The sequence below is a fragment of the Lucilia sericata genome, unplaced genomic scaffold (assembly GCF_015586225.1).
Source record: "Lucilia sericata isolate MDLA Ls3-8-SP2 unplaced genomic scaffold, ASM1558622v1 Contig000288F_arrow, whole genome shotgun sequence".
In the NCBI taxonomy this organism is placed as follows: Eukaryota; Metazoa; Arthropoda; class Insecta; order Diptera; family Calliphoridae; genus Lucilia; species Lucilia sericata.
This window is the reverse complement of record NW_023994313.1, coordinates 243368-309590: the sequence shown is the minus strand read 5'-3', so window position 1 is coordinate 309590 and position 66223 is coordinate 243368. Positions and strand designations below refer to the sequence as shown.

At 32.7% G+C, this 66223-nt stretch overlaps 7 protein-coding genes across 9 annotated transcripts; 4 read left to right on the top strand and 3 right to left on the bottom strand.

Moving 5' to 3' along the window:
• The first annotated feature begins 11167 nt into the window (after window positions 1-11167).
• LOC119603290 lies at window positions 11168-28084 on the top strand. Its single transcript, XM_037955279.1, has 5 exons — window positions 11168-11275; window positions 11484-12005; window positions 27078-27285; window positions 27337-27529; window positions 27595-28084. Exons 1-5 carry the CDS (start codon window positions 11168-11170, stop codon window positions 27965-27967), a joined length of 1404 nt encoding a protein of 467 aa, XP_037811207.1. The 3' UTR covers window positions 27968-28084.
• On the bottom strand, window positions 27983-30340 carry LOC119603291 (probable 39S ribosomal protein L24, mitochondrial). The gene is made up of 5 exons (XM_037955280.1): window positions 30112-30340; window positions 29844-30000; window positions 29593-29786; window positions 29335-29530; window positions 27983-28218 (listed from the first exon to the last, which is right to left on the bottom strand). The coding sequence occupies exons 1-5, from the start codon at window positions 30193-30195 to the stop codon at window positions 28103-28105; spliced, it is 747 nt and encodes a 248-aa protein (XP_037811208.1). The 5' UTR covers window positions 30196-30340; the 3' UTR covers window positions 27983-28102.
• A 7438-nt stretch (window positions 30341-37778) lies between these two features.
• LOC119603286 (geranylgeranyl transferase type-1 subunit beta) lies at window positions 37779-40997 on the top strand. The gene is made up of 5 exons (XM_037955273.1): window positions 37779-38243; window positions 38318-38468; window positions 39690-39849; window positions 39922-40085; window positions 40153-40997. Exons 1-5 carry the CDS (start codon window positions 38110-38112, stop codon window positions 40750-40752), a joined length of 1209 nt encoding a protein of 402 aa, XP_037811201.1. The 5' UTR covers window positions 37779-38109; the 3' UTR covers window positions 40753-40997.
• Window positions 40837-42808, bottom strand: LOC119603287 (F-box/LRR-repeat protein 15). Of its 3 annotated transcripts, XM_037955276.1 has the most exons (3): window positions 41857-42805; window positions 41305-41491; window positions 41116-41250 (listed from the first exon to the last, which is right to left on the bottom strand). In XM_037955276.1, exons 1-2 carry the CDS (start codon window positions 42579-42581, stop codon window positions 41323-41325), a joined length of 894 nt encoding a protein of 297 aa, XP_037811204.1. In that variant the 5' UTR covers window positions 42582-42805; the 3' UTR covers window positions 41116-41250; window positions 41305-41322. The 3 variants fall into 3 exon arrangements, with proteins under 3 accessions (XP_037811203.1, XP_037811202.1, XP_037811204.1); XM_037955275.1 differs by lacking the exon at window positions 41305-41491 and having other exon boundaries at window positions 40837-41247; window positions 41857-42808; XM_037955274.1 differs by lacking the exon at window positions 41305-41491 and having other exon boundaries at window positions 40837-41250; window positions 41857-42804.
• A 2414-nt stretch (window positions 42809-45222) lies between these two features.
• LOC119603289 (SWI/SNF-related matrix-associated actin-dependent regulator of chromatin subfamily A-like protein 1) lies at window positions 45223-48531 on the top strand. Its single transcript, XM_037955278.1, has 7 exons — window positions 45223-45934; window positions 45995-46211; window positions 46719-47209; window positions 47272-47587; window positions 47646-47928; window positions 47988-48182; window positions 48252-48531. Exons 1-7 carry the CDS (start codon window positions 45331-45333, stop codon window positions 48450-48452), a joined length of 2307 nt encoding a protein of 768 aa, XP_037811206.1. The 5' UTR covers window positions 45223-45330; the 3' UTR covers window positions 48453-48531.
• Window positions 48532-48982: 451 nt separating this feature from the next.
• LOC119603284 (cilia- and flagella-associated protein 44) lies at window positions 48983-57249 on the top strand. Its single transcript, XM_037955270.1, has 12 exons — window positions 48983-49128; window positions 49200-49362; window positions 49425-50192; window positions 50360-51185; window positions 51239-51458; window positions 51585-52229; window positions 52301-52408; window positions 52863-54151; window positions 55141-55445; window positions 55505-55927; window positions 56046-56270; window positions 56321-57249. Exons 1-12 carry the CDS (start codon window positions 49022-49024, stop codon window positions 57209-57211), a joined length of 5970 nt encoding a protein of 1989 aa, XP_037811198.1. The 5' UTR covers window positions 48983-49021; the 3' UTR covers window positions 57212-57249.
• An 86-nt stretch (window positions 57250-57335) lies between these two features.
• LOC119603285 (KIF-binding protein) lies at window positions 57336-59504 on the bottom strand. Its single transcript, XM_037955271.1, has 2 exons — window positions 58365-59504; window positions 57336-58303 (listed from the first exon to the last, which is right to left on the bottom strand). Exons 1-2 carry the CDS (start codon window positions 59329-59331, stop codon window positions 57507-57509), a joined length of 1764 nt encoding a protein of 587 aa, XP_037811199.1. The 5' UTR covers window positions 59332-59504; the 3' UTR covers window positions 57336-57506.
• Window positions 59505-66223: the final 6719 nt, after the last annotated feature.

Genomic DNA, 66223 nt, shown 5'->3' with positions numbered 1-66223 from the left:
TTAGTTAGTTAGTTAGTTAGTAGTTAGTAGTTAGTTAGTTAGTTAGTTAGTTAGTTAGTTAGTTAGTTAGTTAGTTAGTTAGTTAGTTAGTTAGTTAGTTAGTTAGTTAGTAGTAGTTAGTTAGTTAGTTAGTTAGTTAGTTAGTTAGTTAGTTAGTTAGTTAGTAGTTAGTTAGTTAGTTAGTTAGTTAGGTAGTTAGTTAGTTAGTTAGTTAGTTAGTTAGTTAGTTAGTTAGTTAGTTAGTAGTTAGTTAGTTAGTTAGTTAGTTAGTTAGTAGTTAGTTAGTTAGTTAGTTAGTAGTTAGTTAGTGTTAGTTAGTTAGTTAGTTAGTTAGTTAGTTAGTTAGTTAGTTAGTTAGTTAGTTAGTTAGTTCGTTAGTTAGTTAGTTGTTAGTTAGTTATGTTAGTTAGGTGTTAGTTAGTTAGTTAGGTTAGTTAGTTAGTTAGTTAGTTAGTTAGTTAGTTAGTTAGTTAGTTAGTTAGTTAGTTAGTTAGTTAGTTAGTTAGTTAGTTAGTTTAGTTAGTTAGTTAGTTAGTTAGTTAGTTAGTTAGTTAGTTAGTTAGTTAGTTAGTTAGTTAGTTAGTTAGTTAGTTAGTTAGTTAGTTAGTTAGTTAGTTAGTTAGTTAGTTAGTTAGTTAGTTAGTTAGTAGTGGTTAGTTCGTTAGTTAGTTAGTTAGTATTAGTTAGTTAGTTAGTTTCGTTTCGTTCGTTCGTTCGTTCGTTCGTTCGCTTGTTCCTGGATCTGTTGAGTACTTTCGTGTTTCAGTGTTGCACTACTTACATATTTCTCTCAGGCCCACTGTATATGTTTATGTCTTCCTACTTTATTGTTGTAGCTGTCAAGTTTATTTTTTTTTGTTTTCTCTCTAGTTCTTTTGCTCTTCTAAAGAATTGATTGTTTTTGTGTTTTGTTCTTTTTCCCAAATTTTTTTCCCCCGTTTAAGTTGTTGCGTTATTGTTCTTTTTTTGCTTCCTTCACGTTTCAGTGACAGGTGGTTGTTGTTGCTCCTCATATTTTTATGCCGAGAATTATTGCTTTTAAACATACGTTTAAAGAAGATTTCTTTTTCTTTTCAATTTCTTAGTGTCTGTCACACATTTCTCACTTGCTGCAACAAGTGTATTTTATGGGTCATAAACAAACTTGTTGTTTTTAATAATAACAACCAAAAAAAATCAATTTTATTGTGATGAGCTAAAAAAATATAATTTTGTAACAACATAAATAAGACATTAAAAATTGGCTAATAAAATTATTATACAAGCTCTTAATATGTATGTGTTTTTGCACAATTTAAACAGTCAATAAAAAACATTTGTTTGTACCATGGTACGTATGACTATTATATGAATTGCTTGAAAACATGTAATGTATGACGTATGAGTGATTTTCCAGTTTTAGTGCAATTAATAATTGTCATACGCATGGCTGTAAAATTTACCAATTAAAACAAATAACATTTTTTAATTAATTTAATGTTTCAGTAACCTTTACATCCTCATTGACATTTTAACACAGATGACATTTTTCAGTTCATATTAAATTATTAATTGGTCTGGATTTTTAGCTTTGATTTAAAAATGGCAGCACAATATGTATGTAATTTTTAGTCATTAATGGCTGTAGAAACAAGTGTAACAATTTCCTATAAATTAAACGTTTGGTATAGATATAAAAAAATCTGCAAAAATTTATAAAATTTTAATTTTACATAAATGACTCAGCCTGTCCAGGTTCAGTTCAAAGGTCTGCTTCCTTTAAATGAAAACACAAATATTTAAAATGTGATGTGTAATTCGGAACAAAGCTTTATTATTGAAACCTTAAACTACTTATGATCTACTTAAGTGTACGGTGGCTATTCGGGAGATGAACATTGAACGATGGTTATTCGGGAAGTGATCGTTGAACGATGGTTATTCGGGAGGCGATCGTTGAATGATGCTTATTCGGGAAGTGATCGTTGAACGATGATTATTCGGGAAGTGATCGTTGAACGATGGTTATTCGACGGTGTTGACGGCGCTAGCTAGACAAGTGGGAGAAAAAGGAATTTTAGCGCCGTATTCTGGCGAGGCTTCTGTTAATTTCAGGGTCTATTCGTTCTACGATTAGTTGTTTAATCTGCGCAGCTGAAGAGAGGAACTACACGAAGTCAAGAAGAATTCAGAGGTTCTTGATTTCGACTAAGAATACAATCGCAAATGCTACATGAAGTCAAGAAGAATTCGGAGGTTCTTGATTTCGACAAAGAATATAATTGCAAATACTACACGAAGTCAAGAAGAATTCGAAGGTTCTTGATTTCGATTAAGAATACAATTCAATTCTACGAACATCGCATTTAACGAACAAGCAAATTTTTGCTATTGAGTTCCTTAAATAACGAACAAAGATTGTTTTTTGTACTCTGTTTATCGAACTAATAAAAATATTGTTATTTACATGAAGATAAAATGACATTTATCAAAAATAACAAATAACCTAAGTTGTAGCAAAAAACTATACCGTTGTTTTTAGCGGTGCTTTTATATCCAAAATGGTAACACATTCCGGGTCCTTATTAAATTCTAAGACGATGTAGCAATGTCAGTCCGTCCTTCACATAATGACTTTAACGGTCATTACTTGCTTTACAATATGAGTACGACGATGAAATTCGATGCAAACATGTTCTATACTAACCGAAATATCTAACAAATTTTATGGGAATCGGTCTATAATTGACCCTACCCCATATCAGGCCCCCTTCAGAAAATTACTTCAATGCTCATTAATCGCTTAAAAATACGAGTGTAGCGATGAACTTGGAGAAATAACTTTAACGCTCATGACTGAATTAAAAATACAGCGATGAAATTCCACACAAATATGGTTTGAAGGTGGGTATATAAGATTCTGAATTTTGTGTTTTGTGCTATTTTTATAAAAAAAGAATACATTTTTATAAAATACATTTAAAAAATATTTTATGTAGCTATTTTTAATTATTTTCCTACCAAAAACCCACGTTTTAGTTAGTACTGCATATAACGAACTTTTCAATTTTACGAACAGGCCTGACAACATATATGTTCGTTAAATCGGAAAACTACTGTAACACCATCTAGAATACCGGTATTACCTAAATTTTGCATATAAAAATCGAATATCAATAGAAATCGAATTACTGTTTAAATTTTTAAGCAAAATTTGTTCTGTCATATCACGCAAATAAAGTCCACTTCTGAAAATCACTTAATCATAAATATCTAATGAATTATTAACGATGTATCGATAAAATGTGACTCTACACATACATATAGATATGTATATATATCATAATTATTTTGTGAAATCTTTTGCGAATCCGTCCATATAATTTTAAATAAGTCATAGTTCTGTGTAGTAGTTAATTTCGATTAGCGTAGTGGAACACCCCAAGTATGAAAGTATATCATATAAAATATGATATACTTTTGTAGGTAAAGATATGTATGTTTTGTACTAATAGTTCAGTTATATGTAAGTACTTTAAAGTTTATTACCTTTTGAATTTCAAAAATTATTTCAAAATAACAACCAATTTTATTCTAATTTTTCTTTTTGTTTAGACAATTACCATGTAAACAATAGTAATAATTGAACACAGAAAGCTATCACTAATTTAAAGGCTTTCACAAAATTTACTTATGGTAAATACAATGTAAAATCCCAACAGTTGTAAAATTAATCTACGTATTCCTTTTAGACAGCATTTTTACCTAAATGTAGACTTGCAAATTTTGACTTTTGTCCACACTTACACGGTGTGGTACCAATTACGTCTCCACGTGCTGTTGCGGAAGTGATGCGGCGCAGTGATGGTCAGAGATTTTATAGCTCAAGTACTTGTCATGATCCTGTGTTTGAAAAAGACAACCTCCACGGTGATCGACAAGGCCAACAAGGCAAGTGTTCAAATAAAGCACTCCGGCTTCATACTCTTCTCATATTGGAAACTTAATAATTTGGTACAGTTACTCCGAACTGCCAGGATATAATTGCTTTCATAATGATTTCTGTGAGTTTTTTTTATTTACACTCAAATACAATCAATTACACATACATACTTATGCATAAAACTAACCAAAAATATTTTTACTCGGTAATGAACAACCAAAAAATTCTCTCACTCATTCAATATCCTAAAATTATAACAAAATTCTACTATATACGTATATATGTATATGATAATTAAGTTTAATTGAATTTTATTTGTCAACGCACACTTAATCCACAACTAAAAATGAACAATAAAAAAAAACAAAATTCTATAGAATAATTTTTTTGATTTTTACTCGTAATAACTTTAATAAGAACACTGTGTAATTGATATAATACGAATTATTTTTATACTTGAACTAGCTATACCCAGTGTGCTTTGCTACCCTAAAAACAGTATAAATAAAAACCGAACTTTACGATTTTTGAAGATTCTAGTTCTATTAGTTTCCCAGTTATAAGAACTTTTATTTTAATGCATATGGGAGGTACCATAGCTCCTTTTGATAGTCCACAATAGGTATATAAAAATTTTTGTATTTAATTCATTTGAGAGGTTCCAAGAACCCCTAATGAATGTCCGCACATTTTACTTCCAAATGTTCACTTCTATGTTAATTTTAAGATTCTACCTCTAATAGTTTCTAGATAAACGAATTTTTGCATTTAATTCATATGGGAGGTGTTACGTCCCCTATTAATAGTCCGCCAATTTATTACCCAAATGTTCAAATGATTGTCAAAGTTCTTCGTGCAAAATTTTAGGACTCTTGATGTAATAGTTTCCCAAATAAACAATTTTTTGTATTTAATTCATATGGGAGATGCCACTCCCCCTATTGCTAGTTCTTTGTCCTAAGTATTCATGTTGATACTAAAGTGGCTCCAAAAAAATAAAGGACTCTAGATATACAAATTTAAGGTTTTTTTATATGGGAGGGGTCATGCCCACTATGACTAGTCCGCCCATATTGTCCCCTTATGTTCATGTGGATGTCAAAGTTACAAAATTTGAGGACTCTAGCAGATTCAGTTTCTGAGATATGTGATTTTAAATACTTATTATGTATGTGGGCGTGGCACTTTGCCCACATGACGTTTTAAAATAAAAAGTAGTCTATAGTTCCTTCCAGATACACAGGAAGATACTGTGAAAATTTCAGGAAAATCGGTCCAGCCGTTTAGCAGTCTATAAAGTCCAAACAAACATACATACATACAAACACATACTCATTTTTATATATATAAATTTAATCAATTATGTTATATAATTATGGTAGAAAGTTAAACATAAGTCTAATAATAGCAGTCAATCATGTTTAGTAATAGTATGTAGTAGGAAACCAAAGAGTTTATATTTATAAACCTAAAGATAATCTTAAAGAATTAAGAGTTTTAATTTAAAATTTTCAAAAGTCCAGAAAGTCCATTAATTTTGCATAATTATATATTCTAAAATATTTTGCTGTTTAAAAACTACAAATCGGTTCAAAAACCTCAAGATTTTGTCCGATATTGCATATTGTCAATACCAAACAAACCTAACTAATAGATAATATTTATTCGGACATTAACGTGCTTTCAACAGACGGATTGACGAACGGACGGACGTGGTTAGATCGTCTTTGAAGTGTATACGGTTGTAGAATATATATATATATATATATATATATATATATATATATATATATATATATATATATATATATATATATATATATATATATATATATATATATATATATATATATATAAATATAAATATACAATTCGGTTCAATACTCTTCCCTTTTTATACTCTACACCAATATAGTGGGGAGGGTATTATGCGTTTGTGCTGATGTTTGTAACACCCAAAAATATTGGTCCTACACCTTAAAGTATACCAATCGGTTCAGAATCACTTCCTGAGTCGATTAAGCTATGTCCGTCCGTCCGTCCGTCTGTCTGTCTGTCTGTGTGTGTGTCCATGTAAACTTTGTGCGCACTATACAGGTCGCAATTTTTGAGATAATTTGATGAAATTTGGAACATGCACTTCTCTTGGTCCAAGGACGAACGCTACGGCCCAAGGTTTGCCCTAGCCCCCATATAACCGGACCTTCCGATTTGGTCCTTTTAGCTCATAACTTTGTCAATTATACTACTATCTCTCCAAAAATCGGCACAACTAAGTTTGATATAATTATAAATAACACTGTAATTTTTCGCCATGATCGGAAATAAAAAGTAGCCTATTGCCAGATATACAGGAATACGCTGTGAAAATTTGAAGAAAACATATAAACACACAAACATATAAACATACAAACAAACACACATTCATTTTTATATATGTATATAGATAATTCCCAATAATACATTTTATAAGGATCGGCTCAATTTCTGCCCTAGCCCCCATACATGCGGACCTTCTGATTAAGGCTTTTTATCTTTTAACTACGTCTAATATACTACTATCTATCCAAAAGTCGGCACAATGTGGTGATGTTTGTAACACTCAAAAATATTTGCCCGTATTAAGCTATGTGCGTCTTTGTGACCGTGTAAACCTTGTGTGCACGCAACAGATCACAATTTTGAATATAATTTGTTAAAATGGGTCACATACATATCTGGATCCAATGACGAAGGCTGTTGAAAATTATTGAAATCGGTTTTTTATTTCTCCTAGTCAGCATACAACCGTACATGAACAGACATTATTTGGAACCTATATAAGATTAACAGAAATGCTTCATTATTGAAATTAATCACATTTAATATTCACACTTGGTGTAGGGTATCATATGGTCGGCCACGCTCGACTATAATTTCTTACTTGTTAAATTTCAAAAGGTGCGGTATGGATAATTGTCACTTCAAGTAAAATTGTGTCAAAACAACACCTTCCTGCAGACACACATATGAAACTGAAATCGATCAAGCATGACTATATGATACCCTATAATAATATAAACTTATTCTTGGTTCCAATAATTTACATGACCGGCAGGTGGATTGACGATAAATGAAAAAAATATTCCGAATTTGTGTTATAGATACCAGCACAAACCCTCAATATATTATACCCTCCCTACTGTTACAGTGTAGGGTATAAATATTGACAATAACAAAAAAAATATTTGGACAAATAACTAAACATGCACTTTTTTGTTTGTCATTAAAGCAAAATAAAGTAATAAATATACAATATGATAATGGGTTTTTCAGCAGGTACGAAGTATTTTGTTTTTGATATTTCTCGAATAGGAATGAAGTTGGGTTTGCAATTCTTTCAATTGGACCCATCATATTTACTTGTCATGGCATTGGTTGTACTTTCATTTGAAATAAAAATCGTTTCCATAACACATAAGAAAATTAAATTCGTCGCTCTTATTGAAACCACCTTTAATTTACCATTACTATGTATGCATTTGAAATTATTTACTTATACTCATTAACGGTCACTACGAATCAACTAAAATTAACATGTCAATAAACTAACTGTAAATTTGAACAGATGCTAGTAAAAATATAGCATAGAAAATAACATATGTTTAATGTATAGACCCTTATATATTCTCATAAAAAGGGACAACACTTCAAACATAAACAATATGTAGTCATATTTTTTAACCAAACTGCATTAATTATACGCGTACTTTAACAAACATTATTATTTATTACATGTGTAAAAAGTACTTTATTCCCTTAAGAATATTAAATTTCTTTGGAGCCGTTCGTAGCCATTGATAATCCTTTAAATTACATATGTATAAGTATAAGCATGTCCCCATGAAAAATTTACTTTTGTAAGCCGTTTGATTCTCAACTTTTGGAACTGATATAAGAAAAATAAGCACCGATATTTTGTTAATTTTTTTGGATTATTTATTATTATTTTTTCAACTTTCCTAATGCCAATTTGTCAGTACGTAAGTATGTATACCATACTAAATATGAAAAAGAGAATATTTTATACGAATAGCAAATACATGTGTATGTATGGCTCAAAAAAGTACAACAAAATATGGACAAAAAGGTAATCGTAACATTTTACTCACATGTCTACAAAATGAATTATAACATGCACAGTGGAGTTGATTGAAATAATTTCAAATACTAATATTTATTACGATAACTAAGTTCAACAAGCAATAGTAATATAGTCGGCATAGCCACCATATTATATTAGCTGGGTTCAATTCTAAACCGATCTCTACAGAATTAATAAGAGAAATAAGGTAAATTATGGACCGATACTCATAAATTTTGACAGAGAGAGTTATGTTCCTATAAAACTTGTTTATGCCGAATTTCGCCAGTAAAGATCGTACCCAAAATCCTATAAAACTGGTTTATGTTGAATTTCATCAGTAATCTTTAGCCGGTTGTGAATCATAATGTTATTATCGAAAGAGGACCTTATATGGGGGATAGGGTCAATTCTGAACCCATCCTTATCAAATTTTATAAAGAGGTTTTATTCTTATAAAACTTTTTATACCCACCATCAAAAAAGAAGGGGTGTATTATATATGTTGATTGTGTCATTCCTAAATATTGTTCACAGATCCCATAAAGTATATATATTCTGGGACCTCGTAAGATTCTGAGACGATCTAGCTATGTCCGTCCACCTGTATGTTGTTGGCACCATAGCGTCCACCAAAAAATAGATAGGGATATTCTTTGTTAGTCAGAAATGTTTGGTAATGAAAATGAGCAAAATCGGTCAACGATTTCACATAGCCCCCATACAAATATAAGTCAGTTTTTTGACTCCTTAAATTAAATTCTGAATTATGACGGTCATAGAACCATTATTGGCCCTACCCCCCATATAAGGACCCCTTCACAAAATTATTATAATGATAATTTTTGTCAAAAAAATAACTCTACAGTAATATAATTCGACATAAACAGGTATGTCGAATAAGGTCCCCTGTAGAAATTACTGTAACACTCATTACCGGCTTAAAAATAACTGTATGGTGACAAAATTCGCCACAACGAAGTTTTTTATGACCTCGAACCTCTCTACCAAAGTTTGTAGGGATCGGTCCATAAGTAACCCCATTCCCCATATAAGGTCCCCATCAGAAAATTACTTTAACACACATTACCGGACTAAAAAAACGAGTATATATTAAATTCAATATAACTATGATTTGTATGAACCAAAATCGTTCTACAAAATTTTGCGAGGATCGAGGTTTTGGTTCATTATCATGCTGAAAATCGCAATAAAGTAAGTTGTTCTGTTCAATGTACTTAATCCTATGGTTCATTTTGTTGGCCAAAAATGTCCCAGGAAGTAAAACAATCCAATTTTATTTACATTTCAACATCAGGCTTACTCTACTCACCAAAAATCTTGCCCACAACCTTAATTGTTTGACCTCCATGTTTTTTTAAGCCTTTAATGTACGATCATATAACCGCATATGAATACCGCAGTGACATGGCGCAGAGTTTACTTATAGAAATTCGATTTTTTCACAAATTTTGTAAAATTTTGGGTAGAATATTGAAATAGATTACGCAAGACTAATAAAAACAGTTTTATTTACAAACGGTTCCACATTTTCCTTCTTAAATTCAAACAGAGTATGCGAGGCTCAAAGGCTGAAGGAAATATTACAATATACCCTTTTAGTAAAGGCACAATCATGAATGGAGAGGAAAAATTTAAGGCTCTGGCCACGTTTTTTGAAGAGAAGAGTTAGTCCTGATGTTGAAACACAAACAAAGTTGGATTGTTTTTCCCTTTGGGACGTTTTTCGCCAACAAAATGAATGAGTACATGATTGAGTACACCGAACAGAACAACTTACTTTATTGCGATTTTCAGCATGATAATGAACCAAAACCTTTGGTAAAGTTGATCTAAGAGTAGTTGTCGTATAATGGGACCCAAATTATTTGATTGTCCATAAAAATGATTTGATTGTCATAAAGATGACGTTCGGCATTCTGAAGCGCTGGGTCGAAACTCGCAGTTTTAGAAAACGTTACAGCTGGCAAATGGCTTAAGATCCGATTGGGATTCATTACGAACTACACTAGTAACTAATCTATTCCATAAAGGTGTTTGAAACTTAAAAGGACCAAAGATTTTCATAAGAAGATCAAAAAGTTGCTTAAGTTTCGAACAGCTATTTATGGAGTTAATTCAGTTATTATTTTCTTGTAACTCACAGCGAAATGGAATTAAACTTTTGTTGTTGTTATTATAATGTAGACACATAATATTATTATTATCAATTATATAATATGGAATAAATCAATTAAAATAGAAAATATAGCACTTTGTATACAATGCCAAAAAAAGTTGCTTAGGTTTCGAACAATACTGTATGTATATACTTTTGTGGGTCTGTGACCAACATTTCGATCAAACAAAATAACAATAAATAATAACAGGCTGAAAAAAGACCTATGACAAAATTTGTTGAGCGAACTGCTGTAGTTTCTGAAAAAATCAAGAATGAGAAAAAAGCATCATGTTTTCATTGGTTGTTTGGGAATTTCGCTTATATCTCCATTATTTATGGAACGATTTTACTGCTCTTAAATAGGAAACTTCTCGAAAGCTATGTGGGCCCTTCAGAAAATTCATTTCAACATACTCTTTTATATTTATAAGGATCCCGAATACTTATATACTATAACATTTTACAAATTTTAAATAGACAACTTCTCGAAGGCATGTCTAATAGAATTATTAAAGACTTGAATCTCACTGATATCTGGAGCCCACAACGGATGTAACAATGGACACAACTTAATCCACCCCCTATACATAGAAATGTTTTTTTTTTTTCTTTTTTGAATTTGTAAAGAACCTCAATCTCCCCACTGTAACAGGACAAAACCAACAAGAAATAAAAAACTCTTCACAACAAAAACATTGCACGAATATGGTTTATTGACATGAATGTTTTGTAGTCATTCAAAAACTGGACGTTAAAACGGTTAAACGCGAATACATAGTAAATAAAATTAACGGAAAAATAACAAGTGAATTTTTCAAATAACAAAAAAATACCATTTTATATTATAGAATAATAAAAAAAATTAAGTGAAAAATAAAAACAAAGTTTAAATGAAATATTTTAAAGAAAATGTCGTTTTAATTTTAATTTCTGTAACTAAATGATGGGCTGTAATTCTTCAATGGATACAAATAGTGTTTTAGACGAACCCATGGGGGGTATGGCTGGCATGGCCCTGCCCTCCAACCAATGGCCTTTAACGCAAGCGGTAATTAAATAGACATTAATTATTCTACTTATTTCTATGTTGTTTTTATTTGTATTTTCAACTAAAAAGAAAACAATAATTAAAGTGTGAATATGTTATACATACGTGTGTTTTAATGTGTATGTGTGAGAGTTTGTATGCTTTAATAATTTCACATGATGAAATTATCGTTATTTTATTTAATTCCTTAACCGGCTATTTACTTTAGAATCCCATAGATGTTGTCCTGGAATTTGTACGTCTCGATGAGAAAATTAGTAAATTAGAGGCTACTTGCCCAGGTCCACGCCTAGCCACCTGTGAAGCTTGGATAGAACATTTACAAAGTAAACTAAGTGAACTAATGGGTACTGATGCCCGACAAATTAAGGAATCTCTGCGTAGTCGTGAACAAGCACATGAAGCGTTTAGTTCAACTCCCTCTACATCTACTTTGTCACAACAACATGCATCATTACCCTCACAGGTAATTGACCAAGGTGTCCTACATATTGATGGCTACACAGCGGAACATCCATTTCCATATAATAACAATAAAGCTGTGGCCTACAATAGTGCGGCTGTTGCAGACACTCACACCACCACCAGTAATGGAAAAAATAGCATTCAAAATGGTCTACTTCCGTCGGCGAATCATCATATGAATGGTGGTGTTGGCGGTTATGGCATTACTCGTTTATTGCCAACTAATGATATAGTGACTAAAACACCTACACAGGATTTAGTTAATGTAAGTACAATCAACTGGAGCTAATAAACATTGTTCATATAATAAACTAATTAGAGCGAAAATGTTTCCATCGTTTTAAAGTTTTAATACCCTACACGACTATAATGACGATAATATGATGTACTTATTCTAATTTGTTGATCAGTATGGCTATCGTAGACTCGTGTTTATCCTACTTTACTTTATTACAATATTAATTATTTAAAAATGCTGTTGAAAAGTAATTGTATCACCCTACACACATTTTTTATACCCACCATCAAAAAAGATGGGGGTTATATTGATTTTGTCATTCCATTTGTAACACATCGAAATATTGGTCATAGACCCATAAAAGTATATATATTCCGGGTCCTTATAAAATTCTAAGACGATCTAGCCATGTCCGTCCGTCTGTCCGTCCGTCTGTCCGTCTGTCTGTTGAAATCACGATAGGGACCACACGAGAGGAGCTAGACAGTTGAAATTTTGCATAAATATTCTCCATTGTTAAGGTTTGTTTGGTATTGAAAATGGGCAATATCGGTCCACTTTTTCGGATATCCCCCATACAAGTGGACCTCCAAAAAACAGCTTTAACGGGCATAACTGCTTTAGAAGTACAAGTATATCGATGAAATTCGACATAAATAAGTTCCATATGAGCCAAAATCTTTCTACCAAATTTTTTGAGGATCGGCCCATAACTGACCCTACCCCCCATATAAGGTCCCCTTCTGAAAATTACTTTAACACTCATTACTGGTCCCAAAATGCAAGTATAGCGATGAAATTCGGTATAAGTATGTTTCTTACGAACCAAAATCTCTCTACCAATTTTTTTTAGGATCGGCCCATAAATGACCCTACCCCCCATATAAGGTCCCCTTTAGAAAATGACTTTAACACTCATTACTGGCCTAAAAATTCGAGTATAGCGATGACTCATTACTGGTCCCAAAATGCAAGTATAGCGATGAAATTCGGTATAAGTATGTTTCTTACGAACCAAAATCGCTCTACAAATTTTTTTAAGATCGGCCCATAAATGACCCTATCCCCCATATAAGGTCCCCTTCTGAAAATGACTTTAACGTTCATTACTGGCTAAAAAATACGAATATAGCAATAAAATTTTACACAATAAAGTTCCTCGCGAATCAAAATCTTTTTAATAACTTTTATGTGGATAGGTCCATAATTGGCCCTACTCCCCCTATTGGGTCCACTTCAGGAAATAGCTTAAACGCTTACTACTGTCTTAAAAATACGAGTAAAACGATGAAATGCTACACACGTAAGTTTTTTACGAGCCAAAACCTCTGTACCAATTTTTTGGATCGGCTCATAAATGACCCTTCCCCCATATAAGGTCCCCCTCTGCAAATAACTACAATGCTCATTACTGGCTTAAAAATATGAATGTGACGAAAATTGACGCACATAAGTTTAATCTCTCCACCAAATTTAGGGAGGATCGGTATATAATTTACCCTACCGCCCATATAAGGTCCCCTTCAGAAAATTACTTAAACGATCATTACTGGCTTAAAAATATGTGTTATGAAATACGGTTATGAAATTCGCTCCGAATTTCATGCAGAATGTGTCGGAAATACACAAAAGGTTCCCTTCAGGAAAGAGTTTTGGCTAATAAACTACGAGTGTTCCTTATTTAAAATACGAGTATAGCCCTGAATGTACAAAATTTTATGTACATTATGAGTATCGGTTCAGCATTGACGCTCACGGTTTAAGAATTGAAATAAAATATTTTTTTTTTTTAATTAATATTTTGTTAGTTCAAAAGAGCTCGGGCCATAATTGACTTAAGTCATATTCCAAATATTACGCTGATGGAGCATTATAGGGGAGCATTCCTTTTACGGCATACGGTTTGATGGTGGGTATATGAGATTCGGCACAGCCGAATATAACACTCTTACTTGTTATGTGTTGTAAATTTGTTTCAAGTTTAGTATTGTTACCTTTTTAAGGATTCATTAGTGTTTATTACATTTTTCTTACAAAAATAAACCATAATTAATCATGGTATGTGTAAATTATGTATATATGTATGTATGTAAATGTTAATGGAGTCAAGTGACTTCTTAATTAGTATAAACAATGCACTCGTACATAATTTGTTTAAACATACAGTGAGTAACAATAAAAATTACTTATTTAAATATGTCGTGACAATCAAAAATAGAAAATTCAAAACATTTAGAGCCTTCAAATATAGCAAAGTCTGTTGTTTTTTGAAATCAAATTCCCGAAGACCTTATTTATCTTTAGGATAAAAATGTTAGATCATTCTATCAGATATCACATTTTACATTGTATCATTCCAGACGTGATTAGTAATATCACAGACAATGGTCTAAGAGTAAATTCAAGCAAGACAGATATGATTAGTGATATCACAGACAGTGATCTAAGAGTAAATTCAAGCAAGACAGAACGTGTAGAAAGACCAAAATTGCAAGCTTTTACCTACCGCGGTTAAAGAACTCCGAAATTCCCTTATCAAACAATGACCAATATTTAGGAGTTATCCTAGACTCTAAATTGTCATGGAAACTGAACATCCAACACAGTGCCAGGAAAGCAACGGTTGCCTGTCGTAAAATGTTTGGCTTAAAATGGTGACCTAGTCCCAACATAGTCCAATAGATGTACACAGCTATGGTGCGTACTATTCTTACATATTAATATCTTGTATGGTGGAGTTCAACTAAAAAGAAATTTATTGGAATAACAGATATTTTAAGAACTAGTCATTTAGAAGATCTGCCCATTCAACATATAGATCTTCATATAATGGCCATCTCTGACTGCCAAGCGGCACTTCTTTCATTTTACTCGTACACCACAACATCCGTATTAGACAGACACGAATGTCGAGTGTTTAACGTGAACACCAGCCTTGACGGCCTAATTTCACGGTGGTCTTTTTCATCCACTGAGTAGACTAGAGACGGTCTACCACGCGCCCCTGAACTCTTCAATGAAGAACTCAGGTAGCATTTTTGTACATGGCTGAGCCGGTCCATGTACAATCACTTTGTTAAAGAACTCGAGCTATCTAATCTCTTGCCATTGTAGCCCCGTTGCGGAATGACAGGCAGCATGGGATCAATCCTAATGCAAACCCCGACAAGGAAAAAGCAATCACTGGTCTAAAGTCAATAGAAGGGGTGACAAGTCCCAACATCAGGTGAAATCAATCTTCCGGTAAGCTGGAAGGTGACCACCCTTATAATGTCATGAAAGATTGCATTATTCAAAATGCAATTCCCATCATCTTATGACCCATTCCAGTGCATTCCTTAACCTCTTTGGGCCCGCGCAACCTCACTACTGAGATGGCTCTGTTGTTTTGGCAACAGCACCTAGAGACATATTTGGTAGTCGGAAATACCCAACAAAATGGATCAGGATCCCTCTTTTATGAACCGAGCAATGTAACAAAGAAAATAGGAATTTCCAAAGTCAATTAATTCCAATAATTGCCCCGACAAATTAGTCGCGTAGCATGTATCAATATATCCTGTTAAGATGGCAACATCACCGAAGAACTTCCCCGAAGCGTAAAAAGGCATACTAAATCAGTACTAATCTCCAATATATAGAGACATTCCCGATCTTTCACCAATTTCCGCATCAGTTCCATTCCCATGATCATAAAGATCGCTCTACGGGATGACAGGCAACCATTGAATACTAACCTGACAATTCCCCAGCATATACCGGCGTCCCACTACACGACCGGTAAGTAATACCGATCGGGTTTAGGAATCCAGCATATGCTGTTTTGTACACAGACCTGTTCGAAGAGAGAATTATCCAACCCATTAGGTATAGGTTATATCAGTCCTTAAACCAACATTCTCTCCCCGCGATTTTGGTTATTAAACCACAGCCATTACGTGGATCCCGATGGAACCTCAACCAATTGACCGGTCAGGACTAGGTCCTGTGGGCAACCGGCCACCCGTAGTGCCAGATTATATGGGGCTCTGGTTAGACCCCATGCCAAATCATTCCAAGGCGAAGCCGAGGATACATTTGACATCACCAGTTTATAGTCCCGGCTGACTAGAGACACTGGTAGCATCTCTTTACCCCGGGATTGCAATACACCATGATGGACATTTCATCATGGAAACATGCCCCGGGGGGTATTATACAGACAATGTAGAAAGGATTTTTGGACTACTTTGGCAATGAGCAGACAAATGAGCTAGCCTGTACAGGATATGCTTTGGATATCTCTAATGCCGTTTCAGTAGCAACTCCGTTGTGTTCTATCAAAGGTAGTGTTAACAGCTTTCTAAAAATAGATGGAATAATCTTGACTTATGTAAAGAGGCCAAGTTAATGTGGCCTTCTTTCAATGAGAAACGCACTAGAAATAGGTGTACATAGGAATGAATACTGTCGCATCTTCTCTGCGGATGACCTGCTCTAGCTGCCAAGAGAAACAGATTCCTTGGCAATTACTTCATAGTTATCTGGGTCAAAACGCAATGACCGATTTCTGACGCCTACAGGCTGGATCTAATACTACTACATAATACTATATCTGACGAGTGGAGTTATCCTGTCCAAATAGGGTCCTTTCGAATCTACTTGACCATTTGCACGCAGAGAACTACCACGTTAACCAACTATCTACATAACATTTTATTGTTATGGGAGCTATATAAAATTTTGAAGTCATTTAAATAATTGTTAACAAAGTTAATGACCTGCGTTATTTATAGAACGATTTTTCTGATTTTAAATAGGAAACTTATCAAAAGCATGTCTGATAGAATTATAAAATAGTTGATATCCAGCAGCTATCGGAGGCTTTCATACAATTGATTAAAAATACACACAGGCATACATAGGTTTTCCCATAAAAATCTATTTGCAAACTATGGTGATGATATGCGGTCTCTTAACCTAAAAATAATTGAATGAGTAACTGTATCGGGACAGTTCTCCGGTACTGTTGGGATTTTCATCATTTTGTGACACTTAAATGCTACTTCGAATGAAACATGTTTGGATGGCAATAAGATGTAAAATGTGTGTTCCCATGAAATAAGCATTCATTTCCCTCAAAGGGAAAATTGCTATCGTGAAGTTCCACTGAATTTTTCATTCACAATAGTCGTTTATTGTTTACAAAATTTTATTAAAAAGACAACATGGAAAATTGTTCACGTAAACAAAGTTTGCGAACGAAAAGTGGGAATAGGGGACTATTTCATGTGAAACTTTGATTGGCGATAGGGATGAAACGGAGGCGGCCTAACCATTCTCCCAATTTTTTTTTTTAACAACACATGGTATTCACTCCTTGGAGATTTATATTACTATAAAAAAACTCCCATAAAGTTAAGAAACTATGTATATATGTATTTACATATGTATTATTAAAATATTTGACCCAATTTTCTAATGCTTAGTGGGTACTACTTACATTAAAGATTTGTAATTTAATGTGTAATTGTGACAGTGTATGTGGGAAAGTATGTGGTTACGTCCTTGTTCGAAAAATATCACCATTAAGTCCATGACTTAACACAATTTTATCGATATTATTTTGCTATTAATGATTTTAAATAAATTACTTTATTTACTGGCAATTTTAGTTTCGTACAAAAAACAGTTATATTATAGTAATATTAGTTTAGATATGTACGTGTACAGGAAGCAATAATGTTTTATAATTTGCATAATTAGAAATAATCAACTATAATTCGATCATATTTGTGGTTAGCTAATTTAATTAGCTATTCGCAGAGAGTTACTTTATGAATAATTAGTTAACGGAACAGCGTCACCGTCACAATTAGAGACTTTTTCTGGTTATGAAAATTGCTGAATATTGTCGTGGGAATATTGCTCCCAAAACTGCATTTAAGTAATTCAAAAGAATTTATGTTTTAACCACTAATAGGAATGTGTAATGCTATGTATAGACGGTTGTCAGATCTGACAATGTGATGAAAATTTACTAACAGTGAAACATTTTTAGCAACGGGTAGATTGCCACTTCAGACGATTGTAAGATAACCTTACAATTTCATTGCCAGACACATTTTAGATAAACAGAAATAGTCAGTTCACACTCTTGTCAGATTGTTGTATGGCAAAAGTTACCAGATCCGTGGTTAGACAATGCCATAGCTGTTTCACTTTGAGTGGCCATGATGCATAAATTTCGCACATTTGACAATAATAATTTTCAGACAATTATCTTACAACTAGCATACCCTGGGTGCTTCGCTACCCTATTTACTTTTACGTTCAATATCACGTGAATAAATTCGCATTCAGGATGAAGCTTGTATTTTTAGTTTCATTCGTTTCATTATAGAAAATTTCGAAATTACTATTTGAAAAAAAGTACTATAAAATACCTCTTATAGATTCTCATTTAATCAAAAATTTTATGTTTCTGTGTTCAATATTATAGACAATTCAAAAAATATAATTTGATGAATGAAAAAGTACCAAAAGTCCCTTGCAGTAGATTCTCATTCACTACCCAGCTAGCATTTGGAAGATTGTTGGATGATTAATCAGTAAACTGACTCATTTTTGACTCCTTTTGATGACCTAAACATGATTATTAAGTTGAGCGCTTAAAAAATGATTCGAAAATGATCCCGATATATGATTTAAAACTGATTATTTGAAAAACAATAACAAAATGTATAGCAATCATAAATTGATCATCCTGGTGTTTAAAATATGATGGTTTAAAAACTTATTTTGTGATCATATTTCGAGCAGTTGGGAGATCAAAAATTGTTTCTTGTGAAATTGCTTTTGTTTGCAATGGAATAGCAACACTTACACTTAAAAATGACTCAAAAACGATTCAAAAATGAGTCGAAACTGATTAGAAAACGGGCTCAGAAAAGACTCTTTTAGAAGAGTTGGCAAAAAAGTTTGTGTGGCCTAAAATAAGTTGATATAATTCTCATTTCGTTTATAAAATTAAATGTATAAGTATTTCAATTTGTGTAATATTTATAAAGTAGATTTTCAGTCAAGGAAATTGAAATTATATTATGCTTTAATTATAATAATTTTATATGTTTTATGATCTTCTACGGAAGATAGTTGGGTGACTAATCACTAAACTAAGTCTTAATAATTCCAATTAATGTTTAAAATCTGATTTATTTGAAAAACAATAACAAAATGTACAGCAATCACAAATAGGACTTCCAGGTGTTCGAAATTTGATTGTTTATAAATTTATTTTGTAGTTACATTTGTATTTGTCTGTAACAATCATAAAAATTACTCAGAAAAGACTCAAAAATGACTATTATATGATTCAAAAATAATTCTAAAACGACCAGTAAGTCGGCTCATTAATGACTCAAAAAAGATTAAAAAATGAGTCAGAACTGATCAGAAGTGGGGCTTATAAAAGACTCGTTTAGAAGAGTCGCGGGTAGGGTACCATTTTCTCCCGACGAATGCATCATTTATGATCAGAAAATGAGCGCATATATGATCATTTTAATTGTGCAGAAGAGTCATATATGACTCGAATGTGATCAAAAATTTCAAAGAATGTTAGCTGGGTAAGGTCCCTACGTTTTAAATTTTATATTTCTATGTTTAATATCGTAAAGATATCAAAAAGTACCATCGGAAAAACAAAAAGGTACAAAAATCTCTCTAAATAAATTTTCGTTTAATAAGGACCGTGTGTAATGTGTTCCTGTTAACCATTATAGAGAAACCAAAAGGTACCATTTGAAGAATGGAAAAGTACCAAAGAGTACCCACTTACAGAATATTATTCAGTCAAGACATGTATGTTAAAATTTATGTTCCTAGGTTGAATATTTTAGAAAATTCAAAAAGTACCATTTATGCGATAAAAAGTACTAAAAAGTTCTCTGTTAAAGAATCTTATTCAATGAGAACCGAAGTGGAATAAATCCTACCTTAGTGTAAAGTACTAATAAAAATAGTACAATTTTTCCCTTTTCGCTTAGAAACATACTTTTTTGAGAATTAACTTTACAAAATGTTCCGTATTTAAATCTATATATCACAGATAAAACTCAGGCGATTCAAATCTGCATTCATTTGTTCCAGAAAAATTGTGCTTTCAAAAAGGTAGGCCTTAGTACCCGAATTCCAAATTAATATACCAATAGCTTATTTTGTGTGAGTAAATAAAAAACTTTTTCAAATTTTATAAAAATTGGCTCAATGAGTTTGAATAAAATTAAATTTCCAGTTTTTCCCCTTTTTGGTACTTTTTTCCCCAGTGAAATAGCAAACATTTTGTTTCAATAAATATTACAGAGTCCGTTATTTAATAGGAATACTTCAATAAATCGAAAAAGTTTTCTTAATGTGCTAAAAAAAAGTACCAAAAATACAGTTTTCTCCCTTTTACACTCAAAAAGGGCTAAATTTAAAAAAAGTACGAAACAGGTGTCTCCTAATTTTGGGAGATATATTCAAAATATTTACAAAAATGTTATTTTGTTTATTAGTTAAAAAGTTATAAAGCCCCAAAAAAGGTACCAAAATCACATTTGTTATACATTTTCACCCCTTAACAGTACGAATTTCGAATTTCAGTAGATACATATACATTTAAAATTTTTCTTGTATCACTAAAATTAAGTAAGATAATTAAGAAAACCTGTTTTAGCCGTTTTTCCATTTTTTTTATTCCTAAATGTACAAATTTCCAAAAATCCCTCCTTAGTGGATCTACATAACCAAAAACACATCTACTGTCAAAATTTCATAATTCTAGGTTCAGCCGTTTGGGCTGTCAGTCAGTAACGCTACTTTTTTATATACATATATAGACGATCTGACAATGGCAACGTAATATGTTTACACGATAATATTGTTCGACAATATTATTGTTTTACAATGTACTAACAATGCTTTTTCTAACAACGTTGGAAGACAAAAATTGTAAGTTCGCACGGTTGTTAGATATTTTTGGAATATTTTTCTGACAGCATTTTAAGATCTGTCAACCGTTTATACACATGTAGTTAAATCTTATCTTATTTTCACAAAAAACGCTTCGTGATTTTTTAAGAGTCGGAGGTTTACCCAATTAAACGGAAATTTCTGATTGTGTTTTTAATTTTATCATTAATCGTGAATTATAACGATTTCATGACAAATAAAAACAATGATCGGAACTCCTTAGAGATTTCATAAATAATCATTCCCTAATATATTGATTGCGCTGAGACTGTTATTTAATGAAAGAACAATTAAGGTTTTATTTTTCGCATCTATGAACAAAAATAGAATATAAACAAGTAAGAAAGTATAGTCCGGCTTGGCCGACTATATGATACCCTACACCAGTTATGAATATTTAATGTGATTTATTTTTATACCCACCATCAAATAAGATGGGGGTATATTGTTTTTGTCATTCCGTTTGTAACACATCGAAATATTCATCTAAGACCCATAAAAGTATATATATTCTGGATCCTTATTAAATTCTAAGACGATCTAGTTATGTCTGTCCGTCCGTCTGTCTGTCTGTTGAAAACACGATAGAGTCCAAATGGAAGTAGCTAGCGGGCTGAAATTTTGCACAGACATTTTATATTGATGCAGTTTGTTTGAAATCGCCTAGCCCCCATATAAGGTCCCCTTCAGAAAATGAACTTAACGCTCATAACTAACTAAAAGAAGCAGCTATAGCTATGAAATTCGATAATAACATATTTTATAGCAACCTTAATACCTTTGTAAAATTTTATAAAGATCGGTCCATAATTGACCCTACCCCCATATAAGGTCCCCTTCAGAAAATGACTTTAACGCTAATAACTGCTTTAAAGAAGCAGCTATAGCTAAGAAATTCTTATTAACATATTTTATAGCAACCTTAATACCTTTGTAAAATTTTATAAAGATCGGTCCATAATTGACCCTAACCCCCATATAAGGTCCCCTTCAGAAAATAACTTTAACGCTAATAACTGCTTTAAAGAAGCATCTACAGCGATGAAATTCGACGTGAACATTTCTTACAGGAACCTAAATCGCTTTGTATAATTTTATAATGATCGGCACATAATTGACCCTATCCCCCATATAAGGTCCCCTTCAGAAAAAGACTTTAACGCTCATAACTGCTTTAAAGAAGCATCTATAGCGATGAAATTCGACACGAACATATTTTATAGGAAACTTAATATCATTGTAAAATTGTATAAGAATCGGTCCATAATTGACCCTACCCCCCATATAAGGTCCCCTTCAGAAAAAAACTTTAACGCTCATAAATGTCTAAAAAAAGCTCTATAGCGATGAAATTGGACATGAACATATTTTATAGAAATCTTAATGTCATTGTGAAATAGTATAAGGATCGGTTCATAATTGACCCTATTCCCTTCAGAAAATGACTTTAACGCTCATAACTGTCTAAAAGAAGCATCTATAGCGATGTAATTCGACATGAACATATTTTACAGGAACCTAAGTCGCTTTGTAAAATTTTATAAGGATCGGTTCATAATTGATCCTACCCCCCATATAAGGTCCAATTCAGAAAATGGCTTTGACGCTCATTACTGCCTAAACTAAAATCGTTTTAGAAAATTTGACGAGGATCGGTCCATAATTGAACAAAAAAAAAGCAATTTATTGGCGAAAAACTTATTTTCTAAAAGAGGCTTTATATGGGGGATAGGAGCAAATGTGGACCGATCCCGATAAAATTGGCTGGATAGATTTGTATTTATATAATATTTATATAATATATATAATATTTGTCTGTGCTAAATTTCATTGCAATAACAGTGCTAATAAATGAATTGCGGATATTCAAGTCACTTTCTGAAGGGGGCTTTGTGTGGGGGCTAGGGTCAAATGAAGTCCGATCATTTCGAAAGGTCATCAAGGTTTGTATAAAACTTAGTTGTGCGAACTTTCTTCGAGATACATTTATATTATACATAATTATGAGCTGAAAAGCCCTTTTCGGGAGTTTCAGTTGTATGGGGGCTAGGTGAAATAATGGACCGATCAATAGGCTTCGTCCTTGGGTCAAAACAAACGTGTATTCCAAATTTCATCAAATTATCTTGAAAATTGCGAACTGTACATTGATAACAACGTTTACATGGACACACGGACGGTGAAGAATGTGATTCTGAGTTGATCGGTATACTTTAAGGTGGGTATAGTACTAATATTTTAATGCGTTACAAACATCAGCACAAACGCATAATACCCTTCCCACTATAGTGGTGTAGGGTATAATAAACATACATACATATGTAAGTGCTTTTCAAAATAAATAGATGAAAATTCAATATATAACATTTATTGGGAATTATTGACAGTTATTAAGCGAATACAATTGTTTACATAAATAGTCATGCATTGTTCAAAACCCAAATAAATTTTTTGGGAGAAAGTTTTTGCCTCCAGGAATAAACGGCACGTACTTTACGTATAAAATGTCCAAAATAAGTTTTCAAATACGAAACAAGTATTTAATGGAAGTGAGATTAGAAAAATAACACGTCATGACAACATATAAATTAGTTCATGATACGTAATATTTAAATTGTCTAGCCATTTAAAAACTACTTTTTCGGCATTGGAATGGTAAAAATAATTAATATTTATAGAAAATAACTTGACATTTAAACTTATTTAACCATTCTATACATATTAATTAAAAGTTTGGCAGACTTTAAATTTAAATTACATTTTTTAAATTCGATTTATAAGATGTTTATAAAATAAAAATGTGTTTATATATAAGGACTATAATATAGTAGTTTAAAGCTATGTTCACACCTATCAAATATTGAAATATATATTTATACCCTACACCACTATAGTGGGGAGGGTATTATGCGTTTGTGCTGATGTTTGTAACATCCAAAAGTATTTTGCCTACACCTACCCTAAAGTCGGCTCAGAATCACTTTCTGAGTCGATTAAGCTATGCCCGTCCATCTGTCCGTCTGCGTGTACATGTAAACCTTGTGCGCACGCTACAGGTCGCAATTTTCAAGATAATTTGATTAAATTTGACCCAAGGACTAATCCTATTGAAAATGGTTAAAATCGGTCCATTATTTCACCTAGCCCCCATACAACTGAACCCCCCGAAATGGCTTTTGAGCTCATAATTATGTATAATGTAAATGTATCTCGATGAAAGTTCGCACAACTAAGTTTTATACAAAGCCCCCTTCAGAAAGTGACTTGAATATCCGCAATTCATTTATTAGCACTGTTATTGCAATGAAATTTAGCACAGACAAATATTATATATATTATATAAATATTATATAAATACAAATCTATCCAGCCAATTTTATCGGGATCGGTCCACATTTGCTCCTATCCCCCATATAAAGCCTCTTTTAGAAAATAAGTTTTTCGCCAATAAATTGCTTTTTTTTGTTCAATTATGGACCGATCCTCGTCAAATTTTCTAAAACGATTTTAGTTTAGGCAGTAATGAGCGTCAAAGCCATTTTCTGAATTGGACCTTATATGGGGGGTAGGATCAATTATGAACCGATCCTTATAAAATTTTACAAAGCGACTTAGGTTCCTGTAAAATATGTTCATGTCGAATTACATCGCTATAGATGCTTCCTGAAGGCAGTTATGAGCGTTAAAGTAATTTTCTGAAGGGTAGCTTATATGGGGGCTAGGGTCAATTATGGGCCGATCCTTATAAAATTTTACAATGATATTAAGGTTCCTATAAAATATGATCATGTCGAATTTCGTCGCTATAGATGCTTCTTTTAGACAGTTTTGAACGTTAAAGTCATTTTCTGAAGGGGACTTTATATGGGGACCGATCCTTATAAAATTTTACAGATCGATTTAGGTTTCGTCGCTATAGCTGCTTCTTTTAGTCAGTTATGAGCGTTAAGTTCATTTTCTGAAGGGGACCTTAATGGGGGATAGGGTCAATTATTAACCGATCCTTATAAAATTTTACAATCATATTAAGGTTCCTATAAAATATGCTCATGTCGAATTCCATCGCTATAGATAGATATAAAGGCAGTTATGAGCGTTAAAGTCATTTTCTGAAGGGGACCTTATATGGAGGGTAGGGTCAATTATGGACCGATCCTTATAAAATTTTACAATGATATTAGGGTTCCTATAAAATATGCTCATGTCGAATTTCATCGCTATAGATGGTTCTTTAAGGCAGTTATGAGCGTTAAAGTCTTTTTCTGAAGGAAACCTTATATGGGGGGTAGGGTCAATTATGGACCGATCCTTATAAAATTTTACAGAGCGATTTAGGTTCCGTGTCGAATTTCATCGCTATAGATGCTTCTTTTAGTCAGTTATGAGCGTTAAAGTCATTTTGTGAAGGGGACCTTATATGGGGGCTAGGCGAATTCGTGGACCGATATTGCCCATTTTCAATACCAAACAAACTGCATAAATATAAAATGTCTGTGCAGAATTTCAGCCCGCTAGCTACTTCCATTTGGACTCTATCGTGTTTTCAACAGACAGACGGACGCACATAGCTAGATCGTCTTAGAATTTAATAAGGATCCAGAATATATATATTTTAGGAAGAATATTTGGATGTGTTACAAACGGAATGACAAAAACAATATACCCCATCTTTTTTGATGGTGGTATAAAAATAAATCACATTAAATATTCATAACTGGTGTAGGGTATCATATAGTCGGCCAAGCCCGACTATACTTTCTTACTTGTTAAACATACTTTTGTATTTTGAAGTTTTTATATACACCATCGATAATGAAATTCGGCATAAGTAAGTTTATTACTAACCAAAATCTTTCTACCGAATTTTATGAGAATCGATCCATAACTGACCTACTCCCCATATAAGGTCCGCTTCAGAAAATTAATTTAACGCACAGTGTTGGCTTTAAAATACGAGTACAGAGATGAACTTCAACATAAATCAGTTGCATAAGAGCCAAATTATCTCTACCAATTTTTTTGAAGATCGGTCCATAATTGACCCTAGCCTTCACATAAGGTCCCCTTAAGAAAATGACTATGACTAATACGAGTATAACAATAAAATTCGACATAAACAAGTTCTGTATGAAACAAAATTGTTCTGTGAGAATCGGTTCATAATTTACCCTACCCTCCATATAAGGTCCTCTTCAAAAAATTACTTTAAAATTTAACATAAGCAACTTTTATAGGAATATAAATCTTCCTATCGAATATCTTTATACCAGATACAATTCAAAGTACAGTACGTCATAGAATTCTGTAGATCGTCATAGAATTCTGTAGAGGAAATTTTGTTTCATATAAATATACTTTTTGTCAAATTTCTTCGCTATACTGGCATTTTTAACGTAAGTCATTTTCTAAGGGGACCTTTATGAGCTTAAGTTATTTTGTTATGGTAACTTATAGGATCAATTATTGACCGATCCTCATAAAATTTTACAAAGATTTTAACTTCAGTTATAATTTCGGTTAATAATTTTGAAGCCAATAAATTGCGTTAAAGTAATTTTATGAAGGGAAACCTTGAAAGGGAACCTTATATGGGCGTAAAGAGATTTGGGTACATATTATGTAGAAAATTATAAAAATAACATTTTCCACCTTTTGAATGAAAGCTGATATTTTAAAAATTTACTAGATCTTCAACAATAACTTAAATGTCATCATTTAAATCGTAATGAAAAATCGACAGCCAAAACCATTTAACACAGTGTAGGCATTAATTTAATTTGATTTTTTTATTGTTTTATAAAAGTACATTTAATATTTGAAACATGCAACTATTAGCTGTTGTTGATAGTTAAATTAACCAAATATGAAAACTAAATAAATATTCTATTATAAAACGTATTACTTAATGACATGACAATTGATTAAAGTTCACAACTACGACAGAGAAAACAATAAATAAATGAAATTTACTAATTCCCACCCTTTTTTGTACGATTTCACCAGCGATAAACTAAATGAATTGATTAATTTTATAAATAAATAAAGGTTTTTAAAAGCTAATTTAGTTTTTCTTTTTGTTTTGTGTAATCATGTTTTTGTTTTCAGTTAGCTTTAAATTTAGGCATAATAGGAGATGTACAAAAGGCTTCCACACATGAAGATTTCTTTGCACAATTAAGCGAATCTGCTTTACATCTGATGACAATACGTTGTTATAATGAAATTTTGGAACACACAAAAATAAGGCTGAAAACTTTAATGGATAGTTATGCTGAATTGAATGAGTTGTATGTTAATCATGATGGTATAATTGGTAAGTTATTGGTAATAGAAATGATAAGAGCTTCGCTAATTTAGTCTTTAGCTTTCATTAGTGGCGGTACTTATATGAGTCGCTTAGAGGAGAGTCTAGATTCTCAACTGGAAGTGGCTCGTGATGTTAGAGATAAATTGGGCAGCACTTTAGAGCAATGGCGCATATGTGGTCTTCTGCTCAGAGCTAGTGCCAATTCAGCTACACAAAGTCTCAAGCAATGGCGTAAAGTTAAAACTATAGTGTGAGTAGTTTATAATAAATTCTTAAATATCAATATTATTTAACTACTATTTCTAACTCTTTTAGAAATCCCAAAGAAAAACTTGAAATGGCTTTATCTTGTCGCAAAGACTTACAAGCCTCTTTGGTATCTTTGGAATGTGCCCAATTATCCCTGCCTCATGTGGAAATAAAATACATAAGCAATCGTCAAATTCTAGCGGTTAAACACTGTAATACTTACATGATCACCGATATCTCCAACATAGCAAGATATGAACATACCTCTAAGGTTTTTCTAGCATATGAATCGAATATTTCAAAAGCTTCGGCTTGGTTGTATGAAACGTTTAATAAGACCTTGAGACATGATTTCGATAGAGCCGAAGAAACGGTACGCAACTTGGCCAAAAATCTTAGAGATCATCGTGAGGAGATATTTACAGCAGCTCGCAGATAGAAATATTTACGGGAATTTTTATGTTTTGTTTTTTTTTTTAACTACTAGTTATTTATTATATTTTTAATAAAGTTTTTGTTAATTTAATTAACTTTTTATAACAATTAATTTTGGAGTTTTTTAAAATTTAACTATCTAATACCAGTATGATTTTTTAGGTATGCGATCCTCTTGAATGCCCATTTCTTCCATTATGTCCATTTCGAAGGTACTTAATTTGGGCTGGAAGGTGATTTCTTCAACAACGGTGGCTGGAAATAAAGAGATTGAATGATTTCATAATTATCATATTGACGGCAATAAAGTAAAATTATAGAAATATTTAGATAAATTTAAAAATTAACCGTCACCACGATCGAGGTTTATTGTTGTTGTTGCAACAGTTCGACTGTGACTAACAGCTCTTTCATGAAATTGAAATAATAAATAATAAAATTATTTGAGCAAGTGTTTGTGGGTGTAAGGAGGAGCTGGAGAAACTGAGCCACCTCAGTCGGTCTTAACCATAGTTCAATGAGGCGCAATTTAAAAGAACTAGTGGTAGAATTGAATAAATGCAGCGTGACGTGAGGACTTTGATGACAGGCATAGCAACGGTTTAAAGTGCCAGGAACGATTCGTTCATGGTATCAGTTGAGGAAATTGGATCTGAATTAAGCTAATATGGTTCTCGAATGCCTGGGTCTCTAACAATCCGAAATCGTATGGGGCTGTTCATTTAGGACTATGTTGCATCTGTAGCCGTTTATGGCTTCGGTGACCACCATTTGATGCAACATTTCCCGGTCGCTTGTAATTGACAGTCTGTCGATGTTCGATGGTATAAAGTGTTGGATGTCGCAGAGAAAGCGTCGGAAGTCCATCCGTATGTGCCTGGGAGAGAGATTCTGCATTAGAATCTGATGGTTGGGGTGACTAGGCAAATGACATGCTAACAGGAACTGTCTAGTAAACAACACATTATGTTGTCTGACTGACAGTAACCTGGTCTCCTCATGCAAGTGATCCACATTCGTCATCTTAACGCATCTGGTTGCAATTCGGTTCCATACTGGGCCAGCATAATTGAGAAGAGAGCTTTATATGTCGTTACAATCGTCTCCTTATCCAAACCCCATGAGCTGCCAGCTAGAACTTTAAGGACCTTATTTCTATTTAGAAACTTTTGGTTTTTGTAATTCACTCCTACGAAGTGAAGGAGGCTGTCAAATATCTTCTGATTATGGGAATATCTTCTGATTTTTATACAATAAGCTCTTTATAGTTGAGGAACCAATAGAAAATTGTTCGACAACATATAATATTAACTGATAGTTCTTATCCACTTTGGATGCTTTATTCCTTATGCCGTTTTCCTACAAACTCACCTGGTGTATCCTTTTCTCTTTCAATATAAGCTGCCTTTGTTTTATAATCATGTGTTTGATTGTTAGATTCTGGAATAGGAATAATACGTCCAGTGCGTACTGAAACACGCACTTTTTCACCATCCTCCGTAAAACGCCATTCAAAATCACAGCCTTGCAAATCCGAAGGATCAATTAGACGTAAATCTTTGGTAACCTTTAAAATAAAAATAAGATATTAAAATACATAAAATAAAAGTAACAATTTCTGCTACTTACATCCAAGGGGGCTTCTGATTTGATTAGCACACCTGGGAAGTCATCTTCGCCACCCACTGTACGATAGTGCCAATTTAAACCTTCAACTACCACCCAATTACGTTCGGGTATAACTTGGGTAACATAACCCTGTTTGCCCTTATCTTTGCCTACCAAAACTTCAATACGATCACCGCGGAAGAAACCCCATTCCTCTGAAAAAAAAAAATATTTAATAAGTAAATTATCAAAAATTTCAAATATTTCCTTACCGATGGGTGTTACAAACACCTTTTTACGCATGGTACCCGGCATGTTTTGTTGACGGAATTGTCCGGTCCAAGGACGGTTCATGGTATAACGAAAACGTTTGCGCTCTACTGTGCGATTTAAATATTGTGGCACACCTTTAGGAGTATCATAGTAGACCTTATTTTTGGCAGTAAAATAAACATTTCATACATTGAAATTATACTTTTTTTTGATCAAGAGCCACTTTTTTGTGGGTTTTTCGGTTTAAATTGTTTATGGTTTCATTACCTGTTTCTTACTCCTCTCAATGTATTCCTTGGGGAAGTTCGAGAAATTCTTTACTTTCGATCTTAAAAATTGTGTTATACGCATTTTTCTTTTATAAATTTATTAATTTTTCTATAAAATTAAACAAAAAAACTCATGTGTGTGTCTGCCACCAGCACTTACGAAACTTTTTAGTTTTTTGATGAAAGTGTTCGGAAATTGTAAATATGCCAAACAGCTGTTGCCATGATGGAATAATAAGGTGAAGTCAATTCTACAAAAACAACAAAAGTTGTATACTTGTTGTATGTCAAAAAGTGTATATGTTGCCAGAGTGGTATTTTTAATATATACCGTAAATAAAGAAAATCCCTCATGCCCAAATGTCTCTATATCAAACAAATATACATATACAGTGTCTCTCATAATTATTCGAATTTGGGTAAACTATAAAAAGAAACCAAATTTAATAATATATTTTGTGTGCAAAATAAATAAATTAATTTGTTATATTGTCTAGATAGTCCTTATGTTTGATATCACGCTTTTTAAAACTTGAAAAATTTGCATTGATTTAAATTAATTGTGCTTTTTTAAAAAAAGTCCATGAAATTGCCTCACAAAAGTATACGAATTTTTCCTGTATTTCATATTTGATCATATTATACGCAACACAAATTTTAGAATCGAATGGTTTTTATGCGTAATATTGTTTTAAGGGGTTACTATCCACGGAAAGGATATATTTTTGGCCCATTTGGTCCACAATTTTGCGGAATTTGTACCCTCTTTTCATGTAATATCATTAAAATGGCGATTTTTGGCCATAATTGTAAATTTTTCTCCTTTTTTCCAGAGATAAAACAAAAATTTGATATTGGGACTTAAAAGACCCTTTGGGGTATCTAAAAATAATATTTTTTGTTACAAGAATCTGTATTTAAACGTTCCAAGATAAATTATTCGGATCATTCTTCTTTCGCTAATTCAATATATTGGAACTTAAGTCCATTTTTATAATACTAGGATCAACTATTTTCGGGGAAAGTTTTCTGGTATATATTCTTTTAGATATCAGCTTTTATACATTTTAAGTTTTCAATGTGTTGTGGAAGTGTACAACTCCAAAACATGCCTCGAAGAAACACCATTCAAAATAGTAAAATCATTATTTTTATATACCAATGGCCTCCATGCTGCATGGCACGATATCATTATGATCACATTAAAAATGTTGATATGTGTTTAAATATTATTTACTATGATCAAATTAAAACCAAAATTTAGGACTTACAGTGTTATTGTAACGGGCAACATAAGCGTGAAAGTTACGAGTAGTAAAAACTGAAATCTACTATATAGGATGACGTTTTGTTAAGGCATGTTTTGGGGTTGTATACCGCTATAATATATTGAAAATTTAAAATACATTAGTGCCAATATGTACATGAATATACACTAGACAACTTTGTCGAAAAATATCGTCCCTAGAGGTACGAAAAGGGACTTATGATCCAGATAATTCAATTAGAAACTGAAAAACGATACCAAAAATACATCTTGGAACGTTTAAGTACAGATCCTTATAACAAAAAATATTATTTTTAGATACCCTATGGGTTCTATTAAATTCCAATATTAAATTTTGGTTTTATTTCTGGAAAAAGGGTGAAAACATTACAAATATAGCCAAAAATCGCCATTTTAATGATATTACATGAAAAGAGGGTACAAATCCCCCAAAATTGTGGACCAAATGGGTCAAAAATATATCCATGCGGTTGATAGTAACCCCTTAAAACCATATTAAGCATAAAACCATGCGATTCTAAAATTTGTGTATCGTATAATATGATCAAATATGAAATACAGGAAAAATTCGCATACTTTTGTGAAGTAGTTTCATGGACTTTTTTTAAAAAAGCACAACTAATTTAAGTAAATGTAAAGTTTCCAATTTTTAAGGGGCGTGATATCAAAACTAAGGACTATCTAGACAATATAACAAATTAATTTCTTTATTTTCCACACAAAATATATTATTAAATTTGGTTTCTTTTCATAGTTTACATAAATTCGAATACTTATGAGAGACACTGTATGTATGCATATTACAACTAAAAACTTTAAAATATGTGTATATCTATTAGTGAATTTGCTACAAATACACAATTTATTATCATGAAGAAGGCATTATAATACAATTTTAATTTATAATACATTAGAAAAATTTTTTTAATTATATTATGTATGTAATCAATTACAATTGCCAAAAAAAAAGAATAATATTACACTAAAATAAAAATACTTATTTTATAACGTATTACAATACAAATACATACATATTATATTTTTAAAGATTTTACTACAAAATTAAATGAAAAATACTCTTGTTTCATTGCATAGAAATTTTGTTTTTTATTACTACAATTTAAACAGTTTTCATTAAAAATATTATGCTTAAGATATACATACATAACGTCATATGAAATCCAAAAAGGCCTAAGTTACATTGAACACATGGAGAAGCAAAAAACCTTTTAAAATGATAAATAATCCAAAAATGTTCAACATTTTCTCAAGTTAGGCTTATTTTTATTGACAAATTAGTATTTGAAGAAAAAATAGGCGGTTTTTGTTTTAATTGCGGAGATATGAAACTTACGCCCTTGAGAATTTATTTTTTCTGATTAATAAAAGACCGATTTCAATAATTTTTAACAGCCTTCGTCATTGGATCCAAAGAAGAGTATGTGACAAATTTTAACATATTATATTGAAAGCTGAGCTGAGCGTGCATACAAAGTTTTCACGGCCACCAAGACGGACATAGCTTAATCGAATCAGAAAGTGATTCTAAACCGACTGTTATACTTTAAGAACAATTTTTTTTGAGTGTTATAAACACATTGTACCGATTTTTGGATACATAGTAGTATATTAGACATAGTTAAGAGATAAAAGGTCCAAATCGGAAGGTCCGGTTGTATAATTGGAAAGATAATAGTATATTTGACGTATGGGGGCTAGGGTCAAATGAGAACCGATCATGGCGAAAATTTACAGTGTTTAATTATATCAAACTTAGTTGTGCCAATTTTTGAAAATATTGTAGTGTTATTGACGTAATTATGAGCTAAAAGGCCCAAATTGGAAGGTCCGATCAACCGTCCTTGGACGAAAAAAAGCGCATGTTCCAAATTCATCAAATTATCTCAAAAATTGCGACTTGTAGAGTGCGCACAAGGTTTACATGGACACACAGACAGACGGACGGACGGACGGACATAGCTTAATCGAAACAGGAAGTGATTTTGAGCCGATTGGCATACTTTAAGGTGGGCGTAGGACCAATACTTTTGGGTGTTACAAACATCAGCACAAACGCATAATACCCTCCCCACTATAGTGGTGTAGGGTATAAATATCTCAAAATGTTTCATAAATACTAAAATATACAATTTCTGTTCAATAATCCCAGATTTTTTGGTGACTTTTTGAATTTAATTTTTTTCAGTTGTTTATTTGGGCGAAGCTATGCCCTACACATTTCTTGTATCACTTTTTTAATGTAAAGTATTACGTGATTTGCAATTTTTATTTCCTGTATACATATGTACTGCAATTTAAACCTATTATCACTGGTAGGCCACATTTCATAATTCAAACAAATTCAAAGCTTATCGCAGATATAAGTTTGCCAAATTGTAAGCAAATGTGTTCTCGTTTGAAAGGACTAAAATAATATATTTCCGAAGCCCTTTATTCGTCTTCAATACGTTAATCCAGTTAATTTTAAATATAAATATTTCATTCCGACGTGATACACAGATTTTAACTTAATTATTAAATTAGTATCAGAAAATCCATAGCGTTAGAGTTCAAGTCATATATTATGCGTATAACGCATTCCGCAACAACATCGAAGAAGTCCAACTTTCTTATATTATTTTCCCGAAAATTTTCTTTCTCTTTCTCTTTCAGCACATGTCGACAATATTTGATAAAGAAGCCTTTTCGATACCTTGACGAGAAATGAACATGAAAGTTTTAACGATCATAAAATTAAATATCATGTAAACATTTCAACAAAGAAGTCATTCTATCTTTAAAACCATGCAATTGAAACCTCTCTGAAATATTAAATATTCTTAACGTATGGGAATATTTTATAGATATGACATCTCTACATTTTTTGACTTTCATTTTTATATATATAGATTCTATATATATATAAATGAAAGTGTGTTTGTATGTATGTATGTATGTATGTTTGTGCTTTATAGGCTGCTAAACGGCTGGACGGATTTTCATGAAATTTTCACAGTTTCTTTCTGTATGTCTGGAAGGAACTATAGGCTACTTTTTATGTTGAAATTTCATGTGGGCGACGTGCCACGTCGGAGCAACTTTAGTATCCATATAATTATTTAAGACAAAAAGTGGGCAGATTAGCATTAGGGGGCGTGGCACCTCCCATGATCCATGTAAACATTTTGGGAAATAAATTGGCGGACTACCCATGAGGGGAGCAGCACCTCCCATATTAATAAAATACAAAAATTGGTTTATCTGGGAAACTAATAGAACTAAATTCTTCAAATTTTGCACTAAGAACTTAAATATTCATCTGAACATTTTGGAGAAAAAAGAGAGGACTTTCGTCATGGGGGCTTGGAGTCCCCATATAAATTAAATAGGAAAATATTATATCTGAGAAACTATTAGAGCTAGAATCTTCAAATTTTAATTGAAGAACTTTGACATTCATGAGAACATTCAGAGAATAACGGGCGGACTTTCAATGGGGGGCTTGGCACCTCACATATGAATTAAATACAAAATTTCGCTTACCTGGGAAACTAATAGAACAAGATTCTTCAAATATTGCAAGAAGAACTTTATTATACACATGAACATTTTGGAGAAAAAAAGGGCGGACTTTCATCTGGGCCTGTGAGTTCCCATATGAATTAAATAGAAAAATTCGTATATCTGTGAAACTATTAGAGCTAGAATCTTCAAATTCTACATGAAGATCTTTGACATTAATGTGAACATTTAGAGAATAACGGGCGGACTTTCAATGGGGTCTTGGCACCTATATGAATTAAATACAAAATTTCGTATATTTGGGAAAATATTAGATTTTTTAATTTGTCATCGATTACATTAAAATCTTAATTAACGTTCCGAAAAAATTCATCTCTGGAAAACATTACAGTTAGAATCTTCAAAATTATTAAGAATATTTTTTATTTATATTGCTTTTAGGGTAGCAAGCACACTGGGTATAGCATAGAAAACTCAATAAGTACCAGTTTGAGAACGAAAAAGTACTAAAAATATCACTTGCTACCGGGCTTCCAAATAACACTCTATTAGCATATTTAGTGCTTCTAAAGCTAAAAATTTGATCTAAATCAAATTTTAACCCCCATACGGTACTTTTTTCCTCCTCATTAGCCTACTATGCTTCATGTAGGAAGCGACAGGTACCTAGGAAATTCCGGCAACCATGGTGGAATCCTAAACTGATGCAGCTAAGGAAAGAATGTAGGAAACTATTTAATAAAGCGAAGAGGGATCAAAACCCGTTAAGCTGGGACGATTATTGTTAAAGCTTCAATACTTTTAAGAGGGAAACCAGACAAGCTAAGAAGAAATCTTGGAAGCGTTTCTGTGAGGAGCTGGAGAGTACCACGGAGGCATCACGTCAACGTAAGGTGCTATCCAAAGACCACGGTACGCCTGGATTTCTGATGAAACCGTATGGTAATTTTACTGAAAATACCACCGAAACTCTGGAACTGCTTATAAAGACACACTTTCCGGGTTGCAGAGATGATGAAAATGAAGGCTCCACTTTGGAGCACCTCGCAGCTTCTCGAATAAGTGAATTAGTCAGCTCCATTGTTAGTGTGGAAAAAATTTCGTGGACGGTGTCACCTTTCAAGCCCTATAAATCTCCAGGGCCAGATGTCATATTCCCAGCACTACCCCAAAAATCGATAACCACCATCATGCCATTTCTAATTATGATATTTAGAAGCAGCCTGGAAACAGGATACATTCCTAAAGTATGCAGAGAGGTTACAGTGGTATTTATCCCCAAAGCGGGAAAAGAGAACCATAGTACAGCCAGAGACTATAGACCGATCAGTCTGTCATAGTTTTTATTGAAAACATTGGAAAAATTGGTCGACATCCATGTCAGAAACATCATCTCTCCTGATAATTTCTGTGGGGCACAACACATATACCTGAAAGAAAGGTCGATGGAGACAGTTTTACATGACGTTGTCGGAACTATAGAGAAGGCACTTGACATAAATGAATATGTTATGGCATCTTTCTTGGAAATAGAGGGTACGTTTAATAACGTGGACATATCCGCAATAGTCGATGCACTGTGTGAACTAAGTGTTGATCAGTGGATAAAAAATTTAACAGAAAACATGCTCAAGAGCAGGGCCTTAATGGCTAATATGGGCATTGGCAAGACAAGGAAAGTAGTGACAAGCAGCACACCACAAGGTGGTTTCATCTCTCCACTCCTGTAGAATGCATTTCTGCTAAATCGCATTGGTCATGACACCATCCTGCAAAAGATAGGCAGGAAATAGACTATATTCTATCTACACTGAATTTTAATAGGTCGTTCAAGACCAGAATACCGACAAGGGATGATTGGGTCGCGAACACTGTCGTAAGAGACGACGTGATCTCAATCTATACTGATGGCTCAAAGACAGAAAAGGGCACGGGATCGGAAATCTTCTCCGAAAAACTTAATATTCTACTGTCTCTTCGACTACCTGACACCTGCACGGTCCTTCAGGCAGAGATATATGCCATCTATACAGCCGCGAGAAGGATCCGGGAACTAAATCTCGAAAATTTTACTATACATATATACTTGGACAGCCTTGCATCAATCAAGGCTCTTAACTCCAATGTTATTAAGTCGAAATGTCTTCTCAATTGTATTCAATCATTGGCACAACTGACACAACATCACGTTGAGTTGATATGGGTTCCAGGACATGAGGGCATCCGGGGAAATGAAATATCTGATGAATGCGCTAGCAAAAGGTCGTCCCTAGACTCAATGCTAGGGAATGGTAATTCTAAGGGTATCACAATGGGCCACAAGGCCTCCGAGTGAACTCGCTTGCTAGAGAGCAACCCACTTACCTAACCTAAACCCAACACTTGCCTGTTTCTTTGCACAATGCCCCTCGGCATAGTATAGCATACAATTTTATTAATTTCTAAGTTCAATTGTTATTAAAAAATATTTTTTTATTTAAAGAATATTATTTCTGTCTTTTTAGATTTTTGCACATACCACAACAGATTTTTTTGCAATTAAAAAAGCAGGAAACAGTTTGGCGCGAAAAAATTCTAACAGAATTTCTTTTCGCAGTCGGCAGAATTGACATCAACTGAACTTCCCATTTATTTTACACATGTTCGATGTCCTAGCCTTTTACGGTATGACACACCAGCAATGTAAAAAGGTGCAGCTTGGTTGACATCAACAAAGCTGGTTTGAAGTAGAAGCAGCGTGGAAGTGTTCGGAAATTGTAAATATGCCAAACAGCTGTAGCCTAAGACAGAGTTGTTTGTTTTCGACATTTGCATTTTCAGCTGATTTTGACATTTTTGAGTCATTTTCATTTAATTCCTTTTCTGTATTTTTTTGCTTGTGATACAAAAAATAAGTGTTGTGTTTAATTAGTTCTTTTACCTTTATAAAATCGAGTAAATTTTATCTAAAAACAAATAAAAATTAAGATAAAAATCTGCCACAATCATTAAAAAACATATTTGTTGGTTTTATTTATATTTACGGGTTTTTGAAAGTGATAATTAATACATAACATTCGCAAATTTTGGAACAACCGGTTGATTTTTTTTAAGAAAAAAGTTTTAAAGGAATTTTAATACATTCTTGTCATTCATTATATTAGTCATTGTTATTAAAAGTAAAAGTTCCTGCATCTGTGCTTAAATATGTCTTATGATGCTTTAAATATTGAAGGTCCCGCAATAGAACCGGCGCCAGTTTTACTCTCCAAGCATGCCAAATATTTTGTAAGATTTTTACATTTGTTACCGGCCCGTTTGGCCTCGCACGATTCCACCAGGTAAATATATCTTGTATATGCAAATTATATTTTACTAATTATATTTTTAATGTAATTTCCCATTTACTTTCTAGAAGCACTATTGCATTTTTTGCCGTTTGTGGTTTAGATGTTTTAAATTCCCTTCACTTATTAACCCCTGAAATGCGTAAAAATATTATAGATTGGATTTATGGTAGTTTAGTCATACCACGGCCAGGTGAACGCAATTGCTCTGGTTTTCAGGTAAGTTAATTAGCATTGTTGATTGATTGTATTTATTTTTAACTTTACGTGACTTAATTAAGATCTTAAACTTTTTAATCTTTGTGTATTTTCATACTACCTACTACTGGTTGTAGTATGTACTACACATAGGAATATGATTTATTATAGGATTTTACATAGGTAAATATTATAGTTCTCAACTTGTTGATAATATTAGCGCAAAGAATTAAACTGTTTAGAGATAAGTTGTAGCTATGCTAAGAAGCTAAGTAATTTACTTACTAAATGAAGACAAAAGATGTAGATTTTTAGGTTGATAAAGAAGTTACTGGTTTGTTTACATTTACCAAGCTATATTAAAACATTCCCCACAACACATACATATCTATAAAGTAAAACCAAGATTAGTTCCAAAACTTCATAAATTTTCCATTTTCGGTCCCACCAAAGAATTACACTCCGCCACATATTCCTAAGAAAGATTATTGTACGCTACTGACTGGTCAGCTGCCATAATTATACAAATTTCAGCTACTCAACAACATTTTTAAGCACCGTATGCTATTGACCTAGAACTGAATAAAATTTTAATTAAGGAACAACTTTTGTTTGAGTCGGTGTCACTTTAAAATTTAATCCAGAGTTAGAAAGTTTTCTCGCCCAAGGACACTCATTCAAAGGATTTACAATCACGTCTTTAATAATCTTCCATTTTCCTCCATTGTTAACCAAGCAGATAAGGCATTTCGTGGAATTTTATGATCTACTGCTCGAACATCAATAGCGTAACTCGCAAGGTTTAGGATTTCTTCTTATAAAACTATGGTTAATTCGCACTTGAGAAATATTTAAAACTGCCAAGGAGCTGAATCCAAATTCATAATTCTATGATACTGCAACGACGCATGTCGGTATAAACGAGGGAGGACATACATACATATGTGCAAAATCCATAAAATTTTAGTTCGTATATATCAGTTTTGAAAGATACAGAAGAATACCTGCCGCGTAGTACGAAACTGGTTTCGGCAATACTGAGGCCAGGATGGTGCAATGCCTACTTATTCCTAATAATCCGTTCAATTTACATCCATCCATCTATATTATGGAACTAATCACGAATTAATCTATTTTTTTATTTCCCGAATTTAGATATTTTTTTAATTTCTTTGAAATTATCTGTAAATCTCAACTTAATTTTTAAGATCTTAAAAATGTATTATTTTTCCACATTTGCAGGGTTCCCGTTCCGTTTTGATAAAAAGTGATAATGAAGAATTTTTAGCCAATGCTAAATGTTATCAATGGGGTCATTTGGCTATGACATATACTAGTATTGGTATTTTGGTAACTTTAGGTGATGATTTGTCACGTTTAGATCGTAAAAGTATAGTAGATGGTAAGTTTATCACCAAAATTAGTTAAGCGTTTCCACAATATTTTTGAAACATTTGAATGTTTTCTTAACCAGGTGTTGCTGCTGTCCAGAGACCTGATGGCAGTTTTAGTGCCTGTATAGATGGCAGTGAAAATGATATGCGTTTTGTTTTCTGTGCGGCGGCCATATGTCACATGCTGGACTATTGGGGTGATGTTGATAAAGACAAAATGTATGAATTTATAATGAGCAGTATTGTAAGTATTAAATAACAAATGAAAAATAAGAAATAAGGAATATTAAATGTGTTTTTTTCTTCAATAGCGTTATGACTATGGTTTCAGTCAAAATTTGGAAGCTGAGGGTCATGGTGGTACCACTTATTGTGCTTTGGCCGCTTTACATTTAAGCGGTCAATTACAGCGTATTGACAACGAAACTTTAGAGGGTATTAAACGTTGGTGCATATTCCGCCAAGTGGATGGTTTCCAAGGACGTCCCAATAAGCCGGTAGATACTTGTTATTCATTCTGGATTGGAGCTTCTCTGAAAATACTCAATGCCTTCGAATTGACGGACTATGCAGCAAATCGTTTATATATCTTGGAAACACAAGATAATGTAGTTGGTGGTTTTGCCAAGTGGCCACATTCCACCACCGACCCTTTCCACACCTATTTAGGCCTTTGTGGTCTAGCATTTACAGGAGAACCGGGTTTGCTGGAAGTGATGCCTAGTCTTAACATGTCTATGGCGGCTTATGATAAACTCAAGAAGTTGCACGAAAAATGGAGTTCACAAAATATCGAAGAAAATCATAAATCCTATATGGAGGCCATTAGTCGACAAATGTGTGATACAAAGTTGACATTGGAAGATGAAACAACATCGACTTTTACATCGCCTTTAATAGAAGCCCAATGATGAGAGTTTATGTTTTATATTTATAAATGTATTATGTATTTTGCTAAAGATTTTTTATTTTGAAATTTAAAATAACATTTATAATTTTTGGTTTTATTTAGTTTTCTTTTATTATTAATTAAGCTTAATTATAATAGTACATATGTATTCATTGTCCAAAACTATTTTAACATAAAGAATTGTTTAAAGCCATTTAATGAAAGAAGTTTAAAACAATTATAAGCACAAATTATTAATAAAACTATTAAAATATTTACAAAGTTTTACTTACACTATCACCTGTAATTATTTACTTAACATTTTTAAACTTGCAAAAACAAGCGATTAATTTGTTGATCCAAATCATAGGGTACTAATTGCATTTGTAAGCCTCCTTGATCTCTAATGGGTCTATCTATATGTATTTTTCCTCTCAAAGGTGCCAAAGATCTTTCGGTCACTAGATCACATCTCTGTACCATTAACGATTTCAGTTGTACACAATTTTTGGTTAAACTTCTGGAAAATTAATTAAATTAAAACTTTTTACAATTATTTTAATAAAGTCTTTGCCTTTTAGTAATGCCACGGCTAATAGATTAAAAAATCACTGGGATAAAAATCATTTTGATAGAAATCTAATTGATTGGGTCTATCGATAAATACACGTTTACGCAGTGGTCCTAATGAACGCTCAGTAATGCGTGGACAACGTTGAACTAGCAACGATTTTAAACGTAAGCAGTGACTGCTTAAAGCACTGCAATTAAAAACAGAAAAGAAAGTCATGAGAAAAATACGTAATTTTTATTACATTTTTGTATGAAGTTTTGAATGAATGGTGTTTGAAATTCTGAATTAAGCGGGATTTTAAAATTATGGGTTTTATTAAAGAGGTCCTATTTAAAATTTTTAACACTTTACAGGGGAAATAAAGATATATTTATAAAATTGCCAAAATCAATTAATTTTTCGTAAATTTTGCAAAATCTATTTTTCATCTAATCCAAGATGGACAGTTATGAAAAAAGTCTCTCGATAAAAATGTTAACTGATCTTATGAATTTTTATAACCAGTAATGATTTTAATACAAAAAATATAAAAATAACAACTTTTCTACTTACTGTATTCCATAATCCGATATAGCAACACATCCCACCAAATTAATGTGTTCCAGAGCACGACAATAATTGCCAATCTGTATTAGAACTTGATCCGTAACACTTGGTGTATGAGCCAAAGACAGTATTGTTAATTTGTTCAATTTCCTAAAGAATATAATCAAACAACGTTCCCCAATGGCGGCGCAATACGATATATCAAACTCTTCCAAATTATTCTGATGCAATGTGAGAGCATCAACAGCACCTGTGGTCAGCCACTGACATTTGGATAATTTTAAAACACGCAAATCTTTGCACTCAATTATAATGGGCTGCAGTGCCAGAGGTGTTATATTGATGCATTCATTTAAATTGACAATTTTCAAACGTTTATTTTTGGCTAAAATGGGTAAAAGCAACTCATCGGTTAGCCAATGGCAACGGGCTAAATGTAAATTTTCCAAACGTCTACAATGGTCACCCAACACTTTAAAGGTAAGTTCCACATTGTGCGATGAATTACCTGAAAGGTTTATTTCAATAAGACGTTCTAGAGTAGCTTCCACTAATTGTTTTGTTGTTTGTGAACAACAACGTAATATAAATAATTCTTTGAGTGTTAAATAGTTGAGTATTTTTGGTATAATCACATCCTCCCAACTCAAGTCGAAAAGGGTTAATTTATTTATATTTTGCGTTGTGGCCATTTCCACCAAATGTTCCTCTTCTTTTTCTAATGTTGACATGTTGTTGTCGTCCTTTTGTTAAATTAATGCGTTTTTGCTTTTAATTAAAATTGATTTATTTTAAATTTTCACTTTAGTTCTTTGCAAATTGTTTAATTTCTTTGTTCTTAAAATTTTTATTATTGCTATGAGTTTTTCTATTTCTTGATTTTCTTTTCGTTTGTTTACTTTCCGCAACAATGTTGTAATACAGTTTTTTTTCAAATGTTGACCTTCATCTTTGATTGTTTTTTGGCAATTTCCTTTTCTGTTCTCTTTCTAAACAATGTAATTACAGTAATACCTAACCAATAATGTCAACATAGTAATAAAAAATCACCAAATTGTGTTGTTTTTAAGTGAATAAAAATATTTTACTTGAAATTTAACCCATTAATGCCCACAGTTACATATACGTAACGCAAATTAATTCGAATTTGGACTCGAAATGCACAGAAATGGAAAATGCAAAGTTACTTTTTTGTGATGGATAGGTTAACTTAACATATTCTTAACGATTATAAATCGAATTTGAGTAATTTTTGCCTATAGAATTGTATTTTTGGGTTATTTTGTAAAGTGCCTATTTCGTAAACCTGCAAAAAGTCATATTTTTCGAGGAATTCTTAGAATGTTAATAACTTCTATGTAGTTAGTTTTTAAAAAAAGTTTCTGACGTAAACTTATAAAGAAGTAATTAATGTTTATTACCTAATTGTTTATAAACATATACCATGTCCTTGCGGAGACTTATAAAGAGGACAATAAAGGTGTTACGTATATGTAACAGTGGGCAGTTCTCAGTACTTTTTGTCCCACTCTACATACGATATAAATAATGAACAACTTGCTTACTTTTTTATGAAATCTGCCTCAAAAATAGTTTTTTATCAGAAGAATGGGTTTTTAGCGTAATAAAAAACAATATATTTTCTTGAAATATTGATATTTTATGACAAGCAATATATTTTTAATGTAAATGTTTCTATTAAATCGTCCTTTCGTGGATATTTTAAATTTTTTAAGAATTTCTGTAAAGGATATGCCATTTGACCGCATTAGAACTTGTTCAAGGCACAGTTGGCGAATATTAAATATATATTTTTACAAGAAAAACGGAATATAATTGCAATTATCCTTCAAAAATTAAACATGGGTTGAAAATTATGACCATTTTCTTGGATTATTAGGGAAATTGCAAGGATACAAGCGCCAAGGACCTTTGGTAAATGTATGCAAAATGTGTAACGTTAGTCAATATATCTGTTGCTGCAAGAAAATATACAAATTTCTTTAAATTCATTAATTGACATTACAGAAATTACAAAATTCCACAAATTAAAATTTTATACTTTTAAATATTTTTTTATTTTATATGAAAAAATTTTGTATGATACACCAAATTAGCTAATCCAAGCTTAAAACTTAATAATTAACCAGTTCCTTTACGATTTTTTGGTAAAAATATGTAACTTTTACTTAAAATACTTAAGGGACAAAAATTCGTGGGTAATGCCCATTGTTACGTATACGTAACGTCTTCTAAAATCCAAACAAGGCAAGATAGAAAAACTTTTTTAATTGAAATCGGTTTATATACACAAGAAAACTGTCATATCCAAATTTCACATTTCTACCTTACGTAGATCGCCGTGGGCATTAATGGGTTAAATGAAATTTACGTCGAATAATTTAAAAAAAACATTTTCTAATATAGCTACTTTGAATTCGGTTGTAACTAAAATCCCTGTTAACTGTTATTTTATTTATGGTCAGACAAGATGAAAAAAGATCAAATAAAATATTTTGATAAACGTGTAAGATATGACAACGATTCAGGTCTAAATATATTCTTGGTCTGCAAAGACCGCAGCTAAGTAGGCTGATATCGATTATCACTGGCCACTGTAAATTTGGTAACCATGCTTGACGCATTGGTCTTCCGTTCAACGATTACTGTAGAAGTTGTCAAAACGAGGATGAAGAAGAAACTATTACTCATCTTCTATGCGAGTGTCCTGCTCTGGCGGATGCCAGACTTCGGACGCTTGGATCGACATACTTTGGTGATCTGTCTGATTTGTCGAATATTCAATTAGAACGTCTAATGGATTTCATTAATCTGACAAAATGGGTGTGAATCCAATATTCACACTGTTTAAACCATGGCAACTGGCCTGGTGTCTTCTCTCTTTCTTAAAATCTTACTGCTATTCTCACTTTCTCTTTACCAATGTCTCTTTTTCCACTTTTCCCTATCTCTCTCTTACTTCTCTTATTATTTCAAAGGGATTAACATGGACCCAAGTAAATCCGAAACGGCTACCTGGGATAACCTAACCTAAAAGTACAATAAATTTTCATTTAATCGAGATATGTACATGTTACATGTGTCTATGTCACATTGTTAAATTTGAATAAAAAAACGAATTTATATATTTTATGTTTCTAAGTTAAATATTATAGGCTCACTATTATAGAAAACAAAGTACTATTCAGGAACACTAAAGTACCAAAAGTTCCTTACATTTTGAAAAGTATATTTTTAAAAATTGCAAAAATTCAAAGGTCAACTTTTTATCGTTATAAGTTGATTTGTAGAACCATCCTACTTAAGTGATTTCTAAATTACTTTCTGGCAACCCTTGCAACAGCTGTTCAACATTTTTAAATTTCACAAGTTGTTTTGGTTTTAGGCGGACAAAAATTATAATTTTGTTTAAGTTTTGTAAATGAAATTTTTTTAACATCAAAATCCCAAAAATTAAAAATGTCTTCATGTACAGCAGCAGAAATTGCTGAGAAAAAACGAATTGCTTTAGAAAAATTAAAAGCGAAAAAGGCTCAACTTTCAATAAATTCAAATAATAATCTAAATAAACCCGCATTGAATCCAGGCAGTAATGTAAGTTCTAACCAGCAGAACAACATTAATAACAACGCTCCAAAGTTAACACCTACACCACCACCAACAAATTCCTCTTCACAACCAGCGGGACGTGTGGAAAATAAAGCTTCCTCATTTCTAAGTGCTTTAAAGGGCAGTAATGTTTTCGTGCAACGACAACAACAGCAACATTCAGCCAGAGATGCAGCTCATCCCTATAAAAGGCCCTCGAATGAGGGATTGCCTAATAAAGATGCAAATAGTTTCTATAAAAAATCCAGCACCAATGGTTATACCGACAAACCCAAAGGACCTATGTTAAATGCAGTCGCTGCCACCACACCACAAAAACAAATAGCGTCTATCTTTGTTAAAAGTGTTACCTGCAAAGTGGCCATGATAACACCCGCACGTTTTGAAGTACAACCATCTAGTTTTCATGCCAAGCTTATTGATGTTTTTAAAAGTATTCCCAGCAAATCTTATGGTATGAAGCTGTCAATTTTATTGTTTTGTTCGAATAAAATAATTATTTGTTTATTTTTAGATCCCAATTCCCGCTATTGGAATTTTGCCTTAACGGATTATAAACTACTACAGGAGCGCATAAATCCATTAAAACCCGACGTTGTCATTGGTGTCATACCCAAAGCAGTGCTTAATTTGTGTCAAGCTCCGCCTAGAATCATAAATAAAACATGTTTAGAATCGATAGAACCTAAATTGGCGGAAAAATTAATGCCTTTTCAGCAGGATGGTGTATGGTAAGAGTTAGTTTAGAATTAATGAAATGATGAACCTATAATTGGACATAGCTCGCATAGTTCCCAAGATATTTTGCAGTGGATTCAAATAATTAAAAAAAAAACATGATGAATATAGTAAAATAATAAAATAAAAAAATTAAATTAAAAAATTTCCGTGCAGGATTTGAACCCAGACCTTTTCAATATGTGTGCAGGATAAATGACAAATTCGAATTATTACATCCCAGCAAAAAAGACATTACAAACATTTCAGGGATTCAATTATTCGAGTATTTTCGAATTTTTTAAACATTATTTTAAATTTGTAAAAATTCTAGGACCATGACAGTGGAAGTTCATTTAAATGATAAAATAAAGTTATTATGTTATCTTTAAAAATATGTGTTTAAAAAAATCCCATCAGGATTTGAACCTAATCATTTTCTAATATAAGATTTTAGTGAAAAATAGATGCAATTAGTAAAAAAATTTTCTGTTTTTAACAAAATCTTTAATCTTTTTTAGTTTCGCCATTGCCCAACAAGGACGCTGCATGATTTGCGATGAAATGGGTTTGGGCAAAACATATCAAGCCATTGCTGTAGCGGATTTTTATCGTGATGATTGGCCTTTATTCATTTGTACTACCGCATCGACACGTGATTCTTGGGCTCAACACATTCGAGATTTACTACCTGCCGTGCCTCTACATTATATACAGGTTCTGAATTCCAATCAACAATATATTGGTGATTGTAAAGTTCTCATCACAAGTTACAGTATGATGGAACGTAATGTCAATCAATTAATGGAACGTAAATTTGGTTTTCTTATTTTCGATGAATCACATAGTCTTAAAAATTCCAAAGCTAAATGTACCGTGGTAGCAGATCGTTTAGCACAACAGGCAAAACATGTTCTGTTGTTGTCGGGAACACCAGCTCTGTCTAGACCCTTGGAATTATTCAGTCAATTACAAATGGTTGATAGGAAATTTATGGGTTTTATGGATTTTAGTAAGTTTTTTTATTAATACATATATATTTAATTTATTAAAATCGGTAATTATACTTTACAGCCAGTCGTTATTGTGATGGCAAACAAACAAACTTTGGCTGGGATGCTACGGGCCAATCTAATCTTAAGGAACTAAATGTGGTGTTAAATCTTAAATACATGATTAGAAGAACCAAAGCCGAAGTACTCAAAGATTTATCAGAGAAATCTAGAGAAACAGTGGTGTTAGATCCCGCCTTAGTTTGGCCCAGCGATGAGGTTAAGGAGTCCTTAAATGCTGTGGCCAAAAATTTACAAACTTGCAAAGCGGCAGACCGAGAAAGAATTCTATTGAGATTTTATGCTGAAACGGCTGAGGTTAAAAAAAGAGCTGTGTGGTAAGTCTTATTAGATTTTTTGTTTAATAATGAAATTAATCTAATGTTTATATCTCAGTGCTTATTTAAAGGAATTAGTTAAGGGACCAAACAAATTTATAGTTTTTGCTCATCACCGCATAATGATGGATGCCATAAGTGAATGCTTAACTAAATTGAAAGTAAAATTTATACGCATCGATGGCAACACCCGTAAACAAGAAAGAGGGGAATTTATAGAAACATTTCAAAAGAAACCCTCATGTAAAGTGGCCGTATTATCCCTGGGAGCCTGTAATTCCGGTATAACATTAACAGCAGCCGAGTTAATTATATTTGCCGAACTAACCTGGAATCCAAGTGTAAGTTATTTTTTATATACCACCAAACCAATAAAAAACTTAATATTGTGCTTTTACAGACCTTGGCACAAGCCGAAAGTCGTGCTCATCGTATTGGCCAAACAAATCCTGTTACATGTCGTTATTTAATGGCCACAAAAACAGCCGATGATCATATATGGAATATGTTGAAAACTAAACAAGATACTCTTAATGAAGCTGGTCTTTTCTGTGATAATCTACAAGATGCTACCCATACAGCAGCACCGATTACGGTAGATTTCTATATTTACTTTTTTTGTGGTTTAAATGTTTAAATTTCATTTTAAAAACTTTCTTTACAGTCGAATAAAATTGAGAATTACTTTTCACCCACAAAAGAAGCTACAAAACAGCAACAACTTTCAGTTTCTTGTGGCAATGAGAAGTCACCCGCTGCTGTAACGAATACAAGTCAAAATTTAGACATAAGTAAAGAAATTGAAAATATTGATGAATTTTTCCTAGATGATGATGACGATGCTTTTAAAGATATAATATTTTAAAAACTTCTTAGGATTTGTATTTTTAATAATAAAATTTTGAATATAAAAACATTTAACATAAGAATGTATTTATATGTGTATGTAAAAACGCTTTGTTATTTCATCTTCATCAGGCAGACTAATGGAAGCTTCTGAAAAGCTTTAATTTGATTTACAATTATTTTTAAATTTAAAATCAGTTCTCTTTTAGGCTTAAAAGCTTATTATTCAAAAATATGCTTTAAATAACTTATTACAACGAATAAATTACTTAGAGTTCGATTCTCAAACTGGGAAGGAAATCTTTCCAAAATTGTAATGAATTTTAAAAATATAATTAGATATATAGCAGAATGGAAGGCATTATTTTCTAAAGTATGTTTTATTTAAAATGTATTAGAAATGACAGATTATTTTCCCATTGTGCATATTAAAATATTTGAAATACTTGTTAATTTAATTGTCAATGACAACAATTTTCACCCGGGAAACGAAACGAAATAAAAATCAACAAACATTTTATTTTAAAGCAGCACATTCATTACAATTGATTTCAAATAATAAAGATTATTGACAAAAATTGCATAAAAATGGATAAAGCTAACCAGGAAAAAGATAAAATATCTTTACATTCTAATGAATCCGAAAAAGAACCGGAATTTATACCAACTTTTGGAGAGGATATTATAAAACTCAAGTATGTATTTTAAAATGTTAAGAAATATTAAAGAGCAAATAAATTTCATGGAAAAAATATTTTTTATATAGACATTCGTTTGGCTATGATTGCAAACGTTTGTATAATATGGTACTAATTGATGATGACACCTTGGTATTTGCCTCCGGTACATATATACATTATTTTAGCATTTCCAAAAGAGAAGTAACATTTCGTCAATCGGTGTTTGGTTGCGGCATAGGTTTCATAACGGTTTGTTAAGGAATTTTTAAATATTTCCATATTTTATTTATATGTAAATTGAAAACCTATAGAAAAACTATCATCCGGACTACCAAGGTTTACTAACTATTGGCGAGAATGGACCCAATGCTACCGTTTTTATATACGAATACCCCTCACATGCGGTACGTGTGAAGTTAGAGGGCGCTGCTAAACAGCAATTTACTTGCGGTTCTTACAATTATACTGGAGAATTGTTTGCCTCTCAAGCCGGTTATCCAGATTACATGCTCACCATTTGGAATTGGCAGCAAGCAGAGATTATTTTACGTTCGAAAGCTTTTCAAAATGATGTCTTACATGTTCACTTTTCCCAATTTAATCCCATACTATTGGTTAGCTGTGGCTTAAGTCACATAAAATTTTGGAAAATGGCGAAAACTTTTACGGGTCTTAAGCTGCAAGGCGATTTGGGGCGTTTTGGTAAAACCGATTTTAGTGATATTTATGCCGTTTACATGTTAGATGATGAGAATGTCATATCAGGCTGTGAATGGGGCAATATGTTGCTGTGGGAGGCTGGTTTGATAAAGTTTGAAATATGTCGCAAGGGTCGAAGACCTTGTCATAGTAAACCCATAGTTCGTATTACCATGAATAATGGTGAAGTCACTACTGTTGGCATGGATGGTTATGTTCGTATTTGGTTTTGGGAAACTGTGGATTTGGCTGATCCACCCGATGATGATCGATTTGTGGAAATTGAACCGATTTTTGAATTTTATGTGGGAGAATGTGAAATACGTATGATACAGAAAATTAAATTGTTTGATGACAAGGATTATGGTTATTATGCATTGGTAAGATTTGCACATTTTAGATAGTAATATTCAGAACTTTTCAGAAGAAAGTGATAATTTTGATAGCGTCCAAAAGTATTCGCTCGATAGTTCGAATTATATATTCGAAATATAAGAAATTAACACTAAATTAAAACTTTCACAAAAATACACATTTTCCCTTGTAGGATGGTGATGGAGGTATTTGGTATTGTGATCTCAATACCAGCGATATCCCTAATGATTCCTATAAACTTTATTCCTGCCATGGTGGTAAAGTTGTAGCGGCCCAAACTAGTCCCGTTTCTCCGCACCTCATGACCCTAGGACAAGATGGTCGTCTTTTAGTTTACGATTATCTATTCGAAAAGATGATTTTGGAAAAGAAATTCGAAGCTTTTGGTACAGATCTAATATGGTTTAGTCCCAATGTATCAGACTCCAGTATGGAATTAGTAGCTAGCTTCGAAGATGGCTTCATAAGACACATTTATCTAGCTCTAACACAGCCTAATAAGCCGGCAATACATTTAATACGACCCATAAAAGCTCATACGGCTGCTGTCACTAGAATGACTGTTAACTCTTTGAACACACTGCTGTTGACGGGCTCAGTAGATCACACTATATTTATGTACGATTTGTCGGAGAAAAAGGATGCCTTTATATATTTACGTCCCATGGGTTTTATAGAATTTTCAGCCATACCCAATTGTTTCTATTGGAAAGATCCGAATCATACTATCCTTATAGGTTGTAAATCGGGTGAAGTTTTTGAATATAAATTACCCCTAGAGGTAACGGAGGAGGAGACATTTTTAAGTTACAATCTAACTAATAAAAATGAAATAAAAACTTCGAAATTTGTTTCAATCAAAAGTTCCATACGGCGTGATATAAAAAGAGCTGCCACCAAAAAGCGCAAAGATAAAAAGAAACAAAGAAAATTGAAAGAAATTGAAAAGTTAAAGGCAGCAAATCCGGGTTTACAAATTGATATGGAACAAGCTTTAGGTGAGTTTTGTGGGTGATTTATTTAAAACAATACGAAACATTATTACTTCTAGCCGATTCTGAACCGGATGAGGAAGAGGAGCCCTTACATATACCAGCTGTGCCCAATCCAGTATTATGGATACGTTATACGTCTGATAATACTATATGGGTTTCTATGGGTGGTTATGATGCTGGTTATATATATGAATTAACCATTGGATCTAATATGCCTGTCCGTAGTACTATTATTAAGGAAGGCGATGATATAGAAATACATTCTTATTTGGATATGTAAGTAACTAGATCTAAGTATCCTAGTTTTTATAAATAATAATTCCACTTTCGATGGGAATTGATTTCTGTAACAGAACCCTATATAATTTAGAAATTTCTAATTGTATTTTATTAAAATTCCAGTGAAGAATATCTTCTTTTCGGCATGATAAATGGCAAAATTCGCATAAATCAAAAGAATACGAATGATTTTACCGATTTGCGAAATTATCGTTTAGTTAATATGCATGATCCCATAAATGGCAATATACCCTGTCTGATACTAAGTCAAGATGGTAAATTTCTCTTTAGTATTGGACACGATGGTAATGTTTTCGTATACGAATGGCATGGGCCACAGGTCATGATTGAAAAATCAAAAAATGTCTTATTAATGCCGAAAAAAGTAGTGCCCGCTGAAGATATTAATAATCCGGAACATCCTTCATTAGAACAGGAAAAAATCTATGCGGAAATTAAACGACAAGAGGAAGCCGCTGCTGCACATGATCGTAAGGTTCTGACGGAAATTGGGGTGTTACAAAAGAAATTCGATGAACTGTTGCTGGCCAATGAGGCAATGCATGAAGATTTGCGAATACCGCAACGTGAACTTTTATTAGATGAAAGAATTACGAATCAAATTAAAGGTGAATTGCAGGCAGAATTGGATGATGTGCGTGAGGATTTGGCTTATGATTTGGAGGTGGCACAAGTTGGCAAACAAAAGTTGTATGATTATTTCTTTAAGAAACTGGATCATATACCTATTAAGATATCTGGGATAGGGTAAGTAAGATCATTTAGAAAAGTATCCCTTTTCTCTTATGTCTAGAATTCGGTTTTTATGCATATTTTAGGGAAAACTCATTTGTATATACTTTTCGTGTGGAACGATTGGATGATAATTTTGAAGCTATTAAGGCTGATATAGAGGAACGTCTCAGATTAGAAGCTTTAAAAAGAGTGTAAGTATAATATATACAACATATTTACATATCTACACCATTTCTAATTGAAGCTGGGTTTCAAAAATTTTGAATTGTATTTCAGAAATTAATAATTCAAGATTAGAAAATTTTTAAAGGACCAATTAAATTTACATTTAAGAAATTTTTATACATTTTCTATATACAAATTTCTGAAATACAATATAAAAATTCGTAAATACAATTAGAAATTTCTGATATGCAGATGTTTGAAACACTCAAAAATACTATTAAACAATTATTAAGTTACAATAAATTCTAAAACCTTTACACGCTGCCTTAAACAGGGATAACACTACTGAGGAGACCTCACCCACACTAGCAACTGAGTAAGAAATTCTCAAACAGAAAACCTTAAAACGAAATCAATTTTTAAACGTCGCAAGTTCGAAAAATGTGTATAATCTATTATTAATTTTTATTTTTATCACAGACCGGTTCAACTAATGTTGGCCGAGGAAAAGGAAGAAAGTATGCCGGAACCAGCTACCGAAACTTTTTTCTTTGGCCGTGATCCCAATACTATAATACCACGTTTCAGTCGCAAAATGTTGCGTTTATTAAGAAGTTATCGCTCTCGTCAATGGTACGAAGTCGAGCGTATGTATCATTGGGAGAAAATGGTTAAACAGAAACCAGATCCCAATCGTAATCATCCCGATGATGATCATAAAATTCAAGAAGCAGAAAAAAGTATAGGAGATTATAAACTTAAAACGGGTCAGGAGTATGAACCGCAACCATTTGAAACCTTGACTTGGAAATACAAAGAAATTGTAACACTCCGGGAACGTTTAAATGTAATCATTACTCAATTCAATGATAAAGTTTTAAAGCTAAGAGAAGAGAAAAAGGAGCTTTATAAATGTATTGAGCAAAAACGCAAACGTTTGGAGGAAATCCACTCATATTTGCCGGCGAAGAATCGTAAATCTTTAATGGAAATACCAACACTCAATATGGATGAAGAATGGCCGGAATTGAATATGATTGAACATTGCAATCCCGGCTGTAATATTGAAATTAAGGATATTCTTTACCTGGATAAAACGGTAGAGAGTCTATTGCCTCAGCCTCCACCACCTAAAGTTAAGGCCACCATGACCCAAGTGGCTCTACACGAATTGGAAAAGTACTTGGCTTTAGATATCAAAAGCGTTGAATGTTTTCCAGATGGCCTAGAACTTATCGATGAACTGCAAAAGTTACCTCATCAAGCTGATCCACTTTACTATGACAATACCGGCGATACACCTCCACCCTGGCTTATAGAAATACGCTATCGTTGGCTAATGGATTTGATGGTGGAACAAGAGGGCATACTGCATACGGTACACACCAATATACGTCTCTTTGATGCTCGTTTGCGGGACTTGGACAACGAACGTTTACATACCAAATTCGAGGTGGAATTTATGACCAGCTATTTAATCGCTCTCAATCAGGAATTATACATCTTACGTGATAGTGAAGAAATTGAGAATAGATTGCTGAATAATGCCGAAGAAGCCATGAAAATACGAAATCAGGCCCAAGCTTCTATTAATAGTTTAAATCGTCAAATAGAAGAGTTACGCAAGAATTGTGATCGCATTAATGAACAAATCTCTTCGGTTCAAGTTAAGTTTATGAGTACCACCAAGGGTCATAAGTTCTTTGATTTTTTGCGTCGCATTTTCAAGAAGAAATGGCGAGCACCCAAAGCGGTTAAAGGACCAGATGGTAAGTAGGATATATTTGATACTACATATTTAGAGTATTTTTATTTTAACCATTAAAATTAATCTTCGAAAGTTGTGCCTGGATAAATATGTATTTATGCCAATGAAATCGCGATAAAAAGTAATTTTATTTATCGCTAATATCGGACCATTAGCCCCATATAATTTCCCCTTCAGAAAATAGCTTTCTGCCTTAAAAATGCCAGTGTAGCGTTTAAACTCAACATAAATGGAACATTTATTTAAAAAAAAAACAAAATCTATGATGAAGGAAGGATACGAAATAGTATTTTTAATTAAAAACAAAAATAACAAAAGAAATGGGCAAATTGCTCGGCAATGCCACTGATATGGAAGTGTTCTGAACTGCAAATTTACGAAAATCCGAAGCTAAGCTACAAGTTACTTAACTAAGAAATTTTGAAAACGACAGACTGGGAAATCCGATGCTGGTCTCACAGCGAATGTAAACACACCAGGAGCTTTGTTGAATGATGCGGCGGAAACCAACATCATTCGCCACTAGCTCTTGGGAGACATCGGCTTGACTGTGCGTAACGACCCGTCGTCGTTGCAACAGAAGACCGGCATTTGAATTTCAGCACCAAACGTCTGCCAAGCAAATTTTATTGGGGAAACAATAGTGTGACGGATGCCACTGAGCAGATCTGCAAACACTAATAACGGTCTAGCGATCAATGTCCAGCTACGTGCCATCACAAACAGAAGACACACACTTCCGTCAATTATACAAATTGAGTTGCTATTTATTTCATCAAAATGAGAAAAAAGAATATGGGAATTATAAACTTATTAAATTATGTTTACTAAACACAGCTATTTTGTATGTGGCGCCATCTATCGGATGGTAGTTTAAGTAATAAGGAAGGTTGCCAACTGTTTTCATATTATTTTATCCATAATGGATTTTATTTAATCACCTCAATAAGGAAAAATTGTTAAAATTTCTCTTCTTTAATATTTTTCTAGAATCCTCTGAGTCTTCCTCTGAAGACGAATCTACCAGCGAGGAAGAGGACGATAGCAAAAGTATTGATTCAGCCGATATGACTACCATAATTTTAGATGAATCCCATTGTCCGTCTGGTCTAGAAAAACCATTGTATGAATTGGCCTTCAAATTACGCTCTGATAGACACCAATTAGAACGTGCTTTAGACGAGGCGCTTAAAGAAATCGAATTGAAAAAGGATGAAGTTAAACAGGCACAAAAACTAATGAAACATCATACCGATATTTATACACAGGAAAATGAAACGTTATTGGAGTTCAGAGTAATAAAATTATAGTTATGGTTAGGTCCAAAAACTAAATTTTGAATTTTACTTTACAGCGCAAACGTCAACAGGAATTAAATAAGGTGTATGTATCCGTTATACTACACATGCATCAGATACAACATTTTCGTGAAGGCCAGGATTATCGTGATCTTAGCAAGGCTGTACTATTCGATTCTTCCATTATAATGGATCTGCAGGAACGGGTAGATCAATTAAATTTGGAGACATTGGAAACTAAACGTTTGCATCGCATTAATATTGTACATTTGCGTCGCATGAATACCGATATCAAATTTATGCGCTCCGAAATCACTCGTCTAGAGGAAGAGATTCGCCAGGAAATGATGAAAAAATTTGGTATGGTCATTAATTTGGACGAATTGGAGGAAGAAGTTTTGCGTAAATATGTTTTTGAATTAGAAACTACGGCTGAAGAAGAATTGCGTTTATTGGAATTGGAAATGGCAAAGAAAAAGGTAGAGATTTTTATTTATATTGAATAGATTTATCGAATTCTAATAAATTGAGTTTTGGTCCTGTCAGCCATTGGTTTCAAATCTGCAGTATTTATTCTCATTCTCATCTTATTTTTAGAAAGAATTAGCCCTTGCTCAAGAAGAACTTATAGTGGAAACTCAAAGGAATTCCGATAAGCTCAATATTTTGGCCGTACTTACAGAAGAAAATTCATATTTAGAAAAAGTATTAATCAATCAAGAGAAAAATTATGAAAAATGGTTAAAACCACCAAATTTAAACTTGGATCGAGATATAGAAAAGCTAATGGTTATCGATCGTGAGCAAAAGGAACAAATAAAGGTAATCATGATAAACAATTAACAAACAATTCATTAACAATTCTCTTACAGTTCCTGGAGAGAGAAATTTGCACTTTACGCATGAAATCGAAACCATTACAAATAGACGGCGAAACTGAAGCAGCAGAAGTTGTAATTCATCATGAAATGATACCCAACGATGATGTTCAAGTTTGTCCTGAAATCTTTAATGCAGAGGCCTTCCAAAGTCGTTTGGTACCGGACGACTTTATAATGGAACGTTGTCAGAAAGTAGTGCAAAAACTATTCATGCAACATTTCGGTAAAATGACCAGCAAGGAAAATGTCCGACGTTATGCCTATAAAGTGACACGTTATTTGGGTCAAGCTGCGTATAGTTTTGAGGGCAATGTTACCGATAATATTATGGATTGCATTATTGAGAATTTGCAAAATTTAATACCAAAAAAGTATCTAATGCTATTGTGTCGTGAGGATTTACAGAGAATGTTTAATGAAATACTGGGTGTATTTGATTATGAACGTTCGGATGTTAATACCGAAGATGTTGTATCGGGTATTTATGATAATGCTAAGCTAGCTTTAAATCAAGCTACCGGGGTGTTGAATAAGCAACAATTTATATTGATCCATATGTTTAAAGAACTGATAGAGGTTCTACCTTTGGAGGAGTTCCAAAGTGATGATACAGTACATTTTATTGTAGATAACTTGGAAAAGGAAGTTTCTTTTGATGGGCGTGGCATAAATATTGAAGGTTTAGTTGACAAAGTAGTGGAGTATGCCAAAAGCAATTTGTTGGATACTATAACAGCTATACCTATACGTCAACTGGCGGTAAGGGTACAAAAAGAATATTCAAAACGTAGACCCAGTAACGCAATAGCTGTTAGATGCTCTCTGGGTTCAGTGCACAGCGTTTCGGTTAAATCGAAAGGTAAATCACAAAGTACTTTATAAAATGTACTTTTAAAATAAATATATTTATTGGGAACAAAAGTTAATTTCTGTTTTATTTTAAGGCTTTAAATCGCAAAACTCAACACTTATCTTTACTCATATTTAAGTAGTTTAGAATAAGACATAAAATTTGAGTATTTTATTTTAGCTAAATTATTATAGAAAAGCTTGAACTATTTTTTAACTAGACACTGACAAGAATTGAGACGGGTTGCTTTTAAAATGCACACAGGCTTATGTTACAACTAACGAATAAATAAATAAATTAATATTTTACCTTTTCAAAAGTGGAAATCTATTTATGCAAACGTTTTTTAACATTGGCAATTTTTAAAGGCAATAAATTAACCATTTCACGGCATACTCCAATTTCGGCTTGCAAAGCTTTAGATGCTTCCTCGAGTTTAGCGCATTCGTCGGTAAATATTTTATAATACTTAAGGCTGTTGGAGAGATTCTCCAATTGTAAATTCTGGTCGGGGGTAATAATTTTATAGTGCAGTCTTCCCAAATGAAAATGAGCATAGAGGAGAGTACGTTGTTCGTCCACATCGATGTTAGTCTTAAGGCTGCCGTCCTTATCAGTGTAAGAATTAATAAAGCTTTTAAAGTTCTGTATGGCCTGATGGCATACTTGATTGATTTTGTGCAGTTCCTGGGGATTTGCGGTACGATTGGCTTTGAAACAGTCCAGTTTTATATCCAAAATAGCACAATAGGCGAGACCAGCTCCATACCAACATTCGCGACAAATGGCCATATAAAATACTGGATTCAACAGCTCCAATAGTTCTTCATAATATTTAGCTCTGCGCTTTTGCATTTTGGATTGATTGACAGGATCTTCTTCGAAGAAAGCAATATGCAGATAAAGTTCAGCGTAATCCTTAATGATTTTAGCATATTCACTAGCTTCATTTTCCGGGGTATAATACTCTTTGGCTATATCTAACCATTTAGTTACAAAATGATAGACTTCTTTGGCATCATCAAAAGTTAAACAATAATCACAGCTAATACGTTTTTCGTACGTATCCAGGGACATATTGGGAAAAAGATAAGAATTTGCGTCTATTTTTAAACGTTTAGCATCTGTAAAGATATGGCGTCTATTAGATTTCTTATAAATGCTTGTTTTGCTTTATAAACTTACCTTCTGCTAATTTTTCATCATCATCGTTAAATAAACGATCTTTGGAAGCTGACAATAGACCTAAACCATATTTGGCCCAACAGCGAGCCACATCTGCGTAACGATGTTTAAAAGTCTCTTGAATATCTTGTTTTTGTTTGTCCGTAAGATCGGGTGGTGTTAACATTTTCTCCTCATGTTCTGCCATTACCAAAGTGGCCGCGGCCAAATGATGACGTGCCTGCTTGAACATATTCTGTCCTATAAAGTATTGCGATAGAGTGGCTGAGTTTAAGGCAAAATCGATAGCCTCATATGATTTAGCTTCCACTTGTCTTCTCAAGGTTAAATGACAATATTGAGCAGATTTTACCAATTCTCCCAGGTGACCATAAACCTGAGCCATATAAAAAGTACACAAAGTGTAAAGACTTTCCAACTCCTTAGGACCTTTGCCCTCTTCAATTTCCTCTTCAGTACCAAAGACATCGGTAATAGCTAAAGCATTCTTGGAAGATGACTTGAAATCTTTGTAGGCCTTTTCGCTGTCAATTAAATATTCATGAGCTTTTTTATATTCCGACCGATTGGCATAGACTATGCCCAATTCGTTCATAGCCCCTACATAGGGTATAACAGCATTTGGTTCCATTTTTCTCTCCTTAACTAAATCTAAACATTCTTTTAAATAATTTTCTCCTGTCGAGGGTTCCTCACAGAAAACATAAATGCGTCCCAGATCACGACAAACAAAGGCCTGTATAATTTTATAGGTGAAGTCATCTACTCCATTGTCGGCCTCCTCCGCTTGTACGGAAATCAAAGAGTTCTTAAGATTTTCCTTCATTTGCAATAGTAAATCCCTGGCCTCATAATGTGATCGATATGGGTCTGTGGGCGGGTCATTTTTACTTTCCTCATTGACCAATTTGATGGCTTTTTCGTACACTTCCTTGTAATCACTCAATATTTCCTTGGGTATCACCATACTGTTTTTAGTACTTTCTCGTTTCTATTATTAGTTTCAATTTAAATATTAAAATTTACGTAAATTTTCTATATGTATCACTTTGGTAGCGTGTTTTTCTTCACTTCAATAATTCCGGAAAATTAAAATCGCTATGACTAAACAGCTGACCAGAGCCCTGCGCCTGCACATTAGAGACGGTTGACACTTAAAATTTCTGTGGCGGCTTAAAATTTGCAGTAGGCCGTCAATGTTTTCAGCTGTCTTTTAACATTTTTCAAAGATTTTTGAATTTATGAAACGAAACGTTTTTTCGTTTTTCAAAATTTAATCTTAATAAATAATTAAATAGCTAACACAAGATATATTTGATACACATATTAGCAGAACAAAATAAGTTTTTCAAGAAAAAAATGTTAATAGCAAAATATGGAGCAACAAAACCCAAATTTTTCTTTTTTTTCCCAAGTTTGGATTTGAACACTTGACAAGGCGAAGACAGTTGACGGGTAAGATATTTGAAATTTTTTACAGTGGTGCAGAAATTTTTCTAGTTTTAGTCGATATGACAAAAACTTAATATTAAACTTTCAATTAAGGGACACTTTCTATTCATTTCAATCCAACGTGCACTGATAATTGTTTTAATCTAGATTTGGCACCTTATACAAAATATAAAATATTTAATAATTGCTAAAAATTCTCTTGTTGAATAATAAATAAATAATAAGAAATCGACAATTTTGAATTATCTCTTCATCTTTGGTTGCATAATCATCACTTCATATATTTACATATTTTGTTGATCTGCAGTTAAATTACAGACTTAGAACTAAAAGTCATAAATTGAAGAAGAGCGGTAGGAAATTAAAGAAAAAACATATTTGTAATTTAGAAATTTTAAATACAATTCAGAAATCTGTACTACTCGAGAATTAAGAAAAAAAGGTAATTTTTTTCGAGGTGGTCTGAAACTTTTACTCATAACTTATTACGTCTTGAAGCGATTTTGCTGATTTTCAATACCAAACTGCTTAGGATAACAATAAATATTTTGGGTGAATTTGGTTGATTTCCTTTGCTTAGTTTTAACGTGAGCGTGTTTTACACAGACAGACGGACAGACGGACATAGCTAAATCGACTCAGAATTTGATAAGGGTCCGGAATATATATACTTTGTTGAGTTTCAGATGAATCTACATATATTAGTGTTACACATGGAATGAGAAACTTATATATACCCTCTATCATCACTGATGGTGGTGGAGGGAATAAGCAAAACCAGTCAGAGAACTAATTTTTAACTCTCTGTCTTTCGCTACTTTAAAAGAGACTTATGAAAAAGTTGCCCATGTGAACCGGCACATGAACATGTATTTAGGGTGACACTTGTATGTGGGGCTAGAAGAAAACGAAATCTAATATTGCGCCCATAGGGATTTCAATTTAAAAAGGGACTTCAGGTTTAAGATTGGGTACATGACTTAAAATTGTTTTGGCAACACTGCCCTTCGGTTTTGCTACCCTTAACTGGCATACATTACCATTAGTAAAATGTAGAACAGTTTTTCTACTGTTATAATAAAACGGTTGGTTTCCTTACTATGTTAAATTGTTCAAATACAGCGCCAAAGGTTGCTAACCACACTAATTTACCAACAAATTATGGCAGATAATAAATTTATAACTGTTATACAATAAATCCCTTAAATATAACACAAATTTCAAACAATAACCATTTGCAACAACATTACCTCAAACTGGCAACAACCACTTGTTGTACATAAACATTTTAAATAAACAAATGTTGCAGAAATGTATCACAACTTCGACAAACGAGACTCGAGAGCATAAATATTACTCTCAGTAACAATTAGCAAAACATGCCGGTTTTATTGGTTTTACTTTTGCACAGAGAGAATGAGAGTTTTATCACTCATTCACTCATTTGAAGAAACAAGGGTAAAGCGCATCTTTGCAACATATTATTTACTCAGTAGTGCGCTAATATTTGTGCAGATTAGTAAATATTGGCCAAGTCTTATAAGATAAAGGGACGAGAAAAAAATCAAATCAAGAAAAAAATCCCCTTGATGTCATCAACAAATTTACGTCATCGTTTCAACGACTTTTAACAAGAAAAAAATCTCAAAACAAAAACAACTTAATTAAAAAACGAAAAATTCTAAAAAAAATCGCAACTCATAAAACGGAAATTCAACTCTTTCTTAGTCTTGGCAGTCTTCTTGGGTTTTTTTTCTGTTATTAAAATAGAGAAGACGAAACAAAAAAAAAAACTAAATCAGTTCTTAAGAATTTTGTGGTGGCCAAGTGTAAATGGGAAAATTTTCATAAAGTTCTCAGTGATATTTTAAAACTTGAACCTTAAACTTGGGTGCGTTTTATTGTTATTCTAAAACGTTATAAATAATTGTAAATTATTAAAAACAGTGTAGTAATAAATTTAAAATAAATAAGTCGAAATTTGTATTTGCATTGAAAGTTACATACCGCAATACGGGTCAATTAAGTCAATTGTAAATGATAGAATAGAAGCAAAAAATAACGAAAGAAATTTTAATTTGTGTGGAAAAAAAAAGAAATAAACCCCTCAAAGTCAGTGTTACAGTGTTTTCTATAAAAAGTGTAAACGTGTGTGAATTCAATTGCCTTGGCACGAAATTTATAAAAGAAAATTAAAATTTTTATATCAAGTGTTTTATTATTTTGAAAATAAATAAAAATTATAAAATTTCATTTATTTTAGAGCATAAAAATTAATATTTAAATACAACCTAAATTCCATAAAATAACCTTTTGAACTTTAGCATTTCTTCCTGTTTGTGGGGGTCTGTCTCTCTTTCCTTTTCTTTGCTGACACTCTCAACATTTATTATTGTCCATCATTTTTAAGCACATCACTCATTATGAAACTAATTGGATTATTACTAAATTTGGCTGTCATAACAGGTAAGTGCAATTTTTTATGATTTTTATTGTTGTTGTTATTTCTTTCCAATTCATTTATTTTCAATACAAAATTGTTTGAAAATTCTCTACAATAAGTATAATAAGTAATCTGTATGGTTTGGTAGAAAAAATTGTAATATTGAATAAATTTCTTAATTTATTATGAAACATTTTAAAACCCACATTGTTTTTAGTTCAGTGAACTTTTTATTTGTTTGGCAATTTTATGATTCCGCGCATACAATTTGTTTAATATGGAACAGCCCGAAATTTTTATCAATGACATGGAAATTACATCACTCCTTATTTTCATTTATATGTAGCAAATGAATGTTTGACGCCTACAATGAGGTATAGATTTTGCATAAATAGGAGTAATTGATTAAACATTATGTTCCATTCAGATAATACTATATGTAAGTATGTGGAAATTGTTCCATTCGTAACCTTATTATCCAAAATATAGAACAAAATAATCACATATATTGCGGAGCACACAAGTGATTTTCTTACACAAAGTCCCACACTCTCAATATCCGGTTATCGATAATTATATGTATAAAGGGAGTAAAGAATGTCCGTCCGATGTTCAGAAACTCACATTCTTGTTCCTTAGAATTTTCCAATCCGTTTTTCTGACCGATGAAATATCCGACCGAATAAACATCGCTTGACATTGACAAAAAAAGTGTTCAATAGTATCATCATATCATTATATTGATCCCTTTGTGATACCTGAAAAGCTAAGAATGGTCAGCGTGTTAGTCCCGAAAAAAACTCTGGAATCCTTTCCAAACCATTTTGTTGCACGAACAGGAGTCTATTTTGCGGAAATTTGCTACCTATCGTGTTCAGTCTATGATTAGTCAGGGTAGAGCATTGACAGAGAAACTGAGTTATGTTCTCTTCTTCCCTTTCATATGGCAGCTTTTGTAGAAGACATTACTTGGTAAGTTCAGTCTTCTAGTTCCGTAACTGTGTTCTCTGAGTGTTTATTAAGGACTGAGATCTTTGTGAGTTGTATAAAGGCCACATGATCTTCGCCAGCCTACACTCGTTGAGTTTATAACGAGTCGTGCGTTTTCAGCTTGAAAGCGGTATGTCCACTAAGTTGTCGGTGTGCTCTTTTGCTAATGAGGAGTCTTGTTTCGCATGGGAGTCCGCAATGGTATTGTCAGGTACCTATTGATGACTAGGAATCCAGTTCAGTCCTATTGTAGAATGTTTCGCCATCTTGTTAAGGGATGTCCGGCATTTAAGGACCAATTTTAATGTTATGTATACACCACTTATGGCACTTAAGGCAGACTAGCTATCGGCGTATATTCCAACATCAACATTGTATATTCAGTAGAACCTTGACCAGTTTGCAGCTCATTTTATTCAGCCTACTACTACCTACCTACTACTTTGTAGGATTGATTCCATTACATTTGGGTCGTATTGAAGCGATACCGAAAAGCCTGGTCTGGATGATCTGGAAGGCAATAGTCAGTATTGTCTGGAATTTCTCCCGGGCATTTTATTATGGTGGAGTGGCCTAACTGAGTCATATGCCACATATCGGTTGTCTTGAGTCTAATCGCCGAGTTAAGGCAAATTCTTGGACCATTAGATCAATTGGCAACCAATTTATCATGACAATAAGTGCCTTAAATGGAGTTGTACAAGGGCGCTCAGTAATCATTAATGCTGATATACGAAGAATTCCTTCATATTTCTTGTGATGGTTATCCTTTTGTCCTTCCGTTTGGGCCCAAACGTTATTTTAACAGATAATGTGTAATAGTCATTTAAATAATTCTCATGTGAACTATGGATAGTTAATGGGAAGGGACCTTACTTCGGATCTATGAATTTAAAACCTAAATATTTGAATTTATAATATAGCAGTTTGAACACGACGTAGTATTCCATCACACTTGAAATAGATGTCTATATAAAGATAAAATTGAACTTCCATATGAACAGAAATCATATGCGTTGCACCCAACGAATATTTTATACTAGAGTAGGGTATAACATAGCCTATATTCACCTTCATGTTTTCATATTTTGTTTTCAGAAATAGCTATAACAAAACATTTTTTCACCCAAACTGTAGGTCATCATTAAGGTCGCAGCAGATCAATTAAACCCAACTGCATATCTTGGTCTAGTTAAATTTGTTTAATTTTGCATTTCTCCTCTTCAAAGTGTCTCATGGTTATTGCTGTTGAGTAGCTGCTATCTGTCTATTGGTGTAAACATGGTTCAAATTTTCCCATATTTCTCTACAAACCAATATTTGTTTTGTTTGCTTGTTTTGTTTTCTAATAAAACATTTTGCCAGCAAAATATCGAGAAGAGTAGAAGAAAAAAAAATCGAACTATTGATTAAATTTGTTTTGCAAAAATACAAAAAAAGACTTTAGATGCATAAAATAACAACAATTTTAAATACAATTTTATCTATAAAATTTGCTTACATACTTGTTGAAAATTACAGATTTGAAGTTTAGTTTGTAATAAAATACTTGTTGCTCGATGAAAATGTTCATTTAGAAAATTTCATTAAATCTAAATTGTTCTTGCTTGGCTGTCTGTCTAAGTATCTCAATTATGCACAACAGACTTTGTAGAATTCCTTGTTAATGAAATATTTCGCATTTAATTAATGGCTTTAATTTTGTTGTTTCGTAATTAATCGTCGTACTCAAATGTTTAAATGCTTAAAAACCATTTAATGTTCAAGATTTACGCGGCAGCAATGGGCTTAGCAGTTTAAGTCGCGTATAAAATTTTGATGTTAAATGTTGTAAATAATAGGAATTATTTAATTAATTAACATTAAATGAGATTATGATTTTAAAATGTCATAAAGGGGGAGGAAAGTTATTGAAAGTTATGAAATTCTAGCAATTTATTATGAAATTTTATAACAAGTTGAACATGGATTTACAAGCAGTTAAGAAAAGCAATTATGTTATTTCTAGTTCAGTTAAAGTTAAGTTGTAGATCTGTTCTAGTTCAGTTCTAGTTCAGTTAAAGTTCTGTTCTAGTTCTGTTCTAGTTCTGTTCTAGTGTTCTAGTTCTGTTCTAGTTCTGTTCTAGTTCTGTTCTAGTTCTGTTCTAGTTCTGTTCTAGTTCTGTTCTAGTTCTGTTCTAGTTCTGTTCTAGTTCTGTTCTAGTTCTGTTCTAGTTCTGTTCTAGTTCTGTTCTAGTTCTGTTCTAGTTCTGTTCTAGTTCTGTTCTAGTTCTGTTCTAGTTCTGTTCTAGTTCTGTTCTAGTTCTGTTCTAGTTCTGTTCTAGTTCTGTTCTAGTTCTGTTCTAGTTCTGTTCTAGTTCTGTTCTAGTTCTGTTCTAGTTCTGTTCTAGTTCTGTTCTAGTTCTGTTCTAGTTCTGTTCTAGTTCTGTTCTGTTCTAGTTCTGTTGTTCTAGTTCTGTTCTAGTTCTGTTCTAGTTCTGTTCTAGTTCTGTTCTAGTTCTGTTCTAGTTCTGTTCTAGTTCTGTTCTAGTTCTGTTCTAGTTCTGTTCTAGTTCTGTTCTAGTTCTGTTCTAGTTCTGTTCTAGTTCTGTTCTAGTTCTGTTCTAGTTCTGTTCTAGTTCTGTTCTAGTTCTGTTCTAGTTCTGTTCTAGTTCTGTTTCTAGTTCTGTTCTAGTTCTGTTCTAGTTCTGTTCTAGTTCTGTTCTAGTTCTGTTCTAGTTCTGTTCTAGTTCTGTTCTAGTTCTGTTCTAGTTTCTAGTTCTGTTCTTTCTGTTCTAGTTCTGTTCTAGTTCTGTTCTAGTTCTGTTCTAGTTCTGTTCTAGTTCTGTTCTAGTTCTGTTCTAGTTCTGTTCTAGTTCTGTTCTAGTTCTGTTCTAGTTCTGTTCTAGTTCTGTTCTAGTTCTGTTCTAGTTGTTCTAGTTCTGTTCTAGTTCTGTTCTAGTTCTGTTCTAGTTCTGTTCTAGTTCTGTTCTAG

What these genes read in the sequence shown, in the direction of transcription:
- LOC119603290 (XM_037955279.1), top strand. Translation starts at nt 11,168, where the DNA reads ATGATGGGCTGTAATTCTTCAATGGATACAAATAGTGTTTTAGACGAA. An exon ending in TAATCATGATGGTATAATTG is followed by an intron (nt 27,286 to 27,336) that starts GTAAGTTATTGG and finishes TTTAGTCTTTAG; the next exon opens with CTTTCATTAGTGGCGGTACT. An exon ending in CGTAAAGTTAAAACTATAGT is followed by an intron (nt 27,530 to 27,594) that starts GTGAGTAGTTTA and finishes TAACTCTTTTAG; the next exon opens with AAATCCCAAAGAAAAACTTG.
- LOC119603291 (XM_037955280.1), bottom strand. Translation starts at nt 30,195, where the DNA reads ATGCGTATAACACAATTTTTAAGATCGAAAGTAAAGAATTTCTCGAAC. An exon ending in AATCAGAAGCCCCCTTGGAT is followed by an intron (nt 29,531 to 29,592) that starts GTAAGTAGCAGA and finishes TTTATTTTAAAG; the next exon opens with GTTACCAAAGATTTACGTCT. An exon ending in AAGAGAAAAGGATACACCAG is followed by an intron (nt 28,219 to 29,334) that starts GTGAGTTTGTAG and finishes CTTTATTTCCAG; the next exon opens with CCACCGTTGTTGAAGAAATC.
- LOC119603286 (XM_037955273.1), top strand. Translation starts at nt 38,110, where the DNA reads ATGTCTTATGATGCTTTAAATATTGAAGGTCCCGCAATAGAACCGGCG. An exon ending in GCAATTGCTCTGGTTTTCAG is followed by an intron (nt 38,469 to 39,689) that starts GTAAGTTAATTA and finishes CCACATTTGCAG; the next exon opens with GGTTCCCGTTCCGTTTTGAT. An exon ending in TCGTAAAAGTATAGTAGATG is followed by an intron (nt 39,850 to 39,921) that starts GTAAGTTTATCA and finishes TTTCTTAACCAG; the next exon opens with GTGTTGCTGCTGTCCAGAGA.
- LOC119603287 (XM_037955274.1), bottom strand. Translation starts at nt 42,581, where the DNA reads ATGTCAACATTAGAAAAAGAAGAGGAACATTTGGTGGAAATGGCCACA. An exon ending in ATATCGGATTATGGAATACA is followed by an intron (nt 41,251 to 41,856) that starts GTAAGTAGAAAA and finishes TTAATTTTCCAG; the next exon opens with AAGTTTAACCAAAAATTGTG.
- LOC119603289 (XM_037955278.1), top strand. Translation starts at nt 45,331, where the DNA reads ATGTCTTCATGTACAGCAGCAGAAATTGCTGAGAAAAAACGAATTGCT. An exon ending in TATTCCCAGCAAATCTTATG is followed by an intron (nt 45,935 to 45,994) that starts GTATGAAGCTGT and finishes GTTTATTTTTAG; the next exon opens with ATCCCAATTCCCGCTATTGG. An exon ending in GTTAAAAAAAGAGCTGTGTG is followed by an intron (nt 47,588 to 47,645) that starts GTAAGTCTTATT and finishes TTTATATCTCAG; the next exon opens with TGCTTATTTAAAGGAATTAG.
- LOC119603284 (XM_037955270.1), top strand. Translation starts at nt 49,022, where the DNA reads ATGGATAAAGCTAACCAGGAAAAAGATAAAATATCTTTACATTCTAAT. An exon ending in ATTAAGATATCTGGGATAGG is followed by an intron (nt 52,230 to 52,300) that starts GTAAGTAAGATC and finishes TGCATATTTTAG; the next exon opens with GGAAAACTCATTTGTATATA. An exon ending in TTAGAAGCTTTAAAAAGAGT is followed by an intron (nt 52,409 to 52,862) that starts GTAAGTATAATA and finishes TTTTTATCACAG; the next exon opens with ACCGGTTCAACTAATGTTGG.
- LOC119603285 (XM_037955271.1), bottom strand. Translation starts at nt 59,331, where the DNA reads ATGGTGATACCCAAGGAAATATTGAGTGATTACAAGGAAGTGTACGAA. An exon ending in TGATGAAAAATTAGCAGAAG is followed by an intron (nt 58,304 to 58,364) that starts GTAAGTTTATAA and finishes ATATCTTTACAG; the next exon opens with ATGCTAAACGTTTAAAAATA.